This window comes from Lampetra fluviatilis, chromosome 70 (genome assembly GCF_964198595.1).
Source record: "Lampetra fluviatilis chromosome 70, kcLamFluv1.1, whole genome shotgun sequence".
Taxonomy (NCBI): Eukaryota; Metazoa; Chordata; class Hyperoartia; order Petromyzontiformes; family Petromyzontidae; genus Lampetra; species Lampetra fluviatilis.
Genome location: NC_136344.1, coordinates 5783491 through 5855579, shown reverse-complemented (window position 1 = coordinate 5855579; position 72089 = coordinate 5783491). Strand labels below are relative to the sequence as shown.

At 48.2% G+C, this 72089-nt stretch overlaps 1 protein-coding gene across 1 annotated transcript; it reads left to right on the top strand.

The window, feature by feature from the left end:
- Positions 1-12181: 12181 nt before the first annotated feature.
- Positions 12182-71292, top strand: LOC144952872 (elastase-1-like). Its single transcript, XM_078883342.1, has 9 exons — positions 12182-12233; positions 13257-13387; positions 37621-37730; positions 48430-48558; positions 49975-50111; positions 58013-58155; positions 59162-59338; positions 70765-70793; positions 71025-71292. Exons 1-9 carry the CDS (start codon positions 12182-12184, stop codon positions 71290-71292), a joined length of 1176 nt encoding a protein of 391 aa, XP_078739468.1.
- Positions 71293-72089: the final 797 nt, after the last annotated feature.

Sequence of the window (72089 nt, the reverse complement as noted above, 5' to 3'; positions counted from 1 at the left end):
TGCACCCCAGCTCACATAGATAATGTTTTTATTCCATAATGTTGATACCGGCAATATCAGTTTCAAATGCATAACTGCCTATCCCACGCTATTGATGCTTTGATATTTGCATTGCCCTTGTGCTGTTCACTTGTTGGCGTTGTTCTCTCGTCTAGAACTGGTCAGACAATGAAGACATACAGGATACTGTAGTTCTGGTGAATGTCAATCAATTGCAAGGACAATTTGAACATTATGTGTTTTAATGTTTTACTACACTCATGATATGTGATGAAATCAGCCTTGTAATAGGTGCCTATTTGGTATTTGAAAATATTAGCACCTCCTTTGTTCTTGCCTAAAAAAGAAAAAAATACCTTTCTTCTTTCATCAGAATGTGTAGAAGCTTGTGGTTCAACCAGTTTAAAGTGCTCACCTAAGTAACAGAAGCTGACATTCACCACAGACAATCAGTGTTCTAGTCAAGATGTCAGAGACGTTCCATCTGTCAGCCACGAAGACCTGGAACAGAATTTCGCATTAATGTTGCATGCCCAGTAACAACATGGATAGAGAATATAAGAGTAAGAAAGAAAATAAAAACTTGTTTACTGGTTTGCTGCACCCAACGCTCTGCATAGGGTCTGCGGGGCCCAGGGCAAATCTCACTGCAGGCCCCTCAATGCCTTTAAACGAATTCAGAAATATTACATCTGATAGCCTGATGTCAAAAGGAAGCTCTCTCTCATCCCTACTATTTACCTTGACTCTGGAACCATTTTCTGAAAGGGTCAGGAATAGCCAGAACATTTCCGGAATATGGTATGGCCAACGTGAAAAATAATAAAATAACTTCTACGCAGATAACATCCTGATAATGCTTACCTACCTGGAGGAGTCAGTCCCTGCTGTTTTGGATCTGATGGATGAATACGGTAGAGTATCGGGATACCAGCTGAACGTGGCTAAATCAGAGCTGATGCCCCTCTCACAATCATCCCCAAAACACCCGAGTGCTTGTTGTCCTTCAAGTGGTGCCCAATCCAAATCATATACCTAGGCGTCGCAATCCCATCTTCATTTAATTAAATCTTCCAGAAAAAAATGTCTGACCCCTGCTGCAAGAGATTGGAGCCTCACTGTTTGCTTGGACAGCAGTCCACCTCTTGCTCTTTAACAGACTGCACCTGATAAAATGATGGTTCTCTCCACCTAAGGATAGTCCCCTCCCGCATGCTGAGAATCTACTTTAAGACTCTCCACTCCGGATCTCTTCCTTCATATGGAACTGAAGACTTGTATGTATCGACTACCTCTGCCTCACACTACCGGTTATAAAGCGGATTAGCTCTCCCAAACTTTGAAAAATACTACAAACAGTGGGACTGCAAAATATGAAACGCTGGCTAAGAGATGGGAAGAAGAGTTGGCAAACCATGCTCTCTTGTAAGATTAGCCATCGCTGCAACCAGTAAGAGAACTAAAGGGATAAAACCAATACGGATGGTCGCCAATACTTTGGGAGTCTGTGAAGACAAAATAAATCTCTTCGCGCTCCCCCCCCCCCCCCCTACACAGTAAATAGAGCCTTTGGGTTAACATGACGCTGAGATTAGGGGGGAAATACATTGTAAGGACCAGCTGGAAGGAATCAGGTATAGAGAGGGTCGGATACCTTTTAACTGGAGAGAGAGAGAGGTGCTGTCTTTGAATCATATGGAAGCTAAATAAAAAATCCTCGTCCCCACTTTTCCAGTCTACCTTCCTGGCGTGGAAATTTCACAAATATCCGTGTGATTCACCGGCCCTTGCCTCAACAACACTGGGTCACTTGCGTGCATGATCACCCTGACTGAATAACAATACAGTCACTTAAGGAAATAATATTGTTGGAGCATATCTATCGCCAGTGAAATGTCTATGCTCTCCACGATCAACAACTGACCAGTGTGGGAAGGAATGGTCAAATAGCATCCATGACCAACATTGTCTGTGGAAGCCATAATCAGGCAGTGAATTGGGACATGCGTACGAGTGCACAAACTTGTGTTTGTAGAGACGTATTTATTATGTGTTGTCACAGATGCCATGTTAACGCAGCCATCTCACATTCAAATTTTGTAATACCTTTTTAATTTCCTCTTCTGCACAATTACAGAACCGGAACAGAACATCAATTAGCACAGCATTCTTAACAACAGAGTGTGTCCCATCGGCCTTGATTCACGCCTAAGGTTCCTTATACATTTTTAAGGAAATTACCTGGAACGGGGTGGGGGGAGGGCAGTGTCGGCAGGCTGGTGGAAAGTAGACTTGGCTTGAATGAGAATGATTTCCCAGATTTAGAAAAATTCCAGCCGTTTCCTCCCCACTTAAAGCTTTCGTGACTGCATGAATTCATATTATTTGGGTATTTCGGTAAAATTACGTAGATGGGTTCAAATAAAAATAACAAAAAACTACGACGTTTCGATAATAACACAAGCGTTCGTCATCAGGAAGATAAACGACAAACGATTGTGTTGCGATCGAAACGTCGTAGTTTTTTTGTTATACTTTTGTTATTTTCTTTGAACCCATCTACGTGGCTTAACCGAAAAACCCAAATAATATGATTTCCCTCCCCACTTATGTCCGAGGTGTTGTAGACAGGCGAGTTAGAATATCCAACTGGCCCAGTGCGTTGTCGATGGTTTACAAAACTGAATGTAATGCGAAATACATTTACGACGTGTATAAGGCCACCCATTTATTGATTTACGACACAATGTTCATTTACGAACCATCTTTGCACATAACTGAACACATTTGGACAGTGATGTTTCGACTTTGCAAGGTAGTAGAAAGTCAGTGAGTTATTTTTCAAAAGGGCACATAAGCACAGCGAAGAACAAGACATGTTAACGATAGATAATTTTAAACATTAATAAAATATATATTTTGTCAATTTATGTAAACATTTCATACTCAGTCTAGCCCATGGTCAGTAACTTAACCCCCATGTATAAAATTGCGTCTATAACAAAATAGCATCTGAAACATGATTATAATTTACGATGGGGTTTATAAGGACTCATTGTGTCCTGAACGCGGCGACCGTCTGTAGTACTATTTTAGTTTATGAACATATAATTAGCCAAAATGTGATATTAACGGCAAACTTTGAATTTTATTGAGATTTCGGATATTTACGGCAATCTTCAAATATATTCTTCCCCGACTTCTAAGACTTTAAGCTTCACTTCAAAACCAGTGATATTTACCGACTTCCATCTAAGAACTTCAGTAATCTCTGTAATTTCCTCTTTTATAGCCTGAATGATAACTTCAGTGATGCATGCATTGAAAACCATGCCATCGTTGCTTCTACAAAGTACTGTTGATTTGATCAATTCAATGACGATGAACAGTTGCCCTGGTGAAGAGAGTATACAACACTTCAAAAACAGTGGATAATTAATTCATCAACCGGCTCAATCCTTCTGGAATACCGCCTCACTTACTCAAATTGAAGGCTGGCTCGTGCATTACGCTGTTTCATAATTTCAATTCAAGTAATGGACTCTGCAATGAAGCACGCTATACCATCTGGACAAGGAAGAATTACATCATCAAACCAATGGTTGCAAATTGACCTCACTACCAGAAGGAGCTATTCATCACTCAAATTTATCTGGCTCCAGATGAAAATAAACAACTTCTTGATTACACAAAACAATTCCAATTTCGCACTTTTTGTCACTGCTGACAAGTCAAGTACAAACGCTGCAGACAATTGTTTATAGGCTTTATCCGTAACTTAATCTTCATGCAAAGTCCTTAGAGGCATTGTGCAAATTGTGCTTTGGAAAATTTAGTTCATTATTTTTAATATAGCAGTTAATTTATATGGCTGTGGGGAAGTTGATTGTTGTAAAGCCCACATGTATGGGCTATAAAGAAGTACCATTGTCCTAAACGTTGTCAATAACTTTTCCTGTAAAGGCGGTGTTAGAAATGAATGTGGGTTTGTTATGGCACACAAAATAACTCAAGTGCACGAGCGTTTTCAAAAAAATAATAATTATACATTGTTCCAACTAATTTATGTGTATCCATGTGCCTTCTTCACGTGCTGGTCGTGACACTCTTACAGGATTGACGCCACTTGTGCACACACCCTGGAGGGGAAAAACATTCGTCAAAGTGGAGAGACTTTATTCTGTGTTGAACATTATCACAACGGGCTTCTCCTGAGCAATGCATGTTGGGCGACACGATCTTAAGAATGCATTCCACACAACGCTGTTTCCAATAATATTTGCACCGTTAATTAAATCCCACTCGTATAGTATGTGGATAAATGAAAGCTCGACCAGATGCAGAGTAAACACAAATAATTGTCAAAGAAGCATGCACCAAATGCAAATAAAGTTACAATTAGAAGTCTATCGATATAAATGCGATGTAAATAGCAAACTAAGGACATATGACAACCGCAAAAAATATTTATACGTTTTAAATTTAAAAGAGTAAATGTGTAATCATTATAAATCAAACCAAATTACTATATACTATCGCTTTATACTTTCCAGGCAAACGCATCGACTCCATCTACCAGCTATTGGTGAAAACACAAAGCCGACTCTTGCGTCCTCAAGATGCGAAACGGTTTCCTGCTCTATGACTTAACATCCCACCTCAGATACTTTCCTCAGCCAACATCATTTGCAAAATGTAAAAAAAAAACAATTCACACATTCGATATTTGAGAGTGGTGGTGCACACTTTTAGTTCAGCACTTTGGAAGCAAGAGTTGGGGGATCACGCAGGTGCATGACAATATCCATCCCACAAGTCTGCGAGGTGACCAGGATAAAGGATTGCCACAATGAGGCTTGCAGACTTTTGAAGGCTAACCCCTCATATGCGTGGCTTCTATCGGATTCTTCATTTTCGTTCAACAGCAAAACAAACATCCGAATGTGGGAAGCTTCTAAAAAGTGGGGAAAGTCAGCGAGGCTTCATAGAGCAAATTCACCGAGTATGCATTTATATATGTGTAGTGATACAGCGCCGACTGCTGTCCAGCAGCGGCAACTGCAGTGGACAGTTAGAGCACTCGCCGTTGACCATATACACGGCTGTGTGTGCCTGCAGGGCGGAGGAACTGGGGCAAGACTCACGGAAGACCTCAGCCGGAAGCCCCTGGAACCCGCTAGTGGGTTCAAGAAGGGAGGCGCGGCCACGGCAGAGCCAGGCCGCGCCAAGTAGAATAAAAGGATCGAAGAGCAAGAGCTCGGGGCTGCCGGTTCTGGGAGTGAACTTGTCTCATTGTCTCTGTCGTCATCGCCGCTTTCATCGCTGCCACCTTCACTAGATAATTGTGCAGCCGGACAGTTATTGGCTCTGTCGGTCGATGCCGTCAGTGCAACACGGTTAGGGTTGTGTCTAGGCCGGGCTGTACAGCAACGTGAGCGAGAGAGGAGGCGACCCTGTGTGCGAACGGTCGGAAAGGTGTAACAATAAAGAAGGTGCTTCTTGCAACAGCCTTGTCTCCGACTTGTGCTACACTATATATGTATTCTAGATTTGAAGCTTTCGTGACTGCAAGGATCATACTCTTTGGTTTTTTCGGTAAAGGCACGTAGGTAAAACAATCAATAACATAAAATAAATGAAAACAACTAAATTAAATTACGACGTTTCGGAGGCAACACACGCCTCCCTCATCAGGTGTAAAAAAGGGCACAGCAAAATAACTGTAGTGAGAGTTATTTGTGATGAGACATTGATATATAGGGTAAGAGGAGGGGGAGGAGCCAAGGAGGATGGGCGCAGGATGGGGGGGGGGATAGAGCCAGGAAGGTGATAGAGAAGGAGGACGGAGCCCCGGATGGGGGAGGGGGGACGCAGAGCGGGGGAGAGTCGCGGTTGAGGATTAACATGGTTAATCACATCTTTCCAATGATTGCTCAATTTGAATCCATCTTCTCGGTTGAAGTTATGTCTATGTTTGTATATCTGTATGGCCTCATGAACAAATCTTTGGTGGTATCCAGATGGCTTGCAGAGTACCTTGATATCTTGTGTTGCCTCCCTAATGTCGTGATTTAATTTAGTTGTTTTCATTTATTTTATTTTATTGATTGTTTTTCCTACGTGTCTTTACCGAAAAAAACAAAAAAGTATATATGTATTGTTCACTTTATTTTCAACATTGATGCTTTTATGTATTTACCACTTTATTTTTATGTTCTGTAGACCTAATATTGATCCACTGATGTTTTTTTTGTATAGCCATGTGACATTATGCCCATATTATCTATTGATAATCACAGCTGTGTGATCAGGAAAGATGTTGAGCCTCAGAGTGCCTGAACAATTTAATGACATCAGTTAGTCAAATAAACCACTAAACAATTCCACATATATTCTTGGTTCTTTCGGTAAAGTCACGAAGAAGGGAAATAACAAAATAATACAAATATAAAACAATACAAAATTCCCACGACGTTTCGACTGCAACACAAGCAATCATCATCAGGTGTGAAATCCACAGCAAGAAAATTTGAAAAAAGTGGCGGGTTTTTCTAACGTCAGCACCACAGACAGCGATTTGGCAGTTATCCAGATGGACGAATCCATCTATGTTCGGAAAAGAGGAGGGGGGAGCAGAAAATGGAATACGGTCTGAAAGTCACTGTAAGCGTGAACACAATCAATTAAGACCTGAAATGGTTTATCAAATCCTTCCAATGATTGCTAAGCCAGAATCCATCTTCTCTATTGAAATTGTCTCTGTTTGTATATGTGAATAGCCTCATGAACGAACCTCTCATGGTAGCCAGATGGCTTGCAGAGAACCTCTGTCTTGGAGAAATCACATATAGTTTAGGAACCTGATTATTGTTCTGTACTCTGTAGATCAACTGGTTGGCCTGCTGGTCAATCACTGTCACACACAATTTAATGTTTTACCCACCACCCGTGCCTCAAAAGCTCTTAGTGTCAGACGTGCACAGTAATTTATATAAAGATTCTAGATTTGAAGCTTTTGTGACTGCAAGGATTCATATTCTTAGGTTTTTTCGGTAAAGTCACGTAGGTAAAACATTAAAATTAATAAAAGTAAAATAAAATAAAAATCACGACGTTTCGGAGGCAACACAAGCTTCCGTCTTCAGGTGGAACCGTCACAGCCACGACAGCTGTATCAAGTAAATGAGAGGTTGCAAGAGCTACCACTCCGTATATACAATGGTTGGAGAGGGGGGAAGGGCCAAGTACGGCACACTTTTTATTCATATGGTAAGGTGAGGCTTAAGAGGGTGAGCCTTTGTTATGGAGAGGTACGGTTTGTGACTAAGCCTGGCCTACATAACACCCACACAGATTCCTACTTGAAACCGGATTCCCACCACCACCCATCTCAAAAGAATTCTCTCATCAAAACGCTATACCACAGAGCCCATGGCATTTCTGACCAACACCACCTGGCCGGTAAATTAAGACATGTACATCGGGCCCTCAGGATGAACGGATACTCTGACCGCACTATCCGCCAAGCTGTTTCTCCCACCACACAGAAACAGCCACATGAAACTCCAACCAAAACTATCACGTTACCATACATAGCAGGCGTGACCAAAAAGATCTCCAAAATTCTAAACAAACATAAGATCCAAGTCCGATTCAGTACAGTGCATAAAATCCGTGATCATGTTTTCATCTGTGAAGGATGTCGTTCCTGACTTACAGTATCCTGGAGTCTACAAATTTAGTTGCATTTGTGGTGATTGCTACATTGTAGAAACGAAACGTGATGTTTCTGATCGTGTCCGCGAGCACAAGTCAGATCTGAAACACGGCAGAACTGATTCTTCGGCCGTTGCCGATAATTGCTACAACTCGGTGGGCTCTCATGAAATTGTCTTTTCCGAGACCAAGGTTCTCTGCAAACCTCCTGGCTACCATCAAAGGTTTGTACACGAAGCCATACAAATATACAAACACAGACATAATTTCAACCGTGATGATGGTTACAAACTGAGTAATCATTGGAAAGATGTGATTAACCATGCAAAAAAGATGTAACTACACTTATTTGGCCAATCTTATTTGACACAACTATTACAGGTTATTGATAGACAGCCAGGCTTGTTTTACCATGTTTAGTTGTTTCTTTTTTCACACTATTGTTATGTATGCCAGGCTTAGTCACAAACCGTACCTCTCCATAACAAAGGCTCACCCTCTTAAGCCTCACCTTACCATATGAATAAAACGTGTGCCGTACTTGGCCCTTCCCCCCTCTCCAACCATTATATATACGGAGTGGTAGCTCTTGCAATCTCTCATTTACTTGATACAGCTGTCGTGGCTGTGACGGTTCCACCTGAAGACGGAAGCTTGTGTTGCTTCCGAAACGTCGTGATTTTTATTTTATTTTACTTGTATTAATTTTAATGTTTTACCTACGTGACTTTACCGAAAAAACCTAAGAATTATATAAAGATGTTTTCATAGTAATGCTGCAGTGACTCGGAGGTCTTAAACATACCCCTCACCCCATATATATCCAGTGAATGGGCTCTCATCCACAGAGCCCAATCAATGCATGAACTCCAATTTAGAGAAACGTTGTTGTCCTATTACAACAGTATTTTAATAACAGCGCAACCTTGTCCGGCTATCAACATGGGCACGTGGGAGCTCTGGTCCTTGAATACAATGGTCTCAGCGTGTCAATGACGCCTCCTCTGTTTGAACCAACTGGTGATATCTGGATTCAGTGTTTTTTTTCGCCAGTCTGTATGTGCTGTCCACTGTTTCAGTGGTGATTATCCTTATCTGTCCACTCTAAACCCATGTCTTCACGATGTACTCGCTTTGATTTTGTAATGTCTATATGGGTTGATGGAGCAAAAGGTTGACTTCACAGTAATACGATCTTGTGGTCAAGGTAGAACAGATAGACGTGATCGTGCAGTGCTGTTTCATGGTTCTTATATCTTGGACGTTAATTTTGTGTATTGTTGTAGATATCTGTACTTTTCCCTCTTGCAAAAAAACGCTTGTATGGATATAGTTGAGGACAGTTTAACACGGAGGCTATCGTGACCAATATCATTCATAATACACGTTTTTTGTTTGGGTTAGATCACGTAAAATAAATGTGTCGTTAAACCCACCACCACCCGACACAGCCAATTAGTAAGGTTTGTCACGCAAACAGATCATGCTAATTCGTTACTGCAGGGGAGCGCTTCGGACGATCAATGGTGTCTCCAACCATCACCATGTAACAACACCCGCAAACACAAAAAAGGCTAGGTTCAGCCAATAACTAATATGGCCTGCCGAGTGCGACAACCAACTGATGGTGTGGGAGTGTGTGTGCATGGGGATCAGGAAAACCGAAGAGTATTTGATCAAGTCCTTGTGGCCAGGGCCCCGGGGGAATTTGCAAATGTCCCGTCGAACCCGGATCCTCACGAAGAGCAGTCGGCTGGGCAGACGGGCTCTCCTCTCCCGAATCCAGTGGAGATGGCACAGGTGGCAGCTTGGGGGAAGTTAAACACGTTGCACCTTCAGGTATAGTAGAGTGGAGAACGGTCAGGCGGATGATGGCTGTGGACCGGGGAGGCGTCGTTGCGCTACGCGGCAGCCCGACGAGACGTGTCTCGGCAGGCCACAGTTGTAGCAACACTACGAGTCTGTTCCCAGGACGAGTAGAGGTCTCCCGCCATCGTTGTTGTTCATCTCGTCGCACTATGCCATCCCCTCGCCATCCTCCGCTTTGAGTTCAAGCACAGGTTTGAATCGATGGGCTCCACATCTTCGGGTGTGTCCTGCGCCTCACGAGGCACGGTACACGCCGCCAACCCCTTATGCCGTTGCAAGAGCATGTGCGCCTTGATGCATCTTGCATCCTTGAGATAAGACAAGTCGTCTTCATCGACAACCGGCAGGATGATGTTGAGGTCCTTTGCCAACGTCAACAATCTCTCGAGGACCAGCAGGTCGACTCCGTCGTGGTCCATCTTCGGGAAGGCAGCCTTTGCTAGCGCCAATATTGAACTATGAAAGGCGAGGGGTGTTTCGGCCTCCCCCCTCCTCCGTGCAGCAAACTTATGGTGCACATTTGACGGCGGTTCGTAGATTGCCGCCATTTGCGCAAAGGCGTGATATAACGTGGCCCTCTCTGATGGCAGGATGGTGAGAAACGCCGCCAAGGCATCGTCGTCAAGTGCAGCGGGCAGTGCTCTCAGTGCCTCTGCCTCTGTCCACCCCGCCAAGTCACAATTCATCTGGAACCGGCGTTTGAAGGAACACACAGTTGCCTCTGGTGGATGTAAATTATTTAACAAAGGGCAGTCTTCGTCTTGAGAGATGGAATGTCCACATGCGAGATCAACGCAGTCTCAGATTTGGCAGGCTCTTCGATCTGCTCAGCCATCAAAATGGCGGCCGTTTGCGTGGGCTGCATCATGAAGGTTCCCCATAGGCGGTAAATAGCGACGGGATGTTCAGTGTTACGCGGCTCCTGTTGCAGTCTCCTCCACCACTGGCTCTTCGCAGTGTAGCCCCGCAACGATCGACGACATGGCTTGGAGGAGTTCTGCGAGGTGGGAGTTAGCTGTGCGGCGCTCCCTCCCCGACAGCGGTGAGCTGTCGCTTGGATGGTCTATGTGATGCTCCGCCGACGGCGCCTCACTCCCTTTTTCTAGCGTTGCCACCCCCGGGGCTGTTTGAGGGATAACTTCGTCGTCTTCATCATCCGAGGTCCTGGTATGTAGTCTGCGTCGCGTAAACATAACCTAACTCAGCTAGCTTACTAATAAAATAATGTTTGGCCACTGAAGACACCAGTGGTAGTGAGTTCAACTGAGTTGCAGACGTACTCTTGGAGGCAACACATGTATTTAACACCAACATAAACCTATGACGTTTCCATCGCAACACAAGTGATCGCAACATAACACACTTGTGTTGCGATCGAAATGTCGTAGTTTTTAGTAGGTTTTCATTATTTTCTTTGAACCTATCTAAGACCCAAATAATATGAATTCCTGCAGCCACGACAGCTTTAAGTCAAGACTCTTTTTTAACTTATGGTGAGTGGACACCGGCCACTAAAGTGTGGCTGTAGATTCGATTTGAATGTCCACCAATGTGTTTAATGGGGTGGTGACGTGGAAGAGCAAGAGCACGTTTGCTTCCAGTGGTATTCCCTGTTAAGTATGAAAACGTGACAAATGTCATGAAATTGGCAACATAACGGTGGTAAGTATCCTCACAGTCAGAATATCAGCAGCAATATCAGAAACAACCTTCAAATCATCAAAGCCAAAATGTAAATCGGATCATCGCTGAGCATCATGCAGCTAAACATTGAAGGGATATATCATGAAATAAAGACTACCTCACAAAGGCGCTGAAAATCGATTCATATTGAAGCAATCGTGCTCCAAGATACACGCATGGAGGATGAGGGCGACCGTTTCAAGATCAATTAATATATTCCCTTCACTGCAAAATATAAATGTCAAGCATGGAATCGCTACTTATGTCAAGGACGACCTTCAAACATCTCTGTAATATATATCAACATCAGCGGCACCACAGTGGTGAATGTGTACAAGGCGCCAAGCATGGAATGGCCTTGCCCTGCACTGCCACCACTACACCTGACAGTCCACATTGGGGACATCAAGATAGATACACCCTGCAAGTGTGAATCTATACAACTCATTGACCTAAAAGTAAACGTATAAAAGGTTTCATCGTGCGTTAAATAAATTAACTTGCTTTGACGTGAATGGATAACCAGGATGCAGCTACGTTTTGTATTTGTCGAGCTCAGTACAAACAATCAGAGAAGGTTGCGATGGCACCACCACTGATCCGTGAACGCGTCATGTTAAACAACCCAAAGAAGTCGGAATCACGAAGGGAATCCACTCACTATTGTAACACACGAGGACACACGCACACACTTTATGACTGTACGGATCTGAATTCAGTCTTATCGCCATGAAAACACCTGCAATAAAAAAAAGAGTGTGGGTAGCAGGGGAGTTAGCGGGGGGGGGGGGATCGGAGAGCGTTGCGACAAGGGGTATTGAGTAAGATTAGAGGAGGTGAGAGGAGCAGGAAGCCAGGTGTTTAAATAGCGGTAGCGGACAGACACGGAAACCCGAGACCTTCAGAGGCAAATATGTGCACGGTGAACATCTTCAGCCTCCTGCTGGTCCTGCTGCTCAGTGAGGGTGAGTATCTCGCAGACTCACAGACTCACACAGACAAAGACAATCGTTCTAATATAGCCTTACCGGTGTTGCACGTGAGCGGGTATCGAATTTTGATTCATAGCACAGAGTGCTAACCGCTACCATATCGCTCTCCCCAGACATTAACACACAAAGACATACACACACAGACAGATTAAAACGCAATCACACACATACACTGTGTCATATATATACAAATATACTAAGTAACTTGCACATACACATACAGACACTCACACACCACTTAATTTCTCAGACTCATAAATACAAACGACACGAACACAGAGAAAGACTCAAAACAACTTACACGCATACAAACAGACACTCACAATGACAAAGATTCCCCCATATAGCCTGTAACAGACTATTGGAGCAAGTGCTGTTAGCGAACACCTATGGAGGCCTGCACGGCACACGAGGTGGTGGGTGGCCAGTACCATGGCGATGTTTACACACAACACCAGGTACTCATTTGAGGCTGAGTCGACCTTGGGGAGGTCCATGACCGGTTCAGAAAATCGTCACTGGTGTTGCCCGTGAGCGAGAATCGAACTCGGGTCATCAGGTTTGTAGCGCAGTGCGCTAACCACTACAATACCACTCCCCACTAGACATACACATATATTGACACAAACATACGTACACAATGGAATTCTGATTCACCCCAATGCATAAACACTTATACATGGAGTTGGCGAAACATCGCAATATATGACCACAGAGCTTGGGAAATTGTTGGAGATTGAGTGTTACCTTTCCTGCACGCATTGGTTTTCTGCGGGCACTCCAGTTTCCTCCCAAATGTATAAACACGAATTTAAAGAGTTCGTCCAACATACAACTATAGGACCTTGCGTAATTATTAACGTCGGTACTGGCTGCTCTTCGCACTTGTCTGTTGTTCCCCGCACCTCTAAATCACCCTCTCTTTAATAAATAAAAAAGCGGGTTACACATTCTGAATTATGAGATTAATATCATGTTGCTTTCTCCGTGTCCCAGGTCTTATCTCAGCCCAGGAGGATGGAGCTGTGTTACGGCGCAACCTGAAGCTTCAAGGAATCAAAATTAACCTCCAGCAGGGCCGTATCGTCAACGGTGAAGAGACGGCACGCAACAGCTGGCCCTGGCAGGTGAGAGTACACCCCCACCCCCAAACCTCCGGTGTGCTGCGTGGTGACATGGCCCTTTATTAATGCTACCCCTATCCCCTCCCTTTGATGCTGCTAATCCTGCATAATGCACGGGCATAATATGATTTTAAACCCCCCGCCCACCTCCTACGCATTTCACAAGTAGTACTAATCGCATATTTGCATTTCCCATAAATATGCTAAATTACTCTTGCTATGCAAATTATTTTGTCAAGGCACTCTCCCCCCCTCCAACTCAGCTTAAATAGACGCTCCAAGCCTGGGGTGTGTCATTTAGACTCTGTCTGCTCGACAGACCTGTTCTTCACCTGAGGACGGCTGCTTGTGTTGTGGCCGAAACGTCGTGAGAATTATTTTATTATGTTTTATTTTTATTATTGTATTATTTCCATTCTACGTGACTTTACCGAAAGAACCAAGAAGATGAATGGAATTGATGTGTTGTATATACAGTAGGGTGGGTAGAATAATACATAGTGTAATATTACAATGTATAAGGTATAGGGTGGTGTATAGTAATACACTATATAATTTAATGTTGGGTTTGTCTATGGCGGTATATAGTACGGGGTATACCCGTGTGATGTAAGAGAATAAAGTTTAGCTGGAAGCATATTATATTTTTTGTGACATAGAATTGTAATGTATTACTTACTGTTAGTAGCTCAGCTTATTGAAGAGTATATTTAGTATACTGATGATACTATGTAGTTTATACTTTAGTTGTTTATGTGGTGGTTTAGTTACTGCAGCTACATACTATTAACATTCCTTCCCTTTATTAATGCTACCCCTATCCCCTCCCTTTGATGCTGCTAATCCTGCATAATGCACGGGCATAATATGACTTTAAACCCCCCGCCCACCTCCTACGCATTTCACAAGTAGTACTAATCGCATATCTGCATTTCCCATAGATATGCTAAAATCCTATTGATATGCAAATTATTTTGTCAAGGCGCTCTTCCCCCCCCCCAACCCAGCTTAAATAGACGCTCCAAGCCTGGGGTGTGTCATTCAGACTCTGTCTTCTCGACAGACCTGTTATTCACCTGAAGACGGCTGCTTGCGTTGTAGCCGAAACGTCGTGAGAATGATTTTATTATGTTTTATTTTTTATTATTTTTATTGTTTCCATTCTACGTGACTTTACCGAAAGAACCAACCCTGCAGTCACGAAAGCTTTAAATCGAAATTTAAACTATGTTTCGCTTGAATCCAGGGGCCTGAAGACTGAACAGGGTTGATAACCAATAACACGTGTAAATCAGGAAGCGTTTTAAGGATCCTTAAAGGAAGTTTTTGTGTTAGCATAAATATATAAATGTGTCGTTAAAACCCACCACCACCCGACACAGCCAACTAGTAAGGGTTGTCACGTAAAGAGAATATGCCAATTCGTCACTAGTACAGCACACCGGTGTGTTGGAGAGCCAAGCCACAAAATGTACAAACTGAGTACGACATTTCGCCAGTAATTACAACTAGCTTCATCAGGTGGCAGCAAGATTTGTGGAGAAGTCGTACTGTTTCGTTCCTTATATAGATGCGTAGATGTATTGACCACCCTTCTGCGCTCTTGCACACTGTGGGGGGTGGGAGGATTACTGAGTCAAGGTACATTATGCATGTGCATTATGCGAGTCCTTTGAACTTGTCCTTCCTGTCTATTGTGTCTATTAAAATAGCACTACCAATGGTAATCCCTATTGAAGTACGCTGCCCTTTGTCGGCTTGTATTTAAACAATGTATTATTTGATTATTCGCTTCCACGCAGCACTAAAACGGAAGCTATATGAATGGTTAAAGTTATTTTGATTTATTTTAATTTGGATAGATTCTCGAATTAGTCTTGGCCAGTCGTAGCTAGTTTTGCACAAAACTTCAACATTATCAAAATCAATTGACTGTCCTTGTTGGCACGCGTGTTCTGCTACTGCTGACAGTTGCATTTGGGAGAATTTAATATTTTTCTGATGTTCTTTTAGTCTCGAGCTGATCATTCGTCCTGTTTGCCCAACATAACATTTACCACACGTACAGTTATTCCTGCACACACCTTCTGTTCATAGCGTTGGTAATACATCTTTAGTACAGAGATATTAAATTCTGCATTTTATGTACCGTGCCAAATCTGACTCGGATCTTTTGTTTTTCAAAACATCTGGCTAGTTTAATAAATGCCAACAAAGGGCAGCGTACTTAAACAGGGATTGCCGTTAGTAGGGATATTTTAATTAATACAATAGACAGGATGGACAAGTTCAAAGTGGTCGCATAATGCACATGCATAATGTACGTTGGCTCAGTCCATCCACCATCCCACACATTGTGCAAGAACACAGAAGAGTGGTCATACATCTACGCCTCTATATTATATAAGGAATGAAACAGTAAGACTTCTCGACAAATATGGCTGTCACATGATGAAGCGAGTTGTAATTACTGGCGAAACGTCGTACTCGGTTTGTAAATGTTGGCATGTTCTGTTTACGTGACAACCCTTACTACTTGGCTGTGTCGGGTGGTGGCGGGTTTTAATGACACATTTATATATTTACGCGATCTAACCCAAAAACCTCTATTCTGGCTGACATTGGTCGCGAAAGCCTACGTGTTTTCAGGATCATTTACCGTTTCTCAATATCAGGAACCCATTACCGATGCCAATGTAATTTTGGTAATAAATGCACTTATTGTGAGTGGTACTATTGTTTCAATTGCCGCGCTAGGAGATGGAATAGATTGATGGCCCGTGGATGGCAGGTTCTGTGTGCTAACCTTTACATGGTGAATTATTTTAGTGCTGGTTTTTCGTCGCCAAGTTTTGCATAAATACCCCTGTGAGCAAAGTGACCTTATTTATCTAGGCTAAGTTCATGGTCACAATTTAAACCTCATACTCGAGTTTTGTTTATAGTTTAGAGATGTATCGCTGCCCTCAATTACAGACAGATGGACAGAGCTAAAAAGTTAATACTTCATTGAATCTTAATCAAAGCTTCTTAAAATTATTTGTGCACCAAACGCAATGCATGGTTTAAGCTGCGTCTCACAGCCGCTTGTGTTGTACACGTGTACACATCATGCAGATGCCATACTTCTTCCTCTTTTTGTTAACACAGCTGCTAAGCACAGACACAAAGTCCCAACATATCAAGAGGTCAGGAATGAACAGCAGCGTGAACGAGTTTTTTTGTTTTGAGCAAGGTTGTTATTATAAGCGCTTGGAAGGAGAGACAATTATGGGAGGAAGTTCCAAAGAGGAATGCGAGCGAAATAGCAAAAAGTGTTGTGGGGGAGTGGGTCAGTGAATAGGTGGGTGAGTTAGAGGGTTGTAGGAGCTAGTGAGTGAATGTGTTTTTATTATGATACGATCATTTTCTTTGGGTCTTTCGGTAAAGTCATGTAGATAATTTAAAATAAAATAACTAAAAATAACAAAAAACTACGACGTTTCGACCGCAACACAAGCGATCGTCATCAGGAAGTATAAAGAGGGGGAAAGCTGCTGAGGCAGACTATTTTTTAAATGGTTAAAATGGGTGTAGCCCAAGGGTCATAAACGAAGTGGGCAGGGCTGGTGAATTCAGGTTATCTAGTTCAAATTTGAACTAGATAATCTCCTGAAACCACACTTAACATTGACGGAAAAAAATGTCTACATCTGATTGGGAACATGTAGATAACAGGACAGCCTCTTCAGCCGCACTCAATGTCAGCTAAATGCAAAGATAACCTGATTTCCACGTTCAACCTCCTTTCCAAGAAGAAGCCTGATCCCCACGTTAAAAAAGTTAAATATTGACAAGAATATTATCAATCAGAATAACAGTCTAATTTCTGACAGCCTAAAATCGGTTCTAGCTAAAGGGCTAAATTTCGCAGTCACCCCTAAACACATCCCAGTTGATGATATAATTGCCCAGGTTGACGTAGACCATAAGGGTTTGGGACACATCACTGCAGACGTGGCAAGATTGGAAATTGCTGCAATCCTCAAAAACGCTAAAACACCTATTAGCAACATCAGTAAGGATGAGCGCTTTGAGCTTTCCTAATTAAAAAAGAGAAATTACATCGTCATCCTCTCAGCTGACAAGAGCAATGCCACAGTCGGCATGGACAAAACAATACAATAACAACATTGAGCACCTACTTAATGATGGTAGCTATAAAATAATAAAAATAGATCCCACCAACAGCCTCGTTACGAAAACCAACAATATCATCACTGATTCGACATCTTTAATCGAACCAAGCGATTTTCTTTAAAACCCTCTGCTGCCAAACCACACAGATTGTATGGCTTATCAAAAATCCATTAACAGGGTACACCCCTTCGTCTATCGTCTCCACTATTGACTCACCCACCTACCATTGGCCCGATTTCTGTCTGAGACCCTGCAGCCATTCACTGACAAGACCACCTCAGCTGTACTTATCTCAGCTCACTTGGTATCGTTAATTAAGGACATCTCACTATCTCCAGGTGATGTGCTCGTTAGTTTCGATGTATCTTCTTAGGTTTTTTCGGTAAAGTCACGTAGAAAGTAAAATAAAATAAAAACAAAAATCACGACGTTTCGGAGGCAACACAAGTCTCCGTCATCAGGTGGGACCGTCACAGCCAGATTAGCTGTATCAAGTGAGGCAATGATTCAAGATGTAATCCCTTAAAAGCGAGTTGAGGGGGGAGGGAGAGGGAGGGGGGAGCTCATCAGACTATGGTAGCCAATGAAAGGAACGTATCGGGAGGGAGGGGGGGGCGAGGCCAAAAGGGTGGGCGATGGACGTGGAAGCGCTTGTGCGCAAGCGGCCAATTACTGCACACGCCAACACAATGGAGCGATTGTGCGCAAGCGGCCAGCCACTGCACCCGCCAACACAATGGGCAGAGAGGAGGAGGGGAGGTCTAATACACATGATAGACAAAAGAACGAAAATGATGATGGGTACAAACTTAGGGGGAGCTCATCAGACTATGGTAGCCAATGAATGGAACGTATCGGGAGGGAGGGGGGGGGCGGGGGGGGGGGGGCGGGGGGGGGGCGAGGCCAAAAGGGTGGGCGACGGACGTGGAAGCGCTTGTGCGCAAGCGGCCAATTACTGCACACGCCAACACAATGGAGAGAGAGGGGGAGGGGGGGGTCTGATACACATGATAGACAAAAGAACGAAAATGCCCATGTTTATACCAATGCTGGCTGAACAATGAAGAGAGTACTGTTAAAATAACTGGGGATGTTAACACTCGGTAAAGTACAGTAAAATAGTGCCTGTCAGATAAGATGGTCCAAAAAATTTGTGATTAAGTCTTTTTTGCGTGGTTGATAACATCTTTCCAATGGTTACTAAGTTTGTACCCATCATCACGGTTGAAATTATGTCTGTGTTTGTATATTTGTATGGCTTCGTGTACAAACCTTTGATGGTAGCCGGGAGGTTTGCATAGAACCTTGGTCTCGGAAAAGACAATTTCATGAGAGCCCACCGAGTTGTAGCAATGATCGGCCACGGCAGAAGAACCAGTTCTGCCGTGTTTCAGATCTGACTTGTGCTCGCGGACACGATCAGAAACATGACGTTTCGTTTCTCCAATGTAGCAATCACCACAAATGCAACTCAATTTGTAGACTCCAGGATACTGTAAGTCAGGAACGACATCCTTCACAGATGGAATCAGATCACGGATTTTATGCACTGTACTGAATCGGACTTGGATCTTATGTTTGTTTAGAATTTTGGAGATCTTTTTGGTCACGCCAGCTATGTATGGTAACGTGATGGTTTTGGTCGGAGTTTCATGTGGCTGTTTCTGTGTGGTGGCTGTTTCAGGATACTGTAAGTTCCTGACTTACAGTATCCTGGAGTCTACAAATTGAGTTGCATTTGTGGTGATTGCTACATTGGAGAAACGAAACGTCATGTTTCTGATCGTGTCCGCGAGCACAAGTCAGATCTGAAACACGGCAGAACTGGTTCTTCTGCCGTGGCCGATCATTGCTACAACTCGGTGGGCTCTCATGAAATTGTCTTTTCCGAGACCAAGGTTCTATGCAAACCTCCCGGCTACCATCAAAGGTTTGTACACGAAGCCATACAAATATACAAACACAGACATAATTTCAACCGTGATGATGGGTACAAACTTAGTAACCATTGGAAAGATGTTATCAACCACGCAAAAAAGACTTAATCACAAATTTTTTGGACCATCTTATCTGACAGGCACTATTTTACTGTACTTTACCGAGTGTTAACATCCCCAGTTATTTTAACAGTACTCTCTTCATTGTTCAGCCAGCATTGGTATAAACATGGGCATTTTCGTTCTTTTGTCTATCATGTGTATCAGACCCCCCCCTCCCCCTCTCTCTCCATTGTGTTGGCGTGTGCAGTAATTGGCCGCTTGCGCACAAGCGCTTCCACGTCCGTCGCCCACCCTTTTGGCCTCGCCCCCCCCCCCGCCCCCCCCCCCCCGCCCCCCCCCTCCCTCCCGATACGTTCCATTCATTGGCTACCATAGTCTGATGAGCTCCCCCTAAGTTTGTACCCATCATCATTTTCGTTCTTTTGTCTATCATGTGTATTAGACCTCCCCTCCTCCTCTCTGCCCATTGTGTTGGCGGGTGCAGTGGCTGGCCGCTTGCGCACAATCGCTCCATTGTGTTGGCGTGTGCAGTAATTGGCCGCTTGCGCACAAGCGCTTCCACGTCCATCACCCACCCTTTTGGCCTCGCCCCCCCCTCCCTCCCGATACGTTCCTTTCATTGGCTACCATAGTCTGATGAGCTCCCCCCTCCCTCTCCCTCCCCCCTCAACTCGCTTTTAAGGGATTACATCTTGAATCATTGCCTCACTTGATACAGCTAATCTGGCTGTGACGGTCCCACCTGATGACGGAGACTTGTGTTGCCTCCGAAACGTCGTGATTTTTGTTTTTATTTTATTTTACTTTCTACGTGACTTTACCGAAAAAACCTAAGAAGATGATTCCTTGCAGTCACGAAAGCTTCAAATCTAGTTTCGATGTAGTCTCTTTTTTACCAAAGTTCCTGTGCCAGCCACCATTGCAATTATTGAAGACTTGGTCCAACAAGGACTGAATGTTCATGTACCGGCCCTGGTGAGACCCTGCCACACCAACACTTACTTCACCTAGAATAGAACTTTCTACAAACAAGTTGAAAGCACCCCATTGGGTTCTCCCTTATCTCCAGTTGTAGCCAATGTTTTCATGGAAAAATTTGAGACAGATTCCATCTAGGTATCCACTCTACGTCCGTCCTTGTGGAAGAGGTACGTAGATGACACGTTTGTCATCTGGCCACATGGCCGACCAGCTCTGAACCAATTCCTCAACACATCAATTCCATACACCATCAAATTCACCATGGAGGTGAAAAGGATGGCAAGCTACCATCATTGGATGTTTCAATCGAAAGGTGACCAATTGGCTCAATGGGACACTGTCTACAGGAAAGCCACCCGTACAGATGCATATCTAAAACCTGACACCCACTACCATCCTTCCCAGAAGAATTCCATCATCAAAACTCTACACCATAGAGCTCGATGTATTTCCGACCATCATCACCTAGCCAATGAACTGAAACATGTACACCAAGCTCTCAAGATGAATGGATATTCAGACTATACAATCCGTAAAGCTATCACCCCAACCATTTGAGGACCCAATCAAAACCATCACCTTGCCATACATAGCAGGGGTCACCAAAAATATCTCCAAAATCATGAGCAAACACAAGATCCAGGTTCGATTTAACACAGTACATCAAATTCATGATCTGATCCCATCTGTGAAGCATGGGATTCCTCTTCTTGGTTCTTTCGGTAAAGTCACGTAGAAGGGAAGTAATAAAACAATAAAAATAAAACATAATAAAATAATTCTCACGACGTTTCAGCCACAACGCAAGCAGCCGTCCTCAGGTGAAGAACATGTCTGTCGATAAGACAGAGTCTGAATGACACGTCCTAGGCTTGGAGCGTCTATTTTAGCAGCTTAGGTGAAGAACATGTCTGTCGATAAAACAGAGTCTGAATGACACGTCCTAGGCTTGGAGCGTCTATTTAAGCAGCTTCTTCACCTGAGGACGGCTGCTTGCGTTGTGGCTGAAACGTCGTGAGAATTATTTTATTATGTTTTATTTTTATTATTTTATTACTTCCCTTCTACGTGACTTTACCGAAAGAACCAAGAAGATGAATCCTTGCAGTCACGAAAGCTTTAAATCGAAATCATGTGATTCCTGACATACAATACATACCACAGCATCTACAAACTAAGCTGTGTCTGCGACAGTAGTTACATTGGGGAAACTAAGCGATATGTCTTGGACTATGTTCATGAACATAAGGCAGATCTGAAAAACGGTAGGCCCAATACCTTGGCCATGGCTGATCATTGTTTTAATGTGGTGGGCTCACACAAAGGTACTTTGCAAACCCACTCGCTATCAACAAAGATTCGTTCATGAAACCATCCGCATATACAGACACAGACACAACTTCAATCGAGAAGTCGGGTATAAACTGAGCAATCATTGTGTAGAGGTGGTACGTACCGGGGTGTAGCGAGCCATTACGTAGCCGGTGTCTACATCACGGTCCGTGCATGGGGTGGCTACATCGACGTCCGCATACAGCCCCGCCCCTCGGGGGGCAGAGGGGTATATAGGGCGGTGCGCAAGAGAGCTCGGGGAGTCGTTGGAGCCAGTGAAGAAGGAAGACGGAGCAAGCTAGATAGGACCCTGGGACCCCTAGCCCCGCCGCCCTTATCAGGGCCGGGACTCTGTGTGGCTCAGTGGTGAGACCCTGGGAACCCCTGGCCCGACGTCCTTATCAGGGCCAGGTCCGATGGGCCAGTGGTTGGGACCCGTACCCTGGCTAGGTCGGGTCAGATAGCCTCCTCTAGGAAATACATAGCCGGAGGACCTGAGAGCGTAGCCAGTGTCAGGCACGCGTAGACGTAGGCTGTGTTCCTAGGCTGTATAGCTGACTGTTACTGTAGAGTGTTATAATAAATACGTGTTGCCTCCGTCAACTCGTCTCTTGCACTATTTACACGGTTACAATTGTAAAGACGTTAACAACCAGTTTAAGTCATAACTGGCTGTAATGTTCCCATCCTACCACCTTCCAATGTTAGTTGTTATTTTTGGCTCTCTGATTTTTACATTAACAGTTTAAATTTTCCACACTAATGTAATGGGTTCCAGAGACACTTGTAGAGGTAACTTCTTTATTACAATACAACACTCCAACAGTCCTGATACTTTGTTACAGCCTAGGTACACAGCCTATGTACACAGCCTAAATACATTACTCTGGCTACGCTCTGGGGTCCTCCGGCTACAATTACCCTAGGGGAGGCTACCTGACCCGACCCAGCCAAGATGCGGGGCTGGACTCTGGCTTCCTCGGAACTCGCCCTTACAAGGACGTAGAGCTGGGAGTCCCAGAGTCCCACCACTGGCCCTCACAGCGTCCCGGCCCTTACAAGGACAAGCAGGACGAGGGGGTCCAGGGTCCTAAGCTGGCTGGCTGGCGGGTCTTGGGTCTTGAGCTGCGACTGGCCCCGATCGGCCAGGGAGCTGCCCTTTTATGCCTCGTCCACAACGAGGGGTGGGGTTGTGTGCGCCCCCAGATATCCCACAGAGCACACACAGCCCCCCCGTTGGTGGCGCCAAGGGGCTTAACTGTCTGGGGTGCCTGGGATCCTAGCGCCTGGCGCTGAGGGCTTATCTGTCTAGGGTCCCAGAGCCCCCAGCAGTCCCTCCCCTCTTATGGCACTACACTAACACAGCCACCTCGCTCGCCAAGCTCAGTGTTGCTGCTCAGCAATAATCCATTAACATGCTAATCTCTCACATTAACATCGCCACCTCTGCGCCCTCGTCGTGGAGGTCTCCCTCCCATCTTACAGAAACATGCAGATTTCTCACTTTAACATCACTAGACCCGCCTACTTCGTTTATGACCCATGGGCTACACCCATTTTAAAGCTTTTAAACAGTCTGATTCAGCAGCTTTCCCCCTCTCATTTATTCCTGATGACGATCGCTTTTGTTGTGGTCGAAACGTTGTAGTTGTTTGTTATTTTTCTTGTCATTTTTTGATATTTTCTTTGAACATATCCACGTCACTTTACCAAAAGACCCAAATAATATGAATTCCTTCAGTCATGAAAGCTTTAAGTCAAGATAAGTTTATCTGTATAAATTTAACACTTTGGCTTTCACGACCAATGTTATGACTCATAATTACGTGTGTGTCATAAACCCTCCTCCACACAAGCAACGAATAAAGTTATCACGTGAACGACAGTGAAAATTTCTTACTGCTTGTCACAACAATGTCATGTAGCCAGAACTGTGAAAAAGTCCTCCAATCTTGGACCTTCAATAGACAGTGTAACGTTATTAATGGGTGGCCGCAAGGGAGCATGGAGTGGCTGGAATTATTTTATTCTATTTTACAATATCTCATGCTATATATGGAAATGTAACGTGATAAAACAAGTACAATTACCTGTACTTCATGGCAATGTTAGATTATCATACATGACGTGAGATATGTTAATTAGGTAATCGCTTTGGTGACTGCATAACAACTCGAACCAAATTGTTTTTATCCTTTATAGTATTGCAGTAGTTTATCTGTGATCCTTCTTTGCCACTTGCTTGTGTCATTGCAACAATAAATTAGTAAAAAAATTGCGCATGTGGTCTGAAAGGTTAATTACATGCTTTTCACACTGCTTGTGGCGAAAGACACTCAATCAGTTAAAATACATCAAACTACCTATGAGCACCCCCATTGACTTGAATTTGTCCAATATTGTCACATTCACTCTTACAACATCAACGTCCCTGATGTTAATGATCTGCGTTTTCATTCTGAAATTAGCTATTCATACTTCAGTTTTTCCAGGGTCCTGTAATATGTATTTTTTGCAGCTACCAGTCTCAAATGGCGAGAGTGATGATAAGCTAACTGGTGTAGTCCACGCCCTAGGAGCTGATGAGTCCACTGACTGGAGAAACAAAAACAGCTCCACTCTCCATTTGTGCCCTTTGACGCCCCATATGGAAATTAAAATTGCAACCTCGACATTAATTCAAATCTGTCCACCCTGGATATCTGGAGAGACCATCACTGGTCTGTCTAAACCCTACTGGTCCTCGTTAACAAATCCACAAATTACCTAAATGACCACTGAGTTATTTAACTGCTTCCTGTAGCTTCAGAAGTGCCTCATTATCTCTACTAAAAGTTACATTTCTTAAAACTTTGTTTGGTAAAATAAATTTTCCGTGTTGCTGATCCACGATTCTGGAATTGCCTTGCCGCTCATGTACAGCTCCCTTTTTTTACTTCTCGATTAAACCTATACTTAACTTATTTTTTGCCTCTTGCTGTCATATTTTCACTCGTTTTGGTTGGCATACTTTTTTGTTTATGATCGTTACATTCCTCGTGACTTGAGAAACAATTGTTAAGGATTATTGATGTCTTCATTTGAAGCTTTCGTTACCGCAGGAATCCATACTCTTTGGTTCTTTCGGTGAAGTCACGTAGGTAGAAAAATAATATATTATGACGTTTTGATCGCAACACAAGCGACCGTCATCAGGTGGAACAGATACAGCAGGAGAACTGCTGACATAGGAGAAAGAGCTGCTGCAACAAGAGTTTACATAGGATTTTGGTGGGCTCAACCCAAGGGTAAGTGGGCGGAGCTAGAGAAGGAATTTGTAAGTAAATGTAAATGTGAGAGATTAGCATGTCAATGTGAGACAGTTCCAGCCACAGGAGGCGGCTAGGCCACCTCACAGATATTTAACCTGGTGATGTACTCAGAGAGTCGGAAATAACAGCTGACCTCGGCAGGTAGCATGGAAACATCACAGCCATTTAAGACTTTACTTGTTAAGACGTTATTAACCAAGTAAAGTCTTAACTGACTGTGATGTTTCCATCCTACCTGCCGAGGTCAGCTGTTATCTCTGACTCTCTGTGTGTGTGTCTCTCTCTGTGCCTCCCTCTCATTATGTGTACTTCTTGGTCTTAGGGGGTTGTCATTGGCACACCTCCGGTGGCTTGGCGATTGCTGCTGTACTTGCGTACCACGGATTTCCCGTGTAAAATTGCCAGGAACTGGCTAAACAGGCCCACATATGCAAACAATCAAATAATTGCAACACTTAACCTGTTTGTATCTATATTGGTCGTTGTGGGTCTCTATGCATATCTATGAGTATTGGTGTATCTTTATATTACCTATTAAAGAAATGTTTTGTCTGTATGTCTGTGTGTGTGGCTGCGCACTTGCAAAGGATTTGGCTCTCAAATGGTGGGGTTGACGTATACAAAAATTGCCAAGTACCACGCCGTAAGCCCCGCGGTGAGGAAGCGCTATTCCTTTTTCACATCTGTCAACTTAAGTTTCAGTTTAATTTATTAGGTATAACCCTATGAGCCATGCGGCTCTTGACTTGGGTGCAACCCCGAAAAACAAAAATATGAACAAGGAACATCTTAAAGTGACTACACGCAACAGAAAATGCTGGAAAAAACAGCAACGTCTTCCAACGTTGTGTGCAAAAATCCCGGGTGGATGCAAATCAAACAATAACAACCACAAGACAATTTAGATTAAAGTTATCAGGCTAACTCTGTACTACAACAAACACACATGGCTAAACCAAAACTTTTTAAAATCACCAAAAAAAAGCTATAAACACAACCATAGGAACTGTGATTCAAATTTAACAATAAACAATATACATAACATGTATGACCAAACTTAGCAGCCATAGCTGGCTGCATGAGTCACTCCATAACAGCAGGAGAATCAGTCGCAGTATCAAAAATTTCCAAGACACCTTTAAAGATCAGCACACTATAATAAAAACTCAAGATCACACTTAATTAAAGTACTTTAATTAGCAATTCTGTGCAGTTTCCGTATATTTATTTAATTATTATGGTCCAGTGTAATGCCCCCCCTCTCACTCCAATGCGTGCAGTTACTACTATAGACACTGTAGAAATTTAAATTATAGCGCTTGTATAGCATTATTGTAGCGCGGCTGGGGGGATGGTGGGGGGGGGTCTAGCACCCAGCCTAGCATGGTGCCACCTCGTCCGGCTGGGCAATCTAGGTGAGTCCGGGGGCTCTGCATGGGTATAGGCCTCACCACACCACTCTGTCAGGTGAGTACTTTGAGTTATACAGTCTATATATACTGCTATAGAGTCAGTATGTACTACTAAAGTGACAGCAGGTACCACCGCAGTCAGTATACACTGCTGTAATCATAGCAGGTAGAACCACAGTATGCACTGCTGTAGTGAAAGCAGGTTCCACCACAGTATGCACTGCTGTAATAATAGCAGGTCCCATCACAGTCGTGATGCATTGCTGTTATCATAGCAGGTACCACCACAATCAGTATGCACTGCTGTAATCATAGCATGTATTACCACAGTATGCACTGCTGTAATCATAGCAGGAACCACCAAAGTCGGTATGCACTGCTGTAGTCATAACAGGCACCACCACAGTCGGTATGCACTACTGTAGTTAACGCAGGTACCACCACAGTCAATATGCACTGCTGGAATCATAGCAGGAACCACCACAATTCGTATGAATGGCTGTAATCATAGCAGGTGCCACCACAGTCAGTATGCACTGCTGTAATCATACAGGTTTTATGCACTGCTATAATTATAGCAGATACTACCACGTATCTACTGCTGCAATCATAGCAGGTACCACCACAGTCAATATGCACTGCTATAATCATAGCAGGAACCACCACAGTCAGTGTGCACAGCTGTTATTATAGTAGGTACAAGCACAGTCAGTATGCACTGCTGTAACCTTTGCAGGTACCATTACAGTCAGTATTCACTGCTATAATCATAGCAGGTACCACCAGTCAGAATGCACTGCTGTAATTATAGCAGGTACCACCACAGTCAGTATACACTGCTGTAGTGCAAGAAGGGACCACCACAGTCAGTATGCTCTGCAGTAATCATAGCAGGTACCACCACAGTTTGCACGGCTGTTATCATAGCAAGTACCAGCACAGTCAATATGCACTGCTGTAATCATAGCAGATACCACTACAGTCAGTATGCACTGCTGTAACCATAGCAGGTACCACCACAGTCAGTATGCACTGCTGTAATCATAGCTGGTACCACCACAGTCATTATGCACTGCAATCATAGCAGGTACCAGCACAGTTAGTATGCACTGCTGTAATCATAGCAGGTACCACCACAGTATTTTCTGCTGTAATGATAGCAGGTACCACCAAATAATGCACTGCTGTAATCATAGCAGGTACCACCACAGTATTTTATGCTGTAATCATAGCAGGTACAACCAAAGTATGCACTGCTGTAATCATATCAGGTACCACCTGTAGGCACAGCTTTCTTGTACCAAAAAATAAGCTACACCTTGTGGGAGCAATAAGTCTGACGCGTGTTTGAGTTGTCTTAAATAAAACAGTTTCTTTATTTCTTAGTTGCACAAAAACGAGCGGTTTCTCAAGTGATGTCTTTGCCTGTTCACGTACTGCATAACGTTGTTGCACGGTCAAAGACCCCCCCCCCCCACCTCCTACGCATTCCACAAGTAGTGACTAATCCCACATCTGCATTTCCCATAAATATGCTAAATTCCTCTTGATATGCAAATTCCTTTGTCAAGGCACCCCCTCCCCCTCCAACCCAGCTTAAATATATGTTGCCAAGCCTGGTGGTGCCCATTCAGACGCTGTCTTTCCGACAGACCTGTTCTTCACCTGAGGACGGCTGCTTGCATTGTGGCCGAAACGTCGTGAGAATAATTTTATTATGTTTTATTTCTATTATTTTATTATTTCCCTTCCACTTGACTTTACCGAAAGAACCAAGAAGATATAACCAGTCTATCAACAAATGTATGACAAATGTACATCAAATGTATACACATAAATAATACATTCACTTTTTGTCTTATGGCTCTTACATTACCAGCCCCTAATTGGCTAGACAGGGAGCATACCAATTAACTTTTCCTTAAGAGCCACATAACTCTAAATAATAAGCTTTACTTATAACAATAATAAGTTCTTGTATTTCTGCCACTTATTGGCTTTCTTGAGCCATCTCTTTATCTTATACGTATACGTTCATGCTGCTTCTTGTAACAGACAGAGCTTTGTAATAGGTCGATCTAGTGTGCTGAACTTGTTTTTAACACACACACACAATGGACTGAACCGTTGGCGTCTGGCATGGTCTTGATAATTCTTCTGGCTGAAGCGGATTAGGTCGATTTCAGCCTGGGTCAAAATTTCCACTGTCAGCAGTTCCTTTTCCATTGTTGCTTTGAGTTTCTGACCAGGTGCGGTCAAGGGATGGCTCCCTATTGGTCAACCACGTTATGTATGCCGATGACCTGGTAATTGCAGCTCACTCAGAGGAGGAGTTGGAGGCGCTGCTGCTGAAATTGGAGTGTGCCACGAAGAGGTGGGGCCTTACCATCAGCCCCACCAAAACGAAAAACCTACCTGGGTATTTTGTACCATCGGGCACTCCACCCCCACAACTCCCAATCGGTGATGGGGCAGTTGTGGAGAGAGTGGAGAGTTTCCCGTACCTGAGCAGTGTGCTCATGACTGGCTCCTGTTTAACAGCCGAGGTCTCACTCCGAATAAGTCGAGCGCATTATCTTTTCATCGGTTGCGTAATGCTGTGCGGAAGCTACCTGGTCTGTCACTCCGCACGAAGCTTCGGGTCTTTTCGGCCACAGTAATTCCCTCCCTTCTCTATGCTTGCGAAACGTGGACCCCCATAATGGAACATCTTCGCCAGTTAGAAACATTTAGGCTGGCCTGCCAACGATCATTCCTGGGTTTAACCAGGCTGGATTGTGTGAAGAGCTCACAAATCCTCAAAAGATCTGGACGAAGTCCCATCGGTGAGCACCTCCGGCAGGCAAGGCTGCATTGGCTGGGCCATGTAGCCCGCATGCCCAATCACCGCATGCCCAAACAGCTTTTATTCGGCCGGATCGAGGGGGCTAAGCGGGCGTCGCACAGGCAAGAGAAGAGATGGAGTGACGTGGTACAGGAGTATGTGGAGCTGAGTGGACTTGCCGATGACTGGTACCAGCGGTGTCAAGATTGGCCTCTGTGGAGGAATCTCGTGAAGGACGCTACTGGGCAGTTGGAAGCAGTCGCCCTCCAACAACAACAGGCGGCGGAGGAGTGACGCTCACAACAACGAGCGGAGCGCCGGGTGGTGAAAGCACAGCAAGTTGTCACAGTAGGGGGCACAGGTGGTGCATCAGCCAGTCATTTCGGTCATCTCAGTCAGTCGACTCGTGGCACCTGCTGGGTCTGCCCCGTGACCTGCCAGCGGGCGTTCGACACTTCACGCGGCCTCAAGGTGGCCTGGCAAAAGCGTCGTGGTGACGTCACCGCCACTTAGTGGTGAATGCCGGTTGTTGTTGTGTGTGTGTGTGGCTAGATGTGTTTGTGTGTGGGTCGATATCTGTGTGTATGTACGTCGATGTGTGTGTCTTTTTTGCCTGGTCAACGCCGGGTACTTCCCGCTAGTGAGTCTATATATCTCTATGTGTCTCTATGCATCTTTCTGCCTATCAATGTATTTCTATGAGCCTCTTTGTATCCCTATGTGTCTCTGTGTATCTATATTCATCTCTTCGTAAAATATCCAAGAAACTGGCTAACGGTATCATTCGCATAAATAAATCAAATAAACTCAAAACTCATGAACAGCAGAACGAATCAGCTCTTAAACAGATCTCTCTGGAACGCCAGAGATGCTTCACGTGTGTAGTGGTGATACGCGCTGGGGTAGCGATCGGGTGCCAGCGCGTAGTGATTGGCTGTGTGCCGGTGACACGCTTGAGAGGGAGTGATCGGGTGGCAGCGCGGCGTGATTGGTTGGGTAGTGGAAACACGCGCTGGGGGAAAACGGATCGTAGAGATAGCGCGTCGTGATTGGTTAACTAAGGAGCGATGCTCACGTCGAGGTCCGCATCCGCTCCGTCTCCCGTGAGGAGGGACTATATAAGGTGATGCACACAGGCGTACGGGGAGAGTGTAACCAGCGAAGACTGAAGACGGAGAGGAAGAGATAGGGCCCTGTGGTACCCAGTCCCACTGTCCTGTGGGGACCGGGACTCTGTGTAACCCAGAGGCGGAGTGTAGGGTGAGCATGCAGTGTGAGCATGCAGTGTGAGCATGCAGTGTGTGTAGCCAGAGGCATAGAGTCTACACGAGCTAAGTGAAGTGTGTAGCCAGAGGCACAGAGTCTACACGAGCTAAGTGAAGTGTGTAGCCAGAGGCATAGAGTCTACACGAGCTAAGTGAAGTGTGTAGCCAGAGGCACAGAGTCTACACGAGCTAAGTGAAGTGTGTAGCCAGAGGCACGGAGTCTACACGAGCTAAGTGAAGTGTGCAGTCAGAGGAATAGAGATCACACGTTGTATCGTTGTATCGTGACAGTAGTCAGAAGAATAGAGACCACACGTTGTATCGTGACAAGTCAAGATTTAATAAAAAGTGTGTTACCCGTCAAGGAGGTTCCTGCCGTCATTTCCAATACTTCAACTGGCGTCAGAAGTGAAACAGTCTTCCAAGCATGGATACGAGGAAGACCCGTCGGACCCACGGGATTGACCGCGAGGATAACCTTGACGACTCGGGCCAGCTGGCATCGGGGGGTGAGGACGAAGAATGGCCCACGCTGCAGGATCCGCCGACGGCGCCGGGCGAGCGACTGGGGACCGATGCCGTGCTCCGCGAGGCGCACTCCCGTCTGGTGGAGCTGCTGCTCGCCGCCGCGTCCATCCTGGCGGAAATCAGCTCGTCGGCAGGAGCGGGGACGGCGGCGGACATTCTACAGGGTCGCCCCGCAGATTCCCGCCAAAATGACTTGGCGATTCCCGCCATTTCATCTGCGCCGACTTTTTGCGGGAACGGCGACCGCCACGTGGCGGCGGTTCTTCAAGCGCGCCCGCTTACATCATCAACGCGCGCTGCGGACCGCCATCAGACACCCGCCACTGGGGCCGCCATCTTACACACCGACGGGGCGGCGGAAAGGAACCACGAGGCAGAGGACGACTTCATTTTTCAACAGCGCCTTCCCGCATTGTCAGCCTTCAAGGCGGAAGGCGGGGACTGGGGCCAATTTCAGTGCAGGTTTTTGGCGCATCAGGAGATGTCCGCCTGGTCCGACGCTACGGCGCTGCGGGCACTGCCTGCCATGTTGGACAACAACGCGCTCGCGGCTTTCATGTCCGCACGGAGGTCGGACCGCTCCACGCTTAAGGCAGCGCTGGGTCTCATGGCCAAGGTCTACGGACCTCCCTCGGCGGAAGGCGGACACAGAGACCGCGCTCGCCTATCGCACGGCGTTGCTGGCTCTCGCCGATGCCGCATTCCCTCGTATGGACGAGGAGGGCCAAGATGCGATGGTTTTGGAGCAGCTGCTTAAGTTGGCGCAGGACCTGGGGGTCCCCATCAACACGGCCGACGAGATCGATATTTCTTCCTTGCGGGTCGCTACGAGTATACAAGCGCACGAGGTCCTTCAACACAAACAGGGGGTCGTCTGCAACGCTGCCGTGGCCTCAGCTCCGGGTCCGGTGATCACCGAACCCCAAGTCGTCAGCCCACGAGAGGAGGCATTCACCGCGGGACGACCAGGGAACTGGAGGTCGGGGGGCCGTTCGCCTCTGCGATCGGCCCGCAAGCTGGAGCAACTGAGATCTCCGACGACCCTCATCATGTGTTATAACTGCGGCCTCCGGGGCCACGTGGCGTCCGGTTGCCGCGCTCCACGTCAGCGCGCCATGGGATCTCGGCTGGACGACGACCAAGGCCCCAAGTCATCCCTACAAACCCCGGCAAGTCGCGGCACCTCACATGCTCGGCCTACATACTCGACACGCATGAGCCGTCGCGGTGCGGTGGAGGAGGGCCGGTTAGGGTTCGGGGATTCGGTTCGGCGAGGGGGGTTCGGCCGGGACCGGGGAGACATTGAATGGTCGGAGTTGGGGCACAGAATTGTGGCTGCTTCAGCGGGTTCATCCGTCATTACGGGATCTATTGATGGGGTCGAGGTCAGGGTGTTAGTGGACACGGGGGCGTCGGCGACTATTATATCGGACCTCATTTACAACATTCTCCCTGTCCAATGCCGTCCGCTGCTCCCAGTGGATGTGCCATTTTATGCCGCTAATGGGGGATCGTTGGGCATTATCGGTCAGATTAGGGCGTCCATTTGCATTGGAGATATCAAATTGTCGGGACCCGTTTTCGTTTCGTCTTCTTTGGCGGTTCCTTGTCTATTGGGCACTGATTTTTTGGCTAAAATGCCCATTAAAATTCTCATCGATCAGCGTTGCATTGAACTACCATCGGGTCGCCGTATTTCATTTTTGACGAACCCTACTGAAATTCGGACGGCGTGCGCTACGATACAAGCGTTGGCGACACAGACCGTGCACGTGCCCCCGGGTTCACAGATGTTAATTCCCCTCCGGTTGCGGAAACCATGGGTGGGGGGGACTTCGGAACAAGGCATGCTTTTGGGTCCTTCTAACAGGGCTGTCGGGGGGGTCGATTTGTCGGTGGCTCACACTTTGGTTCGGGCTGACAATGATCCGTTTGTGATGGTTTTAAACGCTGGGTCGCGGCCAGCCGTCATTCAGCAGGGCACCGTGCTGGCTCACGCGGCACGGGTCCCTGCGGATGAGCGGCTGGTTGCGCAGGTTGATCCGAGCCTCACGCAGAACATTGAACCGAGGGAGGACCTTGAATGGGTCCATTCGCTGTGCGCGGACTCGGACGATTTGTCAGCGGTACAGTTGGGTGCGCTGCGCGAGTTGCTAATGGAATTTTCTGATGTGTTCAGTAAACATAAGTATGACATTGGGTGCACGGATTTGTTACGCCACCACATTGACACGGGCGATGCGGCACCGGTCAGGCTAAATCCCTTCCGACTGAGTCCTGCTGAGAAGGAACATGTTCAGTCGGCCGTTAACGATATGCTAGAAGCCGACATTATTTCGCCTTCCTCCAGTCCTTGGGGAGCACCTATTGTGCTGGTTAAGAAGCAGGACGGGTCCTTGCGATTTTGCGTAGATTTCCGTCGCCTGAATAAGATCTCGGTGGCTGACGCGTATCCGCTCCCCAGGATGGACGAGTCCCTCGATGCATTGCCTGGTGCGCGATATTTTTCGACTCTTGATTTATTATCGGGATTCTGGCAGTTGCCACTCGACGAAGAGTCTAAACCTAAGACAGCATTTCGGACTCCAGGGGGCCTGTTCCAGTTTAACCGGTTACCCATGGGACTTCACTCCTCTCCAGCAACGTTTCAGCGCCTTATGGAGTTGGTTTTGTCGGGCTTGCAATGGGATACGTGCTTGATTTACCTTGACGATGTCATTGTTTTCAGTAAAACATTTGAGGAACACCTCCAGCGATTGAGAGGGGTGTTTTTACGAATGCGATCGGCTAAATTAAAATTTAAACCGGCCAAATGCCACCTTTTTCGTAAGCCCGTTAGATACTTGGGTCACATTGTCGACTCTTCGGGAATCTCTACCGATCCCGCGAAGACGGACTGTGTCAGTTCATGGCCGACACCCACGTCAGTTTCGGATGTGCGCAGTTTCATCGGTTTTGCTTCGTATTACCGCCGATTCGTTGAGCACTTCGCCACTATTGCAAAACCCTTGCACGCTCTAACGGCGAAAGGAGTGAAGTTCCGATGGGGACCGGAGGAGGAGGCCGCGTTCTGCTCCCTCCGGGACGCCTTGGTGGGTGCCCCACCCTTGCGCTATCCGGATTTTGCGAGTCCCTTCTTGCTAGATACGGATGCTAGCAACACGGGCATTGGGGGGGTGCTATCCCAAGTCGTTGGGGGAGTCGAAAGGGTGGTCGCTTATGGTAGCAGGGTGTTGTCTCCGGCGGAGCAGCGCTACTGCGTCACCCGTCGCGAACTGCTTGCCATTGTTTTTTTTGTACAACAGTTCAGACCGTATCTCTATGGTCGTTACTTTACGGTCCGGACGGACCACGCGGCGCTACAGTATTCATTGAGGGTCGCCCAACCCTCGGGCCAATTGTCACGGTGGTTGGAAGTCCTCCAGGACTATCAGTTCACGACTACATACCGTAAGGGGTTGCGACACACAAATGCCGATGCCCTGTCGCGATTGTTGCCTTGTCAGAAATGTGCGTGTCTATCGGGATCGGCGCGCTGTAAACCGCCGGTTGTGGAACATATGGGGGCATTGGCTGCGACCGCGGGCGCACCAATCGGGGATGTCCCCGCTACCTCTCAGGGTCAGGACTCGCTGCTCTCACTGTCGCTGAGTGAGTGGGGCCGTCTCCAAATGGCGGACAGCTCCCTGCTAGCATTGCGCCGCAGGGTGGGGGGTCCCAAAGAGGACCAGGAGCGAACTGGCTCTTACGTACTTAAACAAGGCATGTTTATGAGATGGGACAGTTTGTCCCGGCGGCATGCACTTGTGGTGCCTTCCGCTGTGAGGGGGAAAGTTGTTTTGGCCGCACACGAACGCCTCTTGCATTTGGGAGTAAACAAAACGCTTGCCCTGCTTCAGCGTGACTATTATTGGCCGGGGATGGGGAGTGACGTGGTGAATATTCTGAAGGGATGCGTTGAGTGCGCCAGGCGAAAACCACCGCCCGTGGCAGCTAATCCACTGCTGCAATCTATTCAAGTCTCGCGCACTAACGAGCTCGTTGCGCTCGATATTCTGGGGCCCTTTCCAGTCACGCCTAGGGGTAATAAGTACCTGTTGGTGGGGGTCGAATATTTTACCCGGTGGCCTATGGCGTGGCCACTCGCCAACCAGTCGGCGGCGGCTGTGACGGACGCCTTTGTCCAGGGCTACGTCCTGGACAAGGGGGCTCCCGAACGCTTGCTGACCGACCAAGGGAAACATTTTTCAAGTAAATTGCTGCAAGAGGTGTGCGATCTGTTGGGTACTAAGAAGGTGCGTACCTCCCCGTACCACCCGCAGACGGACGGGATGGTGGAGAGACTCCACAAGACTTTGACTTCTATGCTGTGCCAGCGGGTGTGTGAGGCACATGTTGATTGGGACCTGCAGGTCCCGGGGGTCCTCGCCGCGTATAGAATGGCCCCCCACGCAGCGACGGGGTTTTCCCCATTCTATCTGATGTACGGTCGGGAAGCCGACCCGCCCATGGAAACGCAGCTTGGCCTGTCCGCACCACGAACTAATTCAAAATTGGCAGAACATATTAAATTTAATATTCATAAGCTGACAGAGGCAAGGGAGGCCGCACGGCTTAATTCGCGGGCTCGCCAAATTGCAAACGAGGGGTTGCGTGCACGGAAGGTGTCCGTGCACGACTGGAAACCAGGTGACAGGGCCTGGCTGCATTGCCCTCAGGCACCTTTGGCTACGTCGCCTAAATTGTTGAAGCCATGGCGGGGACCCGTGGAGGTCGTGCGTGTTGCACGCCCCCAGTGCGTTCAGATAAAACGGGGAAAACGACGGTGGTACGTCCACCCCTCCCGACTGAAACCGTTCTCGCCTCCATATGGCCTCCCCTTGTGTCGTGAGGGCCGAGCATGTGACGTGACCGACGACCCAAAGGGGAAAATGTCTCTGCCTGATCCTCACATGTTTCCGCCTGATCTCCTCCCAGGTGTCTCGGAACTGACAGCTGCCAACCACCGGCGGCCGGATCTTCGCGGCGGGGCCGGTCCTTTCAGGCCCGATCCGCGCCGTCTAGAGCAGCCGGAGCCACCGGACGGTCGTCAGCGTCCCGTCCCATATGACGGACCGGCCAGACGGACTCGCGCCAGGTCGCGCTACTTTTTATGACCTACCACGTGAGGAGTCGAGGAAGCTGGAGCGCCTCGTCACTGCGTTTAGTCACAGAGACGCTGGGCGCGTTCATTTTCTGGAAATCGCTTTTATTGTGTTGTTCGTCGGGCTGTATATAGCTTCTTATCGAGGTGTTGTGTGTGTTGTTGTTGACTTTTCTTGTGTTAGTTGTCAATTTGTACATAGGTTGCTGTTGTGTTGTTGTTTTTGCGTTACGGGGCACACTGGGGGGTGGGGGTTTTGTTGTGTTAACGTTGTGTGATGTTGTTGGTTAGCAGCCGGGCCGGCTGCGAGCTATGTGGGAGGGGGTGATGTAGTGGTGATAAGCGCTGGGGTAGCGATCGGGTGCCAGCGCGTAGTGATTGGCTGTGTGCCGGTGACGCGCTTGAGAGGGAGTGATCGGGTGGCAGCGCGGCGTGATTGGTTGGGTAGTGGAAACACGCGCTGGGGGAAAACGGATCGTAGAGATAGCGCGTCGTGATTGGTTAACTAAGGAGCGATGCTCACGTCGAGGTCCGCATCTGCTCCGTCTCCCGTGAGGAGGGACTATATAAGGTGATGCACACAGGCGTACGGGGAGAGTGTAACCAGCGAAGACTGAAGACGGAGAGGAAGAGATAGGGCCCTGTGGTACCCAGTCCCGCTGTCCTGTGGGGACCGGGACTCTGTGTAACCCAGAGGCGGAGTGTAGGGTGAGCATGCAGTGTGAGCATGCAGTGTGTGTAGCCAGAGGCATAGAGTCTACACGAGCTAAGTGAAGTGTGTAGCTAGAGGCACAGAGTCTACACGAGCTAAGTGAAGTGTGTAGCCAGAGGCATAGAGTCTACACGAGCTAAGTGAAGTGTGTAGCCAGAGGCACAGAGTCTACACGAGCTAAGTGAAGTGTGTAGCCAGAGGCACGGAGTCTACACGAGCTAAGTGAAGTGTGCAGTCAGAGGAATAGAGATCACACGTTGTATCGTTGTATCGTGACAGTAGTCAGAAGAATAGAGACCACACGTTGTATCGTGACAAGTCAAGATTTAATAAAAAGTGTGTTACCCGTCAAGGAGGTTCCTGCCGTCATTTCCAATACTTCACGTGGATCCCTGGGCCCCTGCTGCTCAACCCTGCAGTCTGGTGGCTGAACACAGCAAGGGTGAAAATCTATACTGTATCGTACTGAACATTATCTTGAATGGCAAATTTCTGCTGTGCTTTTCTGATATAAAACAGCTTCTCACGTATATTGTAATGTCATTGCAGATCTCACTCGCGACTGCATGGTTTCCTGAACGTCCTAATGATATCTACCACACGTGCGGAGGCGTCTTCCTCAACAGTAACTGGGTGCTGACTGCTGCCCATTGCATCGAGTGAGTGAGCCATTTACTGCAGACACCACACATTACCAAGTGTGATCCAGGAACGTTAAGACGTCACGTCTAACTCCTGACAAAATCTCAGCCCAGTGACAAATTTTAATTACTTATCCAAGAAGACGGACTGCATGGTGACTGGTCCGTTTCCAGCACCATTCACTGATTTCTCCCACCACGGCAAAGTACGTTCCAGGGAAATTGGCAGCATGGCACACGTGAGGACACGTGAGGGTACGACAAAGCGTCGTGGAAGATTTTTTAGGTAATTCTAGATTAGAAGTTTTCGTGACTGCAAGCATCTTTGGTTTTTTCGATAAAGTCACGTAGGTAAAAAATAAATAAATCAATTAAAAATTAAAACAACTAAATTAAATCACAAAAATAAAATAAAATCAATAAAAAATGAAAAAACTAAATTAAATCACAAAATATAATAAGATAAAATAAAAATAAATAACTAAATTAAATCACGACGTTTCGAAGGCAACACAAGTCTCCGTCATCAGGTGTGACTGCTCCAGCAAAATTACTGTAGCGTATAATGAGAGCTATTTAGAGACGCATGTTTATATAGGGTACGAGAGGGGGGGAGGAGCCAAGTGGCCGAGGGGGGGAGAGCACGTGAGCACGCGGCATCGCGGGCGGTTGGGCAGGGGGATTGACTGAGTTAAGCCGATAGATAAGCATAATTTCCTTTGTGATGCTGGCGCGAGGGTGAGGGCAAGAGGAGCGCCTGTACATCGAATGGGTGGCAGAAACGGGGGGAGGGGAGACGGGGGGGGGAACAATTTTTTGCGCTATTGAAACCCAGTTGTACATCAAATATCTTGGTGATCTTGGTGATGTTGGTGTATAAAGCTGGAAGACTGGAAATATGGATATGACTGTAAACTATAAGGCAGCTAAAGTTTAACTTGGTTAATTACATCCTTCCAATGATTGCTCAATTTGAATCCATCCTCTCGGTTCAAGTTATGTCTATGTTTGTGTATCTGGATGGCTTCATGGACAAATCTTTGGTAGTATCCAGGAGGCTTGCAGAGAACTTTGGTATCGGAGAACACAATATCATGAGAGCCCGCAGTGTTATTACAGTGGTCAGCTACGGCAGAAGAAATCGTTCTGTCGTGTTTCAAATCTGACTTGTGCTCGCGAATGTGGTCAGAGATATATCGTTTCGTTTCCCCGAAATAACAATCACCACAGATGCAACTCAGTTTGTAGACACCAGGGCACTGTAAGTCAGGAATGACATCCTTTACGGATGGGATCAGATCATGGATTTTGTGTACTGTACTGAATCGGACCTGGATCTTGTGTTTGTTTAGAATTTTGTAAATCGTTTTGGTAACGCCTGCTATGTATGGCAACGTAATGATTTTGATCGGAGTCTCAGGGGGTTGTTTCTCCCCGGTAGGAGAAACAGCTTGGCGGATATCACGGTCCGAGTATCCGCTCATCTTGAGGGCCAGATGTACATGTTTTAATTCACTGGCCAGGTGGTGTTGGTCAGAGATGCAGTGGGCCCTATGGTATAGTGTTTTGATGAGGGAATTATTTTGTGCCAGATGGTGGTGGAATCAGGCTTCAGGTATAAATCTGTGTGGGTGGCCTTCCTGTAAACAGAATGTCCCAAAGAGCCATTGGGCCTCCTCTCAAACAGAACATCCAAGAATGGTAGCTTGCCATCCTTCTTCACTTAATGGTGAATTTGATGGATGAGTGTATGGAGTTGATGTGGTCTCGAAATTAGTTCAATGCTGGGAGGCCATGTGGCCAAATGACGAAAATGTCATCCACATATCTCTTCCACAGGGAAGGACGCAGGGTGGATGTCTGGATGGCGTCTGTTTCCAATTTCTCCATGAAAACATTGGCTATCACTGGTGACAAGGAGGAACTCATAGGGGTACCCTAATTTTGTTTGTAGAAGGTACCATTCCAGGTGAAGTACGTGTTGGTGAGGCAGTGCCTAACCAGTGCAGGAACATCAGGGTTCAGTCCATGTTGAACTAAGTCTTCAATTATTGTTATGGTGTCAGGCATTGGAACCTTGGTGAATAGAGAGACCACATCAAAGCTGACGAGGACATCATCAGGAGACAGTGCAATGTCCTTGACTAGAGAGACCAAGTGAGATGAGTTAAGTACTGTTGAGGTGGTCTTGCCAGTGAAGGGAAGCAGAGTATCCGATAGAAAACGAGCTAGTTTGTAGGTAGGTGAGTTGATCGTGGACACCATGGGCTGTAGTGGGGTACCTTCTTTATGGATCTTGCTTGCATAGCTCTGCTTAAATCTATGTTAATCTCAGCCATACCATCACATTAAAGAGTTTAGCTACGCAACACCAATTTATTCCTATATAAAACAACTTAACGGTGGTGAGATGTTAACTTCCTTGCCTGGTATACAGATGGTTGTGGATTCAATCCAGAGCCTAAATCCTGTATATTTGGAGTTTCATGTTATCCCCGTGGTTGCGTGGATTTTTCTCCGGGGCCTCCGGTTTTACCCTCCACATTTAAAAACATACCCAGAAAGTATTTGGCTGCTATGAATTTCCACACAGTAAGCCACTTTATTGAGCTATCATTTGTGGCCATGTTGCTTCTGAAAAAAAGCTATATAGCTCAGTGGGCATTACCTGTAAAAAAATAGTAAAATTTTACCTTCCACACTCATGGTCATCCAGATGGTAAATGCAGTGAAGTTGTCTCTGATTACATTACACATACAACCAACACAGACTCAGCATAGCTGCATAGTGCATTATATTCACAACAATTCAGATTGGAGAACAGCACTGTGGCCTCATGCTGGCTATCTCTATGAGGAGGGATTAGAGGCCTAGGCTGGATCATTTCTCCTGCCCGAACCCTTTGGTTCTTCCAAAACGCTGCTTTCGGAGTCGCATTGGAACCTACCACTGTTTGCACCCGGATGAGAAAATTGCACAGGGTAAACTCCCACTGCCATCATCCATATGGACATTATATTCACTACGTTTTAAACATTCTTAATTTATTGAGATAAAAAAAAATGTGCGAGTTACCTGCACTTACAGCTGGGTTCACTGTTCAGCTCAATCCTGCTGATGGTGGTGTTGGACGAGCTGGGAGAAGTTTATGCTTAGTGACTGTCTGCACGGAACTGCCTCCAGAGCTTTTATCCACGAAGCCTCTGCCATGCATCTCCTCCAGACCCGTCTTCTCGCATGTTTAAATTGTTTTGTCAAGATTTGTTGAAACGAGCTGCTGATTCAGTCGGGCATCAGAAGGTGATTGGCCAACCATTCGAGCAATAATTTTCTCAAGTTCAGGAAACTTCCTTCATCCACCAGCTCACAAAGAGATAATGCACCGCCCTACAGTTTATCACAACAGTGAAGACGGTTCAAGCGTACCCGTTATACACTGCGTATGAATACATACTTCTAAGATGGTCTTGATACATTGGGCTGTTTGGCTAACCTGGAGGAAACCATGCAGACAAATTCCAAAAGAGAACACCAGTCGCCATCCATCACTATGCGGTGGCATGAAACCACGTGCTTGTGCCAGGGTAGGTGCACTCTCAATAGAAGGTCACGGGTCAAACCAACAGAAGGTGTCATAAATAACTGACTGAGATGACTGACAGATGCACTGCCTGTGCTCCCCACTGTGCCAATCAGGAGTATTTTCTGCCTGCATTGTTGCTGCAGGGCGACTGCCTAAAACGTATTGTTAGCATCTTCTGTGCGCCTCCTTCATAGACGCCGATCTTGATATTGCTGGCACCAGTTGTCGGCAAGTCCGCTCAGCTTCACATCCTCCAGTACCATATCAGTTCATGTCCTCTCTAGCCCATGCTGTGCCCATTTAGTCCCATCTGTGCGGCCAAACAGAAGCAGCTTGGGCATGTGGGGGCTGGGCATATTGGCTACATGACTCCACCAACATCGCCTGGAGGAGCTCGCTGATATAACTGTGCCCCAATATCTCAAGGATATTCGTGATTCTCAAACAATCTAGTCTGATTAAACCTAAATGTATAGAACCAGTGCAGATTTCCCTTTGAAGAGATCCGAGTTTCATCAGCATAAAGAAGGAACGGCCTAACTGTGGCCGAGATGACTCGGTGCCCTGTATAGAGCAATAGGCCACATCGATGCCTCTACCCCCACTTGCCACTTTCATCTGTTCAATATTCGCAAAATCCGTCTCCTCATCTTACTCTCTGCTGCTAAACTCCTACTGAACATCTGTGAAAAGGAGCTTCATAGCTCATCATATGTCTCAATGATAAACAAAGTCTGATTCACTCCCTCGTTTTCGCTCACCTTGACTATTGCAATTCTCTTCTGCTCGGCCTTCATTCCTACACCTTCACTTCTCTCCAACAGTTGCAAAATTCCGCATCCTGTATAATTTTAGCCTCCCCGACAGTTCCCATATATCTGCTCTACTTTCCCAACTCAACTGTCTCCCTATCTACTGTCACCGTCTGTTTAAATGTCTCACTCTAATTCATAAATCCACCATTGTCTTGCCCCACGTTATATTGCTTACCTTATATCTTATGATGTACTATCCCTCCATCTATGCTCCCAATCTCGAATGTCCCTCTCAGTGCTTCCCTCCCATTGCACCCAGTCATGCTCTTGTTCCTTTTCCTTTCTTGCTGCCCATTAATGGAACCAACTGCACATAAACAATTATTTTCCCTAACCTGCTTCTCCCTGCCCTCGCCCTGCAGCTACCACCATGACAACACCAACCCTTATCACTATCTCTATTACTACCATAAAACCTATCACTACCCCAACCTCTCCTTAACCACTCCCACCTGTCCTCCTGTTACCACAACTACAGCACCACTTTTAATAACACTACTCTTTATTTTAGCCATCATCTAAGGTACTATTTTATCATTTTTGTGAATCGCCCTGGTTGAAGGTGCTATATATAAAACAAACGATAATATCTTGATTTGAAGCTTTCGTGACTGCAGGAATCCATATTCTTTGGTTCTTTCGGTAAAGTCACGTAGGGATAAAATAAAATAAATCACGACGTTTCGGGCACAACACAAGCGTCCATCATCAGCTGGGAAAGCATGGTGTGCTGCTGAGGCAGACTATTTTAAAAGGTTTGAAATGGGTGTAGCTCAAGGGTTATAAAGAAATGGCTGAGGCTAGTGATGTTAATGTGAGAAATTAGCATGTAACTATAAGATAGGAGAGTGGCCTCCTAAACGAGGGCACGGAAGTGGCTATGTTAATGTGAGGGATTAGCATGATGTTAATGTGAGAAATTAGAGGGTTCGGAAGTGGCTATGTTAATGTGAGGGATTAGCATGATGTTAATGTGAGAAATGAGAGGGCACGTAAGTGGCTATGTAAATGTGAGAAATTAGCATGTAACTGTAGAAGAGAAGGAGAAGAAGAGCGGCCTCCTCGATGGGGGAGTGGAACCCAACGGGTGTAATCCGAAGGGCCTGTGAGTATGAGAGTGCAATCCAAAAGACATGTGAGCATGAGAGTGCAATCCAAAGGCATGAAAGTGCAATGCAACAGACATGTAAGCATGATAGATCTAAGAGAGAGGCATAAAGAAAGATACACAGAGAGTCGAAATAACAGCTGACATATGCAGGTTGGATAGAAACATCACAGTCAGTTAAGACTTACCTGGTTAATTACGTCCTTCCAATGATTGCTCAGTTTGTACCCATCATATCGGTTGAAGTTGTGTCTGTGTTTATATATCTGGATGGCTTCATGAACAAAATCTCTAATGGTAGCCGGTAGGTTTGCAGATTACCTCCGTCTTGGAAAATTCAATTTCGTGTGAGCCCACAGCGTTACAACAATGATCGGCAATGGCAGAGGTATTGGCCCTACCGTGTTTCAGATCTGCCTTGTGTTCACAAACGCGGTCCGAGAAATGTCGTTTCGTTTCCCCAATGTAACTGCTGCCGCAACTACAGCTCAGTTTGTAGACACCAGGGCATTACATGTCAGCATTCACATATTTTACAGATGGGTTAAATCACGGATTTTGTGTACTGTATTGAAACGAACAACCACATCAATTCCATACACCCGTCTATCAAATTCACCATGGAAGTGGAAAAGGATGTCAAGCTACCATTCCTGGATGTTTTGATCGAGAATAGACCGGATCACTCGTTGGGACATTCGGTCAACAGGAAAGCCAGCCACACTGATGCCTATCTAAATTCTGACTCCCACCACCATCCAGCCCAGAAGAATTCCCTCATCAAAACACTACACCATAGGACCCGTTGCATCTCCGACCTGCACCACCTAGCCAGTGAGTTGGAGCACGTACGTAAAGCTTTCAGGATGAACGGATACTCGGACCGTAGAATCCGCAAAGCTGTCTCACCAGCCATGCGGAGACAACCTTCTGAGGATCCAACTTAAACAATCACTTTACCGTACATAGCAGGGGTTACCAGACAGATTTCCAAAATCTTAAACAAACACAAGATCCAGGTTTATTTCAATACACTACACAAAATTCGTGATTTAATCCCATCTGTAAAAGATTTGATTCCTGACATGCAATACCCTGGTGTTTACAAATTGAGCTGTGGTTGTGGCAGCAGTTACATTGGGGAAACGAAACGACATGTGTCGGACCGCGTCCGTGAACACAAGGCAGATCTGAAACACGGTAGGACCAATACCTCTGCCATTACCGATCATTGTTTTAATGCTGTGGGCTCACACGAAATTGATTTTTCCAAGACGGAGGTACTCTGCAAACCTACCGGCTACCTTCAGAGATTTGTTCATGAAGCCATCCAGATATATAAACACAGACACAACTTCAACCGAGAGGATGGGTACAAACTTAGCAATCATTGTAAGAACGTTATTAACCAGAAAGTCTTAACTAACTGTGATGTTTCCATCCAACCTGCATATGTCAGCTGTTATTTCGACTCTGTGTCTCAATCTCAATGCCTCTCTCTTAGATCTCTCATGATCACATGTCCGTTGCATTGCAATCTCATGCCTTTTGATTACACTCTCATGCTCACATGTCTTTTGGATTGCACTTTCATACTCACCCTGATGATGGACGCTTGTGTTGCGCCCAAAACGTCGTGATATATTTTATTTTATACCTATGTGACTTTACCGAAATAAGCAGAGAGTATATAAACGATAATATAGCAACCACTCAGCATTTTGAAGCTGATGAAAGATAATGTAGTTTTACTGATTCAGAGGTAGACCCACGCTGCCAATTGTTAACTGCTTATAAGCACACTGTCCAAATATAGAATATCCACAATTATCTCCACAAACTGTCTCATCACTCAGAAAGAGATGACGGGTGGATTAGTTGACATAAAATCCCCAGGTTTGTGCTTTGTTTTGGTGGTGATGATGGTGTAGTGACTCACTTGGAGACACTAAGAGTAGGAGGCACTGTGTTTATTAACACGGCCTGACAGTTAACATTTTATAACTCGTCACTATTTGAAGCACAGTTCCCAGTCAGGACAGCTGGTAGACTGCCTGACTGGCCATACCGAGATGCTGAAGCCAAACCATGCTGACAGTATATGAGATGCCCCTCTTATACTGTCAGCATCACTTGGCTACAGCCCCGACCACACCCCCTTCTGGAAACCTTATAGCGGGTTCTGGGTGTGCACTTTCCGTGACCCTTCCCCTAGATCCTGGTCTATTGCCTGGCCTGCTGTCAGTCAGTGCTGCTGTAAGCTGCAGATCCCCTTCCCCACCAGCAGCCAGCGCTATGCTGCTACGTGACCGATTCTATGTCACTACATCGGTAAGGTTCAATTTATTCGTGGCATGATCCAGGTTAAGCAATATAATCTAAAACTGATTTTCAGAGTAAGCAGCAATTACTGCACCCAGGCATAAATCAACCTACTATTTTATCTGTATCAGATGGATCTTTCTCTGGTGCAGCGAAGAAAAGTGCCTTAAAATACATGGTCAATTTTTTTTTTACATTGTGTAGGGGCCAGTGGATATCTGTGTCGTATCCCAAGGTTAACAACAATTGTTTCTGACTCCCAACCATATCCAGAGGGTTAAAGATGCAGAACGCATGACAATTAACAAGAGCCCTGACCTATTCGTGGTATCACAGGCCAAGACCAGGTCAATAAACCAGGAATAGAGGTCTTGTTAAAATCCCCTACACTTCTGCTGTAGCAGATGGATAGAGAATATGGCATCTGTGCAGGACCTCCCCAGTCTGAAACTACTTTGGGGCTCTTCAAGCCTCTCTTTATCGTGCTTTGTGAGGCCAATACTAGGCTCACACTAATAAGGGAGATGCCCTAGTTGTTGTTGCAATCAGCGAGATTATCCTTCTTAAACCTACAGTGCATCCTTCAATTCCTATGAAACCCATCCTATGGAATCAATCGATTGTAATAATGTCATATAGCATACCCTGCTCACAATTGCCACCCTTCTTCAGCAGTTTTCTTGCGAGGTCATCTTTTCACAGTACTTTACTTGGTCTCAGATTTCAGATTACTATTGGATCTTCCACAATAGATGGTACATCAGCCAGCCACTCATATAGGGGGTGGTTATTTACTCACATTTTTTAGGCAACATCATTCCAGACGGGGCAAACACACCTTAACCCATGATTTTATTTGAGCTCTACTCAAGACATCAAATATTGCTTTGCACACCTGGAAACCTGTTTCTGGGGATTAGAGATCAAATAATCACCTTTTCCATACTACTTGGTTCTTTCTGTAAAGTCACGTCGGTAGAAACGTCGTGATATATAATTTTTATTTATTATTTCTCTACCTACGTGATTTTACCGAAATAAACAAAGAATATGGATTCCTGCAGTCATGAAAGCTTCAAATCAAGAATTATCCCTTTACCCTTTATGACTTTTAATGGGTGTAGTACTGAAAGTTACGTATTTGTAGTGTTGTCTGTGCGTGCGGGTGGCATGCATCTGACACACAGTCAACCGGAGACGAGGTGGTTGCAGGAGGTACCGCTCTGCCCTCTTAATTCGTTGTTGCCGAGCTCCTGCCACTACTCGGGCCCCCTCTCTCTCACGCACGACCCCACTGCCATGCGCCCTATCCCAGACACGACCCAGTCCGCGTTGCACCGACGGCGTCGACCGGGACAGCCAACTACTGTCCGGCAGTGACGAGGGCGACAACGATGACAGTGACGACAAGACAAGTCTGATCCCAGAATCGGCAGCCCAGAGCTCTCGCTCTCCACTGCTTATATTCGCCTTGGCGTGGCTTGGGTCCGCCCTAGCCGTGCCTCCCTTCTCGAACCCTCTAAAGAGTTCCAGGGGCTTCCATACGGAGTCTATAATGAACCTTGCCCCAGTTCCTCTGCCGGCACACCCGCGTATACGCTCAGTGGCGTGTGCGCTAAGTGACCACCTGCAGTTGCTGCTGCTAAAAACAGTCAGCGCCATGTCATTACATCACCATCCCCCCTCCATTAAAAAAATCAGCCATCCTGGCTGTCAACACAGCAGCAGCAACTGGCGGCAGGTAGGGCAACACCCTTAAACCGAGGAACATCAACAACAACAAAACAAATTCCTCACAATCCATTTACAACCGCAACATCTCTCGCATCAACACCACGTTCCACTGCTCCCCTGTGCCCCCCCCCCCCCCGATAACAAACCAACAGTTTCTTACACGACGTGCTCAAATTTGCGAATCGGCGACTCTCTCACAGCCCCCCCCTAGCACCTCGAGATCGCGAATTGGCAAATCGCATCTGTTTCCCCTTTTACCCAGGCCATAACCTCAATTCCCCTTCACCCCCCGAGTCCCCTCTCAGTGCATGGGAGAATTCCCCTAATCAGTCATGTAGCTCACGTGATCCGGTCCAGGGGTGAACGTACAAACTCCACACAAAAAGCAACTACATCCTTGCTGAAAAACAAGGACAAATATATCTGTCCGGTGTTTGCTAAGCTGCATTGTCTTCCAGTTGCTGAACACATACCTTATAACGTCACACTCATTACACACAAAGTGCTTGCCACAATTGAATCACAAACCTTGTTGATCTCGTCAAGGAGCATAGACCACCACATAAACTCCAGTTATCCTGTCAACCTGCTTTGGCTTACCATCGAACGAAGATGGTCACTGCATCACACATTTTCAGATGCACTTCTGCAGCAATCTGGATTGCTTTTCCTTCTGATATTAAGAAGCCATTGGAGATAGGCACATTTTAATCTAGAATGTAAGCTAATTTTTTTAGAACTGATTTTTCTTATTAGTCTGATGTCCTTTCCCTGTACCCCCAATTAGAATGATTGACTATGCACCATAAGAATGAAGTTCAACATATATACATACATGCAAAGGCACAAATGTGAACACTGTGCCAACCTGCCACCCAGGTCTTACGTAGATACCCATAAACTTACACAAAGAGAGGCGTGTTTAAAAGCAGTTCTCAAGTGTTATTAATACATGGTCTCAATGTGATCACCAATGACTGTACAAAAACATCTTATTTCGCTGAATTCCAGCTTCCATGATGAAAGAAAATGTGGTTGACTGTCATGCATCAGACATTTCGGCCACATGGTAGCGCCGGCTGTTATTAAGTGAGCATCCGATCCTTGTACCTCATTAATGCTTCCCATCTCCTGATGCACTTTATCTCCCACAGCACGAATTATTCTCAGTCCGTGTTTCTTGGAAAACATAATTTGCAAATGGTTGAAGAGGGACAACTTCATGTGCAAATCAAGAATATACGCATCCATCCGAGATGGAATGCTAAATTTCCACAATATGGGTACGTATATACACGTATAGCACATTTGTCCATCCAATGCTGGATGAGGGCTTCTCACACCTTTGCGGGATGCCTGTGTGATATGGGCATGGAGGTGGGGAATATATTTTTCTTCCACTTTGAAAGTTGTTAAATAGTTTATTTTGTGTTACTGGTATCCACATGCAACAACATGGTAAAGAATAATCAGTTACAACTGGCGGGAACTAGTTGTGTAATCGATTGGGAGAGTATTGCTCACCTGTGTGGGGACGCAGAGCTCACACTCGAGTTATCGACACGCAACTGAACATCGCAATGCGTGCCATCTCAGGTATGCTGAAGTGCTTACCCACATTGCTCCCCCGCAAATCTGTCGTGAAACAGCAGCCGTCCGATACATTGGGACATAAATCCAGTGCCGCCTGTTTGCCTAAAACCATGCCACCCCCTCTGGATCACGAGCAGCCTCACTCCATGTCACAAATACAATGAAGGCAAGAGATGGAAGCAAGTCTTGACTGTGGCCGATGTAAAAAATAAACATCTCATACAGGACCCTACCACCAAACCTCCCGGTTTCACCCTTCCACGTCGCCAATGGTCGACTATCAACCGAACCAGGACCGGGCATGGCCGATGTGGCCATCTGATGCACAAATGGTGCATTAAAGATTCGGCAGCCTGCGAGTGCGGCCACCAACTCCCAAATGATCGACCACATTGTAAACAGCTGCTGTCTTCACTCCTTTAAAGGTGGAGCGGACGAGATCTACTCTGTGTCTGAACGGACATTGAGTGGGTAACAAATATAAAATTACATATTTAAGCTGCTGCTATGAATCCACACGAAAGAAGCAGAATACGTTTTCTGTATATAGAGAGGATTGTATAGTGCAATAATGACGAGTTTCATATTGTATTAACTAATAAACAAATGGAGCTGCCATATTGGTAGAATGGTTACCACATTGGACTGGCAATCCAGAGGTCCGCAGTTTTATTCGATCTCCTGGCACGACAGTTGAAGAAATTGACATATTGCTTTTCACCTCTACCCACCTAGCAGTTAAAATGTATGCAGCGCAATCAATTGGCAGGTCCTATGTGATGACATTAAATGTGGGTAAATACACCTCTCCCCACCTAACATATAAAGTGAACCAAATATCCTATAGAGTTTCTTCTATCGGCGGCCCTTCCACCAGCAGTGGCGTGAGCAAGACCTTGTAGGGCAAACCCTTACCTTGTAACTCAGAAATAAGTGCAAATGTATACCGAGGTGGCTTAAATAGGTGAATGGAGCCGTTTGTACCATGCGACTTGAATTATTCTGAAAGCGATTACCCATGTATAATTCCTCATGCACTGTTACCATAAACGCCGCTTCCCCTTCGTCTATCGTCCACTCACCGTGCCTCCACCACCCCATTCCAGGTTTGACATTGCACTCATTGAGCTCGATGAATCTGTGCCGATCACCAACACGACCCAACCTGCGACCCTGCCCGACCCGGGACATATCCTGTCCAACGACCCCGAGTGTTTTGCGACCGGCTGGGGAAGACTGTCAAGTAAGGACCAAACAAACAAAGCATTATATTTGGTAACGTCTGTCTTTTCCAGGATCAACAAATGCCCATCGTGGTTCTCCATTTGTGTAAATAATGCCAGCACAAAGCAATTGCGTTTATACATATGTAGTACCGTCGAACACAGGTCGACACCCGGGGTTGAGGCACACTGATGTTTATTATAACTTCACACTCGGCACAGGGCAACGTATACTGGAGGGGGTAGCGGCCCCCTCACCCGGATAACTGGGGACACACCCTGGCTATCCCTAACCTACCCCCGAGTCCTCCACTAACGGGCTAGGGGAGGCTATCTGGCCCGACACTGGCGAGTCGGGCTACGGTGCCTGGAGTCCCAGAGTGCTGACTCTGGTTCACAGGACCACGCCACTGGCTCTGACCTGTGCGGCCCTTACAAGGGCGGCGTTCCAGGGGAGACCAGGGCTCTCACTAGGCAGGTCTTCAGTCTTCAGGAGTCACCACCACATTCTGCCCCGAGCCCTTCGGCTCATCCCCTTATATCTCGAACCCCTCCCCCCCGCTGGGGTACCATCTGCGGACGTCGGTGCGAGCACCTTCCCGTGTGCTCACTAAGCCCCGCCCACTGTGCTAGTTTCTCATAGGATCCCATACATATCACCCCTACACATCTCACCTCCGTAAGACCCCTACATCACCCCCCCCTGTACAGCTCGCAGCCGTCCCGGCTGCAACATTGACAATAAAAGTTAAACCCCTCTCCATCCCCCAGCGTGTGCCTCATTTTTTTTTAAACAATAACGCAACGAGAAGAACAACAGGAAGGAAAAATAACCCGACGAACCCGACGAACCCGACGAACCCGACGAACCCCGCCCGAATAAATACGAAATCCGTAATACGAGCGTATATACACGTGTTTCTTAACCTGGAATCCCCCCCAGCACACCCAGAACACACACACACACACAGCACGCCCAACAATCGTACAATGCAACGTGCCGGGAACACAGCACGGACGCCCCACACCGTGAGCACAACATGCGAATGAACATCGAAAAAGAGAAACCAAAAGAAATACCCCCATCAAAATGTTTTTTTTTTTCTAATTTCCTCACAAGAGTTTTCGCATTTTTGCGCGCGTCCTCGCCGCAGGCCCGTCACACGGGACAGGCCCGACCGGCAGGCCGTCGGCCGGCAGGTGTTCATCACCGAGAGAGTCTGTTGCTGACGTCGCAAGACCCTCAGCATTTCCTGTGGGGGTCGTCGGGCGTGAGCCCGTCACTCCCGGTGCACCTGTGGGTGGTACAGCCGGCAGCACGTTAGGCGAGAGAACCCGAGACGACCTCCCTGAGTCGGACGCCCCCCCACATGTTTGGCCACGCGCGTGTGTAGTGGGACCTCGCACCGCAACGAAGGGTTTTAGCCTGGAGGGGTGTACAAACCACCGGCGCCTCCCCCATTGAATGCGCACGCACTGAGGTCTCAGGACCTCAACCACCTCGACGGGACCCCGCCATGGTCGCAGCAGTTTAGAGGAGGACGCGAGCGGTACCTGGGGACAGTGCAACCATGCCCTGTCCCCCGGCTTCCACTGTAGCACATGCGCGCGAGCCATCCTGAGGCGCTCATTAGCCCTCTGCCGCCTGTCAGAATTTTGCATGGCAGCATCCCGCGCTTCCGTTAATCTTTCCAGGTTGAATTTAACATGTTCGGCCAATTGAGTTTTTCCCTGAGGCGCTGGGATCTGCAGCTGGGCCTGAACAGGTGGCTCCGGTTCGCGGCCATACATAAGGAAAAAGGGGGAAAATCCCGTCGCAGCATGGGGGGCCAACCGGTATGCTGACAGGACCCCCTGGATTTTCAAATCCCAATCTGTCTGTGAGTCAGAAACGTGCTGCGACAACATCGACGTGATGGTACGATGCAACCGCTCGACCATCCCGTCGGTTTGTGGGTGATATGGGGAGGTGCGAATCTTTTTAGTGCCAAGGATCTCACAGACCTGTTTGAGCAATTTGCTTGAAAATTTTTTACCCTGGTCGGTCAGCAGCCGCTCGGGAGCACCTTTGTCAAGGACATAGCCCTGGACAAAGGCCTCCACGATGGCTGCCGCCGACTGGTTGGCCAGGGGCCAGGCCATAGGCCAGCGCGTGAAATATTCAACACCGGTTAGCAAATACCTATTTCTCCTGGGGGTGGCGGGGAACGGTCCTAGAATGTCCAGCGCGACGAGTTCGTTTACCCGGGAAACCCTGATAGATTGCAGGGGCGGGTTCGACTCCTTCGCTGGTGGTTTGCGCTGCGCACACTTAGGGCACGATCCTAATAGATCCCCGACATTCCTCGTCATGCCCGGCCAAAAGAAGTCAAGTTGGAGCAAAGCCAGGGTCTTTTGGGTACCCAGGTGGAGGAGGCGCTCTTGAGCGGCCCACACCACCCTACCCCGTAACCCCGAAGGGACCACTAGCCGGTGTCTACGGGATTTCCCGTCCCAATGCATTAACAACCCACCGAGCATTTCCCATGCGTCAGCATCACCCCTCCCCCGCCCCCGGTCCCTGACGCGGCGGCGCAACGCAAGGAGGGAAGTATCTTCCATTTGCAACCGACCCCATTCCGTAGCAGGCAACCCCAACAGGGAATCAGAACCCTGTTGTGCGATGGAATTTGTCATTGGTGCTACGTCGTCAGTAGCCACCAAGATTGGGACAGCCAATTCAGCAGGATGCCTGCACCGACCCGACCCCACCCCAGGAGGCATGCGCATTCGGGGGTGGTCGGCATGCGTGACAGGGCGTCCGCGTTGGTGTGGCGAACGCCCTTACGGTACGTGGTCTGAAAATCGAAATCCTGGAGAACCTCCAGCCATCGAGACAATTGACCCGATGGTTGTTGGACTCGCAGGGCGTACTGTAGCGCCGCATGGTCTGTACGGACGGTGAAACACTGTCCGTACAGATATGGCCGGTACTGCTGGATGAAGTAGACAATTGCCAGCAGTTCCCGACGCGTCACACAATATCGTTGCTCCGCTGGAGACAACACTCGGCTTCCGTACGCGACCACCCGTTCCACGCCATCAACCACCTGGGATAGCACGCCCCCAATACCTGTGTTGCTCGCGTCGGTATCGAGCACAAAGGGCTTCGAAAAATCGGGATAAACCAGGGGAGGGGCATTAACCAGAGCGTCCCGAAGTGAGCGGAACGCAGCCTCCTCCTCCTGTCCCCAATGGAAGCGGACCCCCTTTGACGTCAAAGCGTGCAGGGGCTTAGCGATGGTGGCAAAGTCCGCGACAAAGCGTCGGTAGTATGACGCAAAACCGACAAAGCTCCTGACCTCTCCCACCGAGGTGGGAGTCGGCCAGGAGCTGACACACTGCGTTTTGGCGGGATCGGTAGCAATACCCGAGCGCCCTACGATGTGCCCCAAATAACGTACCGATTCGCGCAACAAATGACACTTTTGTGGTTTAAATTTCAAATTAGCAGCCCGCATTTTGAGGAAAACGGCCCGTAACCTCTGGAGATGCTCATCAAATGTTCTGCTAAAGACGATAACGTCGTCCAAATAGATTAAACACGAATCCCACTGCAATCCAGCCAAAACCAATTCCATCAATCGCTGGAAAGTCGCCGGCGCCGAGTGTAATCCCATCGGCAACCGGTTAAATTGGAAGAGACCATGTGGCGTACGGAATGCGGTTTTAGGCTTAGATTCATCGTCCAGAGGAAGCTGCCAGAATCCCGAAAGCAAATCCAATGTGGAGAAGAATCGCGCCCCCGCCAAGGCGTCGAGCGATTCATCAATACGGGGAAGCGGGTATGCGTCAGCAAGGGAAATTTTGTTGAGGCGGCGAAAGTCGACGCAAAACCGCAACGATCCATCCTGTTTCTTTACCAGAACGATCGGTGCTCCCCACGGGCTGGTAGAGGGAGAAATGATATCGGCGGCTAACATGTCATCAACAGCCGATTTGACATGTTCCTTCTCGGCGGGACTCAGCCGGAAGGGATTTTGGCGTATGGGCGCGCTGTCACCAGTATCAATATGGTGACGCAGCAAATGGGTGCAGCCCAGATCGAATTTGTTTTGACTAAACACATCGGCAAATTCGCGCAATAGAGTCCTAAGTTTTTGACGCTCTACATCCGACAGGTCCGTCGATCCCGCACAAAGCGCCTCAAGCCACCCTTCATCGGTGTCCGAATGTGGAGTCGGCAGAGTGGCAGCGTGTACGTGATTTGCAACAGACTCCTCACAGGGCACCGGCGTTGCGTGAGCAAGCACGGTCCCTTGGGGAATGACCACGGCCTGCGACCCCACATTGAGGACCGCGATGAAGGGGTCCCCGTCCCCCCTTACAATGGTCTGAGCGGGCACCAAATGCGGCCCGCTAACCCCAGCCCTAGATGGCCCCAGCAGGACACCCTGGTCCCCAACACCCTTAGCGAAGGGCCTACGAAGCTTAAGGGGCACCAACATTTGTGCCCCCGGCGGCACTCGAACCGTTTGAACTACCAACGCGGGTACCGCCGCGAACGCCGAGCGATCCGTAGTAGGGGAAGGCAAAAACGCCATCCGTCGTCCCGACGGGAGTTCAATGCAACCCTGATTAATCATAATCCGAATCGGCATTTTGCCCAAGAAATCCGTCCCCAGCAGGCACGGAACCGCCAGCGAGGAGGAAACAAAAATAGGGCCGGACAATTTAACATCTCCGATCGAAATTTGCGCGCAAATCTGACCCATGATACCCAGTGAGCCCCCGTTAGCAGCGTAGAATGGGACATCAACCGGTAGCAAGGGACGACTTTGGACAGGGAGAATGTTGTATATTAGTTCCGAAATGATGGTCGCCGACGCACCTGTATCGACGAGGATACGCACTTCGACCCCGTCGATATACCCTACTACGGCCGACGACCCCGACGGCGCAGCCAGAACGCGATGGGCCAACACGGACCACTGTGCGGGTTCGAATTGGGTCCCCATAGTGGTTCGTGTTGGCCCCGCGGTATGCAATGTTGGCCCCCCGTTCGTTGCGGTGTGTACATGTGTAACGGGTGTGTGCTTCGGCCAAACATGTGGGGTGCCGCGACTTGCCGGGTCATGTCGGTGGAGCTTGGGCGGAGGAGGAGGAGGAGGCCCGTCGTCCCGGCGAGGCGTCGTCCCCCGCTGTCGAGGGGAGCGGCACCCCAAGGCGACGTGGCCCCGGACGCCGCAATTATAGCAGCGCGGGAGCGTAGGCGGTGAAGACAGGCGGTCGGAGCGGACCGACCCATCCCGGTCCGCCCGTGCTCCCATCCGCTGCTGCTGTCGGAAGTCGGCGGCGTAGACCTCCTCCGTCGGTGGGGTGACGGCAGCCACCGTACGCCCGGCCGCTGCTCTGCTGGCCTTCCTTCGCTGCGACAGGAGGTTAGCGTGGAGGAGCCGCGCCGCTTGGAGGGAATCCATCTCAGCGTCCTCCTGCGCAACGATAGCGACATCCAGGTCGTCCGCCAGCAGAAGGATCTTCTCGGAGACCATGGCATCCACGCCTTGGTCACCATGCGAGGGAAGGCCGTCTTGGCCAGCGCCAGAAGGCTCGTACGGTAGGCGAGGGGCGACTCCTTCGCACCCCGCTGGCGATCGTAGAATCGCTGTCGACACTCCGCCGAAGGCCCGTAGACCCCAGCCAGCAATTGCAGCGCCGTCTGAAGAGTAGAGCGCTTGTCCCTCGATGCGGACGTAAGAGCGGCGAGGGCGTCGCCGTCAAGGAGCGCTGGTAGCGCGCAAAGGGCTTCGTCATCTGACCACTCCGCCATTTCTTGATGCGCGAGGAAGCGCCGCTGAAATCCCCCCCAGTCGCTCTCCTCAGCCACGAACTCCTTCAGCGGGGGCAGCCTTTGGTGTAGCGCAGCGGCCGCCGTGGAGGCCCGCACTTTGCTGTCCCTGCAACTCGGCTGAGCGTCAGCACGAACGGCAGATGTAATCGCCTGTCGCGCAGATAGTGACGCTCCGTCCGAAGGTGGTGACGTGGCAGCCCCGGTAGAGCCGACGTGGGACCCCAGGTTGAGGTTGGCCACGCCCTCGGCAGCTGCTGCGGCGATGGCGGGATTTTCAAAAGTGGCGTCGGTAGAAATGGCGGGAAGGCGCAACGGCCGTTGGCCGTCCTCGCCCCGCGGTGGTCCCGCAGCCCCCAGCCGAGTAATGGTCTCGAGTGTGGCGGCAGCGGCGTATAGCAGCTCTGCCAACCTCGCGTGCGCCAGCCGAAGTCCGTCGGGCAGCGACTCCCCTTCCTCCCGGTGCCCCGGTAAGGATGCATTCTGTACCGGCTGCTCGTTGCCCCCATCAGCCGTCTCTGGTGCCGCCATTTCCGCGGTGTCCTCCGCCTCTTGCACCCCGGACCGAGCCGTTCGGCGCGTGTCCATGTTCGTTGTTTACTTCTGACGCCAGATGTAGTACCGTCGAACACAGGTCGACACCCGGGGTTGAGGCACACTGATGTTTATTATAACTTCACACTCGGCACAGGGCAACGTATACTGGAGGGGGTAGCGGCCCCCTCACCCGGATAACTGGGGACACACCCTGGCTATCCCTAACCTACCCCCGAGTCCTCCACTAACGGGCTAGGGGAGGCTATCTGGCCCGACACTGGCGAGTCGGGCTACGGTGCCTGGAGTCCCAGAGTGCTGACTCTGGTTCACAGGACCACGCCACTGGCTCTGACCTGTGCGGCCCTTACAAGGGCGGCGTTCCAGGGGAGACCAGGGCTCTCACTAGGCAGGTCTTCAGTCTTCAGGAGTCACCACCACATTCTGCCCCGAGCCCTTCGGCTCATCCCCTTATATCTCGAACCCCTCCCCCCCGCTGGGGTACCATCTGCGGACGTCGGTGCGAGCACCCTCCCGTGTGCTCACTAAGCCCCGCCCACTGTGCTAGTTTCTCATAGGATCCCATACATATCACCCCTACACATCTCACCTCCGTAAGACCCCTACACATACATTTCTATGCGTATGATATCACCCTATATTCTCCTGAATCTTCTGTCCTCAATTTACAAAGGAAACTGCAAAATGATTTCATTATTATCCTAGATAACCTAATGGCATTAATATTTATATTAAAGGCAACCGCCATTAAATACCCAAATGTCCAAATTCATCAACCACACTTTCTTTAACTCTTTGCAGTTCCTCAATTTAAAACGCTGTTCTCTCTTAAAAATACCTCTGGATCTGACTTGATTCCCACCTAAAATGTAGTTTTTACATTCATAAACACGCCAAAAAAACCAAAGACTCTGAGAGTGCATAATTTCATCAGCATTAGTTTCTATACACTAAAAAAACTCTGGAACATTGTCGACATTCAGTGTCTTATCAGCAGTCTGGCTTCCTTAAACCAATGCTGGTCAAATTATACATTGCGAGAAGGACGTGTGGCTGAAGAGATGTATAAAAAAACACACGTATTTTTTATGTGTAGGGAGGCATATTGTCTTCTGATCTAAAATATTGTTTAAGTACATGTGATATTCACGCTATTATTATGACACGAGGATATCATGAATGTGCTATTTTAAGATAGTCTGCAGTAATTTCACAGTAGGGGTCATGATGCTATATCTCAATTGAGCAATTATCAGCTAATGTTTGTTTAAATTTGGGACCCCGACGCTGGCACACACCGTCCTACTGTTTTCAAATTATGTTATGGGATGGTTAATGTGCACTGTGACACAGACAGAGCTTGGTTAATACACCTAGAGTTATAACCAATGTGTCCTGAATATGTCGAACCACAAACCTCTTCAATAAGATGATAGCATGCTACGGCTGGGCCATGTCACCGCCGTTCCTTTTTCATGTATACACCACAACAACACTAATTATAATTTTGTATTTGTCACATTGATTGCATTTCATCAGCCGGGGGCCCATTTCCCTCCACTCTTCAACAAGCGAAGCTTCCCTTTATCAGCTACGCCAAATGCAGCAGCAGCGAGTATTGGGGAACCACAGTGAAGCCCAGCATGATCTGTGCAGGCGACAGCCTTCACTCTACTTGCAACGTGAGTGTAATAGTTACGCACACTCTTCATGCAAATAAATTATTAACAAGAGGACGCTGACTTTGTGTCAGTCAACAGAGGCCATTGCAATTCCAATGCAGCAAAACACCTGCTAGTCGGACTTCGTATTTTTCTGCACCAGGTTGTCTTAATTATATAATTATTTCACATAGCTTCCACACAGTCTCCGTGCGAGGAAGCTATCCCTATCTGACACTATGCTTGCCACGTGTGTCCAGTGAATTGCAGCTCCCTGTTTGTGATCGTTTTAGAATCTCAAGCTCCACATGTTTTCCACTATAACTCCTCTGCAGCGTTTTTACTGTGTTCGTGAAATATTATTTTCATGAGTGCACTGTGGGATTCATGACTTGCAGGGCGACACACCTGAATGGTGATTACTGTACATAACCACACTATGCCACACAGTACAAAATAAACCCAACAAAGTATATCACCGTAGTTTTAATTACTTTCTTTGACAGCATTTCACAGTGTTAACGGTAAAATGCGTTTAGAATGCATGCTAATGCATTTGATATGTTTTTGTAATGTTAGGCGTGTTGGGTAATGAGACTCGCCCAACTCATTGGGGCTCTGGTGGCTCGGCACGAGGATATCTAAGCCCGGCCTGTCTTCCTAGCTTCACGCTGTGCTCTAGGCCCCTATTTTCCGAGCCCCGTGAGTGCTACTCACAGATGCTGTGCAAGTTGATTCCCATAATGCTGTACAGTTTCCTCGACGCGTGGTGTAGCCTGCTAATCCCCATCTGTTCTATCCGGCTGTGATGTATCGGATAGTGTTGCCACCTCGCACATGCTTTGTTTTTGTCGGTGTTATTGTTTCCTCCCACATGCAATCACTCGTTTAATTGGCATGTCTGCGGATCCTCCTTATTCCTCCGCACCTTTCATATTCCCATGCGCTATAAGATGCCAATAGTCATGAATTATGCTGTATACAACTAAGTAATTGTGACTATTATTACAATTGTCCTTGTATGCAGGGGGACTCGGGAGGCCCTCTGAACTGTAAGACGGACAGAGGGTGGGAGGTGCACGGCCTCACGAGCTTCGGGTCTATTTTCGGCTGTAACTTGGACACAAAGCCGAACGTCTTCACCCGCGTGTCCGGCTACAGTGCCTGGATCACCGCCATCACGGGGATGCAGTTCCCCATGACGGTGTGTAACTCATAACGAGCCTGCGCGTCTCTGTACAAGTTTGTACATCTCTTTTGTCTCACTCACCTACTCACTCACGCATACAGAAAATCACTCACACAGATAATTATCACTCACCCGCTGATTCATACGAAGAATGACTCACTCACTCAACTCAAGCCCCCACTCTCCATCTCCCGCCCTCCCCTCTACATTCGTGGTGGCGATGTACGACGGAAAGCCGTCAGCCCCCACCCCAGCCCTCTCAACTCCTTCAGATGCGCATGCACAGTGGTGCAAACAAACACTGAGACATTCGGTAGACACGCAGACATGGAGATACATGCAGATACATCCACAAACACGGATACAAACAGAGAAACAGACACAAGATGCTCGGAGAGACACAAAGACACGGAGGCACATGAAAACATATACAAGATAAAGACACACACCGACGTAGATAGTCACACAAACAGGAATACACACAAAGAGACGTGAAGATACACACAGCTATACCCAGAGAAGTGGAAGCAGAGGCAGACATGCACAGAGACACACACAGTCAAAGAGACTCACACAGGCAGTTGGGGATATTCTCATCGCGAATTTTTGCAGTGCCACATGATTTTCTTGCTTTTGGTGAGGTGAGTAGAAGAAAGGTTATTCGATTTCTCAGCTACAATTCATCCCCATGCACTCATCCGGGCCCAAAGTGAGTTTTTGGTTTTGTGTGCCGTGAAAATCGAGTGTGCTCGAAAGTGAGTGCCATAGAATGAAAAACATTGGGAAGTACTACTTTAGTACTTGGATAATACATGGCTTAACTAATAGAGAATATGTGGCCCATTCTATGGAGGAGCCCTGGCCCAGCCCATGCAGATGACGTGGCCCAGTCCATGGAAGAGACATGGCCCAGCCCATGGAGGAGACATGCCCTAGCCAATGGAGGTGGAAGAAGACAGCAAACTCCTCAAGCCGAACGTACGATTTGAGCACAAAGCTCAATGTGTAATTGTCCACAGCGCTCATAGAGAGCCACACAGAAAGTGGCACCACCAACAACCACCACTATTTGCCACTACATGGCAGTGATGTCACCACGGCGCTTGTGCCATGCTAGGTCCACTTTGAGGCCACGTGGTGTGTCGAAGGCTTTTTGGCAGGTCACAGGACAGACCCAGATGCCATTGTTTGACTAACATATGACGTTAACTGCCAAGGCACCCAGCTTATTGTTACGAGCGTCGCTCCTGCAATCTTTTTTTTTTGCTGGAGGGCGACTGCCTCCAACTGGCCAGTAGCGTCCTTCATGAACCTCCTCCACAGAAGCCAATCTGGACATCGCTGGTACCACTTATTGGCAAGTCCAATCAGCTTCATATCCTTCTGTAACACGTCAGTCCATCTCTTCTCTAGCCCTGGCTGCGCCTGTTTAGCCCTATCTATCTGGACAAACATAAGCTGCTTGGGCATGTGGTGGTTTGGCATGCAAGCTAGATGACTGAGCCAACACAGTCTCGCATGCTGGAGGAGCTCATTAATTTCAAGGATATGGGAGTCTGTCACACAATGCACTTTGATACAAATTCAAGAAAGATCATAGGCCGGCAAGCCTGAATGTTTAAAGACAGTGCAGACATTCCCTTGGAGGGCTCCATGCTTTGTAAGCTCAGAGAAGAGAAGGCATCACTGTGGCCAAGAACACTCGCAGCTTCATATGGATAAATAGACCAGGTAGCTTCCAAACAACATTATTCAGCTGATGAAAAGATAATTACACTTGACGGATGCAGAGTGAGACCTCCTCTGCCACACCAGAGCTGGTCATAAGCACACTGCCCAGGTACGAACTCTTCTCCACTCGTTCCACAACTGCCCCTTCCCTCATAGAGAGTGAAGGGGGGGGGGGGGGACATTCAATGACATAAAATACACAGGTAGGTGCATTTTTTTGTGGGGCTGATGGTAAGGCCCCATCTCTTAGTAGGATTCTTCAGGTGCATGTCCAACACTTTCTTAGAGTGAACAGCAACTACCTAACATAGTTTACCAATAGGGAGCCATATCTTGACCATACCCGAGCATCGATCAGCCCCCCAATGTATATATATATATATATACCGGTACATCCATGGAAAGTTTCTCGAACTACGTGGTCAATGAAAATATTAAATAGTGAAATAGTGAACACTGGCTCCAACTCCTTGTCACCATCATGCAAATATTTAATGATTTTGAGCAGAGGGTCTGGGACTGCAAGATCATGAAGAATAATCCAGAGTCCTGGCATATTGATTACACACTAGGCCTTGACCAGATCAATAAAGCAGAGATATAGGTGCTGTTGAACTTCCGTAAACCTCTACTGCAGTAGACAGACAGAGAAAATGGCATCTGTGCAGGACGGCCATGGTCGGAAACCACACTGGGGCTCCACAACGTTCTCATTAGTATGTATGTCTGGCAAGGTGTTGTGGAATAATCCTTTCCAGGACCTTTCCTGGCACACTAAGGCTGGAAATCCCCCCCCCCCCACTTTTTTCAAAAGATGGGGACCACCAGGGCATCTTTCCAGTCCTTTGGAACCTGAGAGACTACACACACACTCACACTAAAGCTCTACAGTATGGGGGAGAACATAACACATCCAGAAAGAAAGGCGTCTGAGTCGGTAATCAAACCTAGGTACTTCTTGCTGTCATACACTACGCTGCCAGATTACCATTGTTTATCTTAAGGATGGGGATAGGTGTGGTGCTGCAAATAACTTTTTTGATAGAGTGAAAGAGTGAGGTGTGATTAGGAAGAGGGGGGATGATCCCAATCCTAGTTGCAAGCAATGATTAAATTCTCGCTAAATTCTCCTAGATGGATGCTTGCCAACCCCAGTTAAAATAGGCGGGCATATTTTACAGATAACAAGCCAATGGTCATTGGAGAGACCACGGTAGGTCCTGGTGTCAAGGACATGGGACTGCATTCTCTGATCTGTCACGATGTAGTCGAGTAAATGTTCTTGTTTGGGCCTGGCATGGATCTATGATGTCGTGTGGATATTCTGATGCTGGAGACAGTGTGTTGCTGATTACAAGCCCATGGGTTACACACAAGTCGAACAGCCTCATACCGTTGTGATTGTGCTAAACTGGACCTTGCTTCGAATCACTTTTGCCCAAGTTCATGTGATGTGACCCATTCGGGAATTAAAGTCAATATCAAGATAACTATATCCCGAGGGGCCACTTTATCCAGCTCCTGGAAAAGGAGGCCATCGAAAGCATCTGACTTTTGAGCTTTCCTTGTGTAATAAACGACTGGACCACGATGTCTGGCTCAGTGTCCTTTATTATTCGGTTCGTGCTGTACACCCACACGGCTGTCTTTACTCTGTAGCTTCTCCACGGTGCTGACTCCAATGTCGGCCCGATCCACAACAGCAGCTCCGCTGCTGTTTCTCTCACACAGCCCCCCTTGGCTGTACTCCCTGCTGCTCCTCTCCCTCCGCAGCTCTGACAGCTTCTTGCTCTCTCTCTCTCTCCGCAGCTCCTCCTGGCAGCCACACCGCTGCCTCTAACAAGCAGCCCTCTCTCTCTCTCTCTCCGCAGCTCCTCCTGGCAGCCACACCGCTGCCTCTAACACGCAGCCCTCCTGGCTGTCTCCTCTGCAGCTGCACACCACTCCGCAGCTTCCTCTTATCTTCGGGGTTGGCTCCCGATGGCCGTCGGCGCCCCCCCTCTCCACACTCGCCCGCGTGGCCTCACTCTATTCCGCTCACACCCGACTCCCTTCCCCTTCCGGTTTACCCGCTTAAAGCCCCGAACCTTCCCCCCACGTCACATGACTCCACCCCCCGTGACGTCACATCCGGAAGGTCGCTTACGCCCGCATTACACCACCCTCCCCCGTAGAAAAATCCCAGCCGACCTCGGCTGACCAATAGCAAATCGTAATGCGGCGAACCGAGCTTCCCCCCCTAAAGGACACTAAGCATACAATGTAACAGCAAGAACAACAACAACAACGCAATTAACATCAACGAGCGTACAAAAAGCATGCAATAAATACAACTGTAAGAAGAAAATAACAAGACAACAACACTCAACGAAACGTAAGCGATTTGGAACGTGTGCGGGTCGCCGGCCCGTCCCGGACGGTCGGCGGCCCACTCGCAGAACGGGAACGCGATGAAAGTCGAGGAACGACAGGGGGTAATCCCCCTGTCGCAGCTGGAAGTCCACCGCCGTCCCGTGTCTCTAAAAAGTTAGTCTTGGGCTTGTCCTGTGACCGTGCCCGCAGCTGGGTCGGAAGGGCTGCAGGGCTCGAAGGTCCCGCAGACCTGGCAGGCGTCCTCCGAGCAGGGCCCCTCGTCCCCCGCAATGTCACGGCCGGCCTGTCTGGAACAGGTACGACAGGCGCTCTAGCAAAATCAATGGACGCAGGCAGGGGAGAGTCAGCAGCAACAGACCCCGGCAAGGCAACATTGGGGGATGACGCATCATGTAAGGGAGCAACATATGGTTTCAAGCGCGACGTATGCACAACCCAGCGACGAGACCCAATCTGGACGCGTGCTGTCTGTGGGTTGGGAACCGCAATGAGGCGTACGGGACCATGCCAGGGTTTGTGCAATTTCGGCGAGGTCCCCGGACGTACCTGTGGACAATGAAGCCAGGCTAGGTCCCCAACCTTCCAAGGGCACTCCCCCTCAGACCGTCGCGCATATCGCTCGTTCCGGGCCTGGGCTTTGGCCGTAGCTACGCGGGCATTCTCCCGCGCCTCCGTGACTCGGCGAACCGTGTCCTGAATGTATTCAGGAAGTGGTTTCCGAGGTCCCTTCACCCCAGTTCCCAATTGCACATCCACCGGCGGCACGTTTTCCCGACCATACATAAGGTAAAACGGCGAATATCCTGTAGCCGCATGAGGCGTCATCCTGTACGCCGAAAGCACCCCGGGGATGTGCAGATCCCAATCTGATTGTTGTTCACTCACGGTATGGCAAAGCATGGCAGACAATGTCCTGTTCAGCCGTTCAACCATACCATCCGTCTGCGGATGGTATGGGGATGTCCGTACTTTCTTAGTCCCAAGGCCCGCGCACACTTCCGCCAATAATTTAGAAGAGAAATTCCTGCCCTGGTCCGTGAGGAGTCTCTCAGGCGCCCCCTTATCCATAATATACCCAAACAAAAAGGCGTCTGTAATGGCCGCGGCCGACTGATCGGGCAACGGCCAGGCCATCGGCCAACGGGAGAGGTACTCAACCCCTACCAGCAAATATTTATTACCCCTCGCCGATGGTGGAAAAGGTCCCAATATGTCCAGTGCCACCAATTCATTGACTCGAGACACCTGAATCGACTGGAGAGGCGGCACGTAAGGATGTTTCGGCGGCTTACGTTGTGCACACGCAGGACACGCGCGCACGTGCCCTACGACATCTGTCGCCATGCCGTGCCAAAAATAATGACGTTGCAACGTCAACAAGGTCTTCTAAACCCCTAAATGTAAGAGAGTGTCACAATGGAGGGTTCTAATCAACTCGAACCGCAAGGACGTTGGTACCACCAGGCGCCAACGTTCCTGGAACCCCTCCCGCCACATAAGCAGACCATCTCGGAGAGCGGTTTGCGGCCCCACAGCCGTACTCGGACTCCCATTGTCCTTAGCAGACCGCTTCCGCAAGGACACCAATGACTCATCCATCATCTGTTCCCGGATCCAGACAGACCGCGGCAGATTCAAAACCCCGTCAGCCGGTCCCGGTTCCATCGGAGTGTCTGACTTCTCGACGGCCAACGTGAGCGGCTGAGGGGGGTTTGGAATCGGCGAACACCTATGCGTCCCCGACTCACATTTACAAGGGGCGCGCCGCGGTAATCTGGAAAGTGCGTCAGCGTTCGCATGGCGCACACCCTTCCGATGTTGAATTTGGAAGGAAAATTCCTGTAGCGTGTCCAACCAACGTGCCAACTGTCCGGATGGCTGGTCAATTTTAAGGGCATATTGCAAGGCCGCATGATCCGTACGCACAATAAAAGAACGACCGTAGAGGTATGGTCGAAATTGCCGTAGGAAAAAAACAACCGCCAATAGTTCTCTGCGAGTGACACAGTAGCGGGTTTCCGCAGGAGACAAGACTCGGCTACCATACGCCACGACACGCTCTACACCCCCTTTAGACTGTGATAACACCGCCCCAATACCTGTGTCACTCGCGTCCGTATCAAGAATGAATGGGTGATCGAAATCGGGATAATCCAATGTTGGGGCCGTGGCCAATAGATCACGCAGACTCCGAAAGGCCGCCTCCTCCGGCTGTCCCCAAACAAACTTCCGTCCTTTACCCGTAAGGAGATGCAAAGGCCTCGCAATCGTCGCAAAACCCGGCACGAATCTTCGGTAATACGAGGCAAATCCCAAAAACCGCCGAACATCCCCCACGGTGGCCGGAGTCGGCCAATCCCGGACGCACGCCGTCTTTTCCGGATCCGTGGACACTCCCTCAGCGCTCACAATGTGCCCCAAATAGCGGACGGACCGTTGCAGTAGGTGACATTTCTTTGGTTTGAATTTCAATTTGGCAGAACGCATCCTCGTGAACACTGTCTCCAGCCGCGTCAAATGTTCATCGAATGTGCGGCTGAAGACAATGATATCGTCCAAATATATAAGACATGTCTCCCACTGCAACCCCGTCAAAACGAGCTCCATCAATCTTTGAAATGTAGCAGGGGCCGCATTCAATCCCATCGGGAGACAGTTGAATTGAAATAACCCCTGCGGCGTACGGAATGCGGTTTTCTCCCGTGAGGACTCGTCAAGGGGAAGCTGCCAAAATCCCGAAGAGAGGTCCAGTGTGGAAAAGAACTTAGCCCCCGACAATGCGTCGAGGGAGTCATCCATACGCGGCAGGGGGTACGCATCTGCCACCGATATCTTATTCAATTTGCGGAAATCAACACAAAATCGCAATTTGCCATCCTTCTTCTTAACCAAGACGACTGGAGCGCCCCATGGGCTGTTAGATGGCGATATAATGTCCGCAGCCAACATGTCTTCCACTGCCCCCCGTACGTGTTCTCGCTCCGCAGGACTCATCCGATGCGAATTTAATCGAATAGGGGCAGCATCGCCCGTCTCAATGTGATGGTAAAGCAAGGAAGTGCGGCCCAAATCCAAATCATCGGAGCTGAACACATCGGAATATGTCAACAACAATTTACGCAGCGCACCACGTTGCTCCATGGACAGGGAAGAATTTTCGTCACATAATTGAGCAACCCAACGATCATCCGAACTCCTTGGCTCGGAAACCCCAGCAACAACTCCCCGGCTATGTGGACAATCATGGGTCGCAAACGCCATAGTGGCATGTGCCACAACCGTACCGGCCGGGACACGGACGTTTTCTCCCCCTGCATTAAGCACCTGTAAAAACGGTAATTGATCCGGCCGGACGATGGTCTGTGCCCCCACTAACGCCAACCCGGTTGTTATCGTGGCGGACGGTGACAACAAGACCCCTACTGCTCCTAGCCGATCAGGCAGGGGCTTCCGATACCGCAAGGGTATAAGCATCTGTGTACCAGGTGGGATGTCCACAGATGCGACGGACAGCGCCTGCACTTGTACGGCCGAAGCAGGTCGCCCCCAGGGCGACGGCAGAAACGAGATTTGACGGCCCCCCGGCAGTTCAATACAATTCTCATTGATTTTGATCAAAATGGGCATCTTAGCCAAAAAATCGGTGCCTAACAAACAAGGAACCGCCAAAGATCTCGATATCAACACAACACCCGAGGCCGACACATCCCCAATAGATATCTTAGCATCCACCTGACCCACGATGCCCATGCTACCCCCGTTCGCAGCGACGCACGACCCATAAACCGGACGCACAGCCCCCGACGGAATGCCCAACAGATGGAAAATGACATCCGATATAATAGTCGCAGACGCCCCCGAGTCGACCAAAATGCGCACGTCCACACCTTGTATGGACCCCGGTACAGTGGACGAACCCGTAGCGGCCGCGACAACTCTCCGTGCCAATTTGCGCCACTGCGTAACTGAATGACAAGGCCCCGTCGATGGCCTTTCTTTAACAACAACAATAGGATCGCGCAACACAGGTGGTGGGTGAGGTGGAAAGCCTTGCCGAGTGTCTGGTGCGTGCCGACATGCCTGTTTCGGAGGATCTTTAGCCGACTTGACCGGTGCCGAGGCCTCCTGCTGCGGCGGAGCCGGGAAGCGGGCCCAGCAGTCTCTGGCATAGTGGCCCCTACGCCCGCAGCGGAAACATTCGGCCTCGTTGCGCCGAAGCGCAGGCCTCGCCTCCTGACGGCCCCGTTCTGGTAGCACCGCGCGCGGTCTCGGCCCGCCGCGTCCCGTCCATGGAGCGGAGGCGGCCGTCAGTTGTTGAGGGCCCCGGTCATCCGGAACATAGACGGCCTGCGCAGGGTTCCACCCCAGCGCATCCCCATCTTTGACGGGCCCCCCCGTCCACGCCGTCACTTGTTTCCAGCGACGGAGGTTGAATTGCGCATCGAGACACTTAGCAGCCGTCCGGGAAGTTAGCTTCTCATGCCCACACACAGGCATGGGGATCCCTAGATCCCGAGACAGCTCCAACATTTTCCCTAATATGAGAGGCTCGAGCAGGTCCTGTGGCGTCTCAGGATAAGCTGCCATGGCCAGCTCCAGCACCGCACCCCTGAACGCCACGGGCGACTCCTCTGGTGCTCGTTGTCGTTGAGCGAATCGCCGATGCGCATCATCTGGTGGCTCATAAGCATCGGCCATTTCTTGAAAAACACCACATAAAGTTGCCTTCTTATCGGTCGTTATGGAACGGAAGAATCGGACAGATTCGTCGTCCAGGAGAGTCGGTAACACCTCCAAAGCCTCCGCATCGGTCCATCTTGCTGTGCGTACCGCCGCCAAGAAGCGGCAGGCGAACGCGCTCCAGTCCCCACCGACGGAAAATTCTTTAACCGTTGTAAGGTGGCGACTCCGACTCCTCTTCCCGCCGTCTTCCAATGGTGGTGGTTGTGGTGGCAAATTCAAAATGGCGTCGGCCCGCGGCGTGGCCAAGATGGCGGTTTGGCGCCACGGAGCGCGCAAAATGGCGGCCTCTTGCCGCGTGGGCAATGGCGGCGGCAGGACAGGCAACGTGGCGGCCCGCGGAGCACCACTTGCATCATCCATCGTCCCTGGCGCGACGAGATGGCATAGATGCGCCAGGACGTCCTTAAGTGCCTCCAGTTGTACCGCCATCGCTTGCCATCGTTGATCCGCGTCTGATGATGTCGACGGACCCGCCACCGCGCCAACATCCTCCACTCCCGTTCCCGTGGTCGCCTCAGCCGGGCTCTCCTCCACCACCCCAACAGGATCCGTGGTTGGAGGGAGTTCGTCGTCGTCGGACGAAGAAGCCGATGCAGGCGCCGGATTAACTTTCTTCCTCACTTGTTTCGACATGCCGTTGCACTTCCGACACCAGTGTAATAAACGACTGGACCACGATGTCTGGCTCAGTGTCCTTTATTATTCGGTTCGTGCTGTACACCCACACGGCTGTCTTTACTCTGTAGCTTCTCCACGGTGCTGACTCCAATGTCGGCCCGATCCACAACAGCAGCTCCGCTGCTGTTTCTCTCACACAGCCCCCCTTGGCTGTACTCCCTGCTGCTCCTCTCCCTCCGCAGCTCTGACAGCTTCTTGCTCTCTCTCTCTCTCCGCAGCTCCTCCTGGCAGCCACACCGCTGCCTCTAACAAGCAGCCCTCTCTCTCTCTCTCTCCGCAGCTCCTCCTGGCAGCCACACCGCTGCCTCTAACACGCAGCCCTCCTGGCTGTCTCCTCTGCAGCTGCACACCACTCCGCAGCTTCCTCTTATCTTCGGGGTTGGCTCCCGATGGCCGTCGGCGCCCCCCCTCTCCACACTCGCCCGCGTGGCCTCACTCTATTCCGCTCACACCCGACTCCCTTCCCCTTCCGGTTTACCCGCTTAAAGCCCCGAACCTTCCCCCCACGTCACATGACTCCACCCCCCGTGACGTCACATCCGGAAGGTCGCTTACGCCCGCATTACACTTGTATACCTTCACTGATGGTCAGCTTCTTTTAATGTGTAAGCCACCACCAATACCATTTCTCACCTCCTGTTAATGGGGAGGCGTGTCTACAACAGTTGGGAACTTACAGCTTCCCACACATCGTCTCCACACTCCTATGTCCCCTTCATTATTTGGTTATAAAGCAGAACCACTCAATGTTGTTTGCAGTTTTCTTCCCCAAGTGGAGAACTGTCCACCTGTCATGGTGACTGGAACCAGAACCGGTCAACCTCCTGTATACAGAGGTTCCAGCTCGCGAGAGACGAATGGAAGCCTCTCCTCCACAGTGAGCGCTTGGACATTCCACACTGACAACTTCATTATTTTTTTTATATCCGTAGGGAGGGGTAGAGTCTGGCTTTGGCCCGAAGGCGCCTATACCCCTGGGGCCTTCAGCACAAGCTTAATTCGGAGTTTCCACTGTGGGTATGGGTACGAAGTAGTGTCAGATGGAGCAGTTACCACCCCTCGCAAATACTGATCCCCCGTATATCCTTAACAGACTATTGGGGCAAGTGCAGTTAGTGAGCACCAATGAAGGCCGGCATGGCGCAATAGGGGTGGGTGATCAACACCACGCCCGATTGCGTTTGTTTCCCCAGTGGCGATGTTTTTACACACCACACCAGGCACTCATTTGAGGCTGAGTCGACTTAGGAGAGGCCCAAGACCGCTAAATACACATACATATAGACATACACACCCCTGCCCACACTTACTTCAGCCTCAACTCAACCTTACTACACACACCTCCTATTCACTATTCACCATTACTCAGGTCAACCTCACGGCGTTCACCTTCACACCATGCCTCACACTCATACATGACAATATATGCCACATACTACCCTATATATTACACTATGCACACACTATATCACACAGACTATACCATCTCTCTTACACTACTGTACATCATATTTAATTGTACTCCACTTTACCCATCTACATCCTGCTATATATTCCTGCAGTGTAGAGTGCTCCCACATTAAATATAATAACATGTGCATATCAACATGCGCACAGATGCACAGATACAAAACAAACACTAATATAGACCCATAAACACGCAAATACTTTGTTATTTAAGAAGCACCCGAACGCAAACTCACAAAACGCATGCACGATGGTCATGTTCTTCATGTTGCAGATGATATTGATAATAAATGTATTATTAATGTTGTGGATGATGATATTATTCATGTTGGTGATGGTAATTTTCATAATTATGTTCTTTTTTTCCTGATCAGAATTATGTTGATCATAATATCAATCTTGCTTATGATGTTAATGATTATATTAATAATGCTGCTGATGATTTACAGGCATCACCAACAACGACCAGTAAATCGTCCCCGAGGACCAGGGATTTGTCCTCAACGACCAGGGATTGGTCCCCAACGACCAAGAATTGGTTGCCAACGACCAAGAATTGGTTCCCAACGACCAAGAATTTGGTCCCAACAACCAAGAATTGGTCCCCAACGACCAAGAATTGGTTCCCAACGACCAAGAATTGGGTCCCAACGACCAAGAATTGGTTCTCAACGACCAATAATTGGGTCCCAACGACCAAGAATTGGGTCCCAACGACCAAGAATTGGTCCCCAACGACCAAGAATTGGTCCCCAACGACCAAGAATTGGGTCCCAACGACCAAAAATTGGGTCCCAACGACCAAGAATTGGTCCCCAACGACCAAGAATTGGTTCCCAACGACCAAGAATTGGTCCGCGACGACCAAGAATTGGTTCGCGACGACCAAGAATTCGTCCTCCCCTCCTCGCAGTGTGATGATGTGGGAGTTCACCGCATCAATCCTCATCAGTATTGCACTGATGTTCTGTGAGTGATAAACATAGCCACACGCATCACTACAACCATCTTCGTAATGATGAGGGTTCAAGTGTCAAATTGAATGTGTGGCCAGGTCATAGCTCAAGGTGAGAGACCAGGTGAGAGATCAGGATATAGTCGAATTTGAAAAAGTGACCTGGGGCATTCGTCTGTTGTCAGTAGGGGGCGATGATTGCTGCTGTGTGGTCAACGTATGGCACCCCAAGTGGCAGCTGTCCCTATGCATTAGTTTGACAGTACGGGGCGCTGAATGTTGTTCCGTGGTTAAAAACGAAACAGGGGGATTTCTCCACACACCTGGCTGTCGCCTGATGATGCTAGTTGTAATTACTGGCAAAACGTCGTACTCGAATAGTAAATGTTGTGGATTTACTCTCCAACACATCGGTGTGCTACACTCGTAACGAATTGATACGTTCTGTTAACGTGACAAACCTTACTAATTGGCTGTGTCAGGTGGTGGCAGGTTTAACGACACATTTATATTTATACAATCTAACCCAAAAACCTCTAATATAGTTTAGCCTATAGTGCTGTCCTCGTGTAATTGTCTGCTGCCAGTAAGGGGCAATGATTGATGCTGTTGTAATCGCAATGGAGTAAATAACGTCATCATTTTCTCTTTTTGGAAATTTGGACCATAGAATGGAGACACTCTAATGAGGATTATAATTGAGTCACTGTGGGAGTATGAGTCCCCGTGCGAGTCCATATGTATGTGTGGGAGTGTGTGTGTTTATGTATGGGAATCCGTGTCTTTGTCGGTCCTTGTGTCTTGTTGTGAGTTTGTGCA

Excerpts from the sequence above, each read along its gene's own strand:
- LOC144952872 (XM_078883342.1), top strand. The coding sequence starts at position 12,182 with ATGTGCACGGTGAACATCTTCAGCCTCCTGCTGGTCCTGCTGCTCAGT. Across the intron at positions 48,559-49,974 it reads GCTAAATTTCCACAATATGG|GTTTGACATTGCACTCATTG; the intron begins GTACGTATATAC and ends ACCCCATTCCAG. Across the intron at positions 70,794-71,024 it reads ACAACGACCAGTAAATCGTC|CCCAACGACCAAGAATTGGT; the intron begins CCCGAGGACCAG and ends CAAGAATTGGGT.